The sequence below is a fragment of the Alternaria ethzedia genome (genome assembly GCF_023757985.1).
Source record: "Alternaria ethzedia strain BMP 0044 chromosome Unknown scaffold_58, whole genome shotgun sequence".
Lineage (NCBI taxonomy): Eukaryota > Fungi > Ascomycota > Dothideomycetes > Pleosporales > Pleosporaceae > Alternaria > Alternaria ethzedia.
In genome coordinates this window covers 142-69,047 of record NW_026056251.1, presented here as the reverse complement: position 1 = coordinate 69,047, position 68,906 = coordinate 142, and the positions used below count along the sequence as shown (strand labels likewise).

Genomic DNA, 68,906 nt, shown 5'->3' with positions numbered 1-68,906 from the left:
GGACACAAGCATTGCACTCCGCTCAACACGTTACGAAAAGTATACACACTGCCAACATGCGCGTCACCATCCGCTCGGCATGGCTGGCTATCGCAGCCTTGGCAGTAGCAGCCTCAGCAACTCCAATGGAACTAACAACTCGCCAATCGACGGTGAAGATCATGGCTCTCGGCGATTCGATCACCGGTAGCCCAGTATGTACCCTGCACCAAGCCTACTGCAATACGTACTTACCCACCGCATAGGGCTGCTGGCGGGCTTACCTCTGGCAGAACCTTCAAGAAGCCGGTATCAAGAACACCGACTTTGTAGGCAGTCTGGCTGGCCAGGGCTGTGGCTTTCCATACGACGGAGAGAACGAGGGACATGTAAGCTCATCATCACGCGCCCATTGCATGGCTGATCCGGAACGGCAGGGCGGCTTTCTAGCAGTAAACATCGCGAACCAGAACCAGCTCCCCGGTTGGCTCTCATCCGCCAAACCCGACATCGTCTTGACGCACCTCGGTACGAACGACGTGTGGAGCAACCGCTCGCCCCAAGAGATCACCACCGCGTTCAGCAAGCTCGTAGACCAGATGCGCACTTCGAAGCCCACGATGAAGATTCTGGCCGCGAAGATCATTCCCATGAACCCCTCGAACTGCGCTGAGTGTGGGCAACGTGTCGTTGCCCTAAACACTGCGATTCAAGCTTGGGCTGCGACCAAGACGACTGCAGACAGCCCCATCACGGTCGTAGACGCGTGGACCGGGTTCGACACGAAGACTATGACCGGCGATGGCGTTCATCCGAATGATGCGGGCAATAAGAAGTTGGCTGCGACGTGGTTCCAGCCATTGGCGGATGCCATCAAAGGCTGATATGCCTGGACAATGCTTAGGGTTCACCAAGCGGACGTAATGTTGATCAATTGTCGGGGCACAGGCGTAGACATCTCATTGATGCGCGATGTACTGCGACGCGTTGGGTGTATGTAGGCTCGTGCGCTGCTTTTGGCGGCTCCTCCACTTTGCAAGAAAGACTTGTTGTACAACAATCGTACAAACAATCTCTTCTCCGGACTCCGAAGCACCGAAACCCCCCGCGCGTATATTCGTGCGACCTTTGATCATGTGGGGTATCGTCCCATGATGCTGTAGCTGAAGGCTCGGAAGTGCCAAGATGTCCGAACATGAGGCTGTCGGCGATACTTCGTAGCAATCAGCCACTCCAGAAACGCGTGTACTTTCCTGTCTAGGGAATACATACAGCATCATATTCGGCCGGGCGTATGCGCCGAACGCATATACTGCGCGCGTTACGGGCGTAACGAACACCGGTATGATGGATGGTTTCTTATATATGGTATCGAGACCGACCATGAACATTCTCACCATCAATTTCCACATACCAGCTTCTCTATGTCTGCCTCTGGAACAAATATGCTTATGCGAATACTCACCACGGCAGCGCTGTATGCTGCAACAAACGCCATACCGGCACGACAGCCATCCTTTGCGGACACCGTGTTCCACAACGGCTCCATCTACACGCTCGACGCGTATTCTTCGAAGGTCGAAGCGCTGGCAATCAAAGACGGCGTCATCACCTTCGTCGGATCGAACGGAGATGCCAAAGTACGCATTGGCAATGCGACTCAGGTAGTCAATCTCCAAGGCCACGCTGCCATTCCAGGCTTGATCGACTCCCATATGCACATCCTCGGTGGCGGCATCTATCTCCTCAAATGCGACCTGAACTACCAGCCGCTCGATCTACCTGGAGTTCTTCAGCACATCCAGCGCTGCATTGATGATGAACCCGACAAACCGGATGATGCTTGGATGGAAGCGGTGAACGTGGACTACTCGACTCTCACCTCACGGAGCGGAAAAATCGACAAGACAAGCATCGATGTGCTGAAGACGAAACGCCCTGTAGTCGTCCGCTCAAGCGACTATCACACCATCTTGGTGAATTCGCGGGCGTTGGAGATATCCAACATCACCGCGGCGACTCCAAACCCATCTAATGGCCACATCGAACGGCTACCCGGAAGCCAGGAACCTTCAGGCGTACTTGAAGACAATGCTTCTGATCTACTCGGCATACCTCTGCCTTCACCAGAAGAGGCCGTGAAGGCCGCTCTAGCTGCTATGCAGCTACTGCGCCAGTCCGGTATCACTACCTTTCAAGAGGCGATGGCTTTGAAGGAGTACGACCAGGTGTTTCAAGCTGTTCAGCAGGGAGGAGGCTTGAGCGCACGAGCGTTCTTTGACTACCGTATCGATGCTCCAAGCTCCGTCGCCGAAGTGCCTGATCTGGTGGCCAAGACTGTCGAGCTCATACGTGGGTTCGATAACAACTCTACAATGCAGCCTGCTCCGTCTCTCAAATGGCAGGCCGTGAAGGCCTTCTTGGATGGTGTCATTACTTATCCGGCAAGGACGGCAGCTCTCATTGAGCCATACTGGAGCTTGGTCAATGGGTCTAATGCCACATGGGCACCAGATCCAAGCACACTCAGGAAGACATACTGGGAACCTGAGATCCTTGCACGTACTCTATCGGGCTTCTTCCTCGCCGGTATAGACGCACAACTCCATGCCGACGGCGATCTTGCCGTCCGCGTTGGTCTTGACGCCGCCGAATCGTTCCGTAAAGCGCATCCCGGACACGACTTCCGCCTCGGTCTAGCGCACGACGAGCTCTCTCACCAGGACGACTGGCGCCGTTTCAGAGAACTAGAAGTCGATGCAATCATGAGCTTCCAGTGGTCGCAGCTCGCCCCTTCATACCTCCCCAACACCTTCCCATCGCTAGCCGAATACCGCCGCCAGAACCTGCAAGCCTATGCCGAGATCGAGAAAGCCGGTCGGCCCGTTACCTACGGGAGTGACTGGCCAGTCGACCCTCTCGACGAGTTCCTCGCTCTGAAGATAGCAGTCACGCGCTCAGGTGATCCTGGTAATCCGCATTCCTCGGCATCCCAGGGCGCTCCTTATAATGGCACGTTTCCTGGCGAAGGCATCTCCCGCGAAGCTGCTCTTCGCGCCATTACTATCAACGGCGCCAAGTTCTTGAGGGCCGACAAGTACATTGGATCTCTGGAAGTTGGCAAATTTGCTGATCTGATCGTCTTGGAGAACGACTACTTTACTGTACCGGAAGAGATGATTGGTCGACAACGTGTCCAGCTCACGATGGTGGGGGGTGAGTTGGTGTACATTGCCAAAGAGGCGGATCAGAAGTTTGGAAATATCACAGCCAAGTATCCTAACGATGACAAAGCGAGTGTCGCTCTGGATCGCAAGGCAATTGGCGGCTTGGACCGTAAGCAGGTGTCGATGAAGGGAGCTGTGAATGCAGCGAAACTGAGGAAGAGGAATGAATGCGTGCATCATTGAAGTGGAATAGCCACCTGGGGGTAGTATCGCCCGATGTATCTCTGTCAATTAAACCATCTAGCTTCACAGAATTAGCATCGCGAATAGGATAATCTAGCAATGTGTTGATTAGAGTACTTCAAGAGTGACATGATGTATGCCTGAATCGCGGTGCAGGTTGTAAGATAAGTCATCCTCAGACGGGACAATGACCTTGTGAAACTACCGAAATTCGGCATAAGCGAAATGCGCCGGAGTCAGTACAGGCTGCAGTTCGCCATACGAATACAGGCCCATCATCATGCCAGTGAAAGGCTGCCCAATGTCTGGGTTACGCGTCATGACCTGGGTATCAATCTCGCCCAGCCATATCCATTCAGCGCTCTGCTGTGCCCCATCACCGACTTCCCGATAGCCGAATCGGTAGGAGGTAGCCGTACTCTCGATGGTGAGTTTTACCTCACCCTTCTCTGGGATGGTTTGCTCCACAGTCTCCATGTCCGGACGGGTAAGTCGAATGATTCGTTGAGGTTGACCATTGCGATCTGCAAAAGCAATGCCAATGCTAGAGTAGCAAGTGTGATTCCAGTACAATACAGTTCCAGCCTCGACGCGTGAGACGTTCGGTTGGAAATCTAGTTGGGTCTCCCACGTCACCGGCCAATGTCTTTGCTTTCGCAGGAATAGTGTTGGACATGCTGGCATCGAGAGGGTGTATGGGCCGCCATTTAGGGTAAGAGAATCGTGCCGCGCTGTCATCGAGTATTCCTTCTTCACGGGTGTATCTAGGCGTGCATTAGCTTTGTACCGTATACCAGCTTCTTGCATTGCTTACTCTTCCTGTACCAGCCAAGGCCGAGCCTGACCCCGCTGAAATCGTCCCTCCAAGCCTTGTCGTCACCAACAGTGGACTCTGTCGGCCCGTTCATCTGCAGTGTGACCGGTTTCCCTTCATTGAAGATTGGCCAGTCATTTTCCCAACGAACTGGGAGTAACATTGACTCGCGTCCGAAAACCGACGTTCGCCATTCGCCATCTTCCTTCCTCGGTCGCACGCCTAGACACATGGCCCACCATTGGCCTTGGGTGTCCTCAACAATATCGCAATGGCCAGTATTTTGGATGTCGTCGTCTGTTGTGTTGCGCCAAAGCGGGTTGTGCGGTGCTTGCTCCCAAGGTCCGAAGGGGCTTTCTCGACTCCGGCTCACGTATTCGCAGTGCCCAGACTCTGTGCCTCCTTCCGCCGTGAAGAGATAGTAGTAGCCGTTCAACTTGAAAAGATGCGACCCCTCTGATATACCAGACTCCGACTCCCGAACCATCTTAGGCGTAGACTTCAAAGTGCCAGTTTCCAGATCGACAGTAGATATGTGTATCGCAAAGTCTTTCAATTTGCCCCCAGGAGTCCGATCAAGCTTTCTGTAGGTAGAAGACAAGTATACTTGACCATCGTCGTCCCAGAACAGGTCGAAGTCGAAGCCAATCTGATCGAAGTACACAGGCTCAGACCACGTGCTATCGTTCCAGATGTTGGTGGTCTTGACATAGAAGCCTCGGGGCCATACGCGATCGTCGTTTTGCGGTCTGTATCGGTCGAAAGAGTTGGTAATGATGTAGAATGTACCTTTGTGGTAACGAATGGTTGTTGCCCAGATACCGCCTCCCGGCTCAGGAGTCTTGATATCCAGTTGTGACTTGCGCGTGAGCGCATGGCCAATTAGCTTCCATTTGATAAGATCTTTGCTGTGATATATGGGCGCGCCAGGGAAGTATTCGAAGGACGAAGTGACGCAGAAGTAGTCGCTACCCACGCGAATGACGGACGGGTCTGGGTTAAAGCCAGGGAGAACTGGGTTGGTGAAAGCAGTCATGGCGAAAGTCGCTACTCGAATTTTGGTCTTGGAGGATTCAACGTGGGATGAGGCTTAAAGGCTTGAGTATATAGGCCAATTGCGCCGCGGCTGCTATCTTCCGCTGCGAGCCGCATGCCGCGTCTGCGGATGAGGCTGAGACCATCTTGACGGCCGACGAGCGGGAGCCTAATCGCGTAAAAGTACGGTCGTGCGTTTTTCCTCGAATTACAATAGCTGTGGCTATATCTCGTGATGATCTAGGCCTTCGGGGGAGCTATCGTGGGAGAGACACGGGGGAGATAGAGAATTGAGGGGTAAGGCTTGGCGGGGCTAAGGCGTTCCTTCACGGGCAAATCTCGGGTCTCTTAACAAAACATTACGCCTGTTTCACGGATAGTGTAGCTTGGCTGTTCTATAGCGCAACCTTAGGTAACCTTAGCAAGCGCTGTAGAGGCGCACCTTAGCTATTCTTACTTAGTATTTAAAATAGCTTAGCACTCTAGAATTTTTAGCTTATTTATTCTTAATACTATATTAGATTAGACTAAGATAGATCTAGATCTAAGATGCGTAGAACTAAAATCTCTATTCTTAACCTTAGTGTGTACTTAGTATAGTCTAATAAACTTAGGTTTTATTACTAATACTATAGTAGCATAAAAGCCTTCTCTATTAGCTTAGCTATAGGTAACCTACGCAGAGATAGAACCTAGACTATACTTAGAGACTACTCTAGTAATATAGACTTACTACTTTAAGTTAAATATATAATAATTACTTTATAATAAATTATAGCGTAGCTTTAGTAGAACCTTAGACTATATATAGTTAAGTCTCTTAGCTAATACGTAGTATACTTAATTACTATCTAGTTTAGTTATAGAGTATACCTAGTCTAATTTTATAAACTCTAGTTAGTTACTATTAACTTCTTACTAATTAATACTACTACTAGTAGTACTATTAACTATAACAAGCCTTTAAACCTATACTTAGATAAGTTACTAACTAAGTAACCTTTTCTCTTAGATATATATATAACTTAGGTATACTATAGCGTAGCTTGCACTAAGCTCTTACTAATTTAATTTATCTTAGATAGATTATAGTTACTTTATTTAGTGTAGTTATACACTATTAGACCTATTTTATAATATATCTATAGTATCTTCTACGTATATAGTATCTAGAAAAGACTTAGAAGAATCTCTAATAAAGCGTATATAAGTAGATAGCGTTTAGAGTAGTTAAGAGTCTAGTGTATACTTAGTCTAGTTATAGTCTATATCTTGCGCTAATAATAAGTAAAGTAATATCTAGTTTACTTATATAGTAGCTAAGCTACTAGTATAAACCTCTCTTATACTACTATAAAACGTATATTACTAGCTAAATCTAGAGAAGCCTTCTAAAGACGTACGTGTATATTATCTAGATTATACTAAGTTTATTTCTAACTTGTAATAGCCTAAGTTCTTAGATATTAATATTAATAGTAATTCTAGTAATTATTACCTAGATAATACTAAGATTAAACCTAATATACTAGTTAATTTAAATAGCAAAGCAGAAGTTAAAGCTAATAATAACTTTATTATCTAGAATTAAGATAGTACTTAAACTACTCTCTTAGAGGCATTAGTGCTCTTTTATATAACTATAGTACTAATATACTTTTATACCTTACCTACTAGTACTACATACGTAGTAGAGTTACTATATATAAAAACCTAATATTAGACTCTTTTAGTAGTTAAGGTATAAGAGAATACTTAGTCTATTCTAGCGTTTTACTAACGCCTATAAAGTAATCTAGTATAGCTATAGCTAAGTCTAGAAAAAAGATATAAATAAGTTAAAGAATTCTAAAACTAATTATAGTATAAGAGTCTAAATTCTAGGTAATATTAAATACTATTACTATAAATATAAGTACTAAAGTATTAAATACTACAGCGCGCTTAGTTCTTAGGTATAAGAGTTATCTTACTCTTATTATAGTAAGAGTATAGTTAACACTATACATAAGATCTATTTCTATAAAAATAGAAACTCTATATAGTAAGAGATCTATAGGTATATAGTAATCTAAATTCTACTAGATTTAGTCTAATAGTTGTAGCTACTTTATAGCTATAATTAGAACCTTTTATCTTAGAACTTTATATAAAGAGTATAATGCTAAGACTTATTAGCCTACTATCTAGTAGAATATAAATATTATTATAAGTTAAGAGCTATCTTATATCTTCTCTATGCTATACTAATATAGAGACTTATCTAAGTGTAGACTAACTTTATAAGATAATATCTAAAACTTTATAGTACTATATTATATGTGCCTATTAATATAACTCTAGTGTTTAGTAGAGTAAGTATTTTAAAAGAAAGATCTCTTCTAAATATAACTTAGAGATACTCTTCTTAATATAATAATTCTAAGAAGATTATATATTTCTAGTAATAACTAAGTATTATATTATAGAGTAGAATAGAGTAAGAAAACCTACCTACTATACGTATGTGCGAGAGCTATCTTAGTTAATACTTATATTAACTAGAGATTACCTACCTTACTAGTAAAGAACTAATTATTAACTTTCTAACGTAATTTCTAGAACTAAGTCTATATCTAAACGTCTTCTATGTCTTTATTCTAGTTAAAATTAAGACTAATTCTATAATTATTATAGTATTCTATAATAACTATAACTATCTACTACCTCTACTATCTAAGCTTCTACTACTTATAGAGAAAGAGTTGCGTTAAATTATTTACACTATACAAGAAAGTAATTAAAATATAAGTACGTATACACTATTAATTAAGTACTAACTAAGACTAATTCTAACTAGTAACTTTGTTATAAAACTATCTTCTCTATAAACTACTTTAAGATAAAAGTCTAGTATTAGTAGCTAAGCTATACGCTTCTCTAAATAATCTTAATATACTTTAAGCGCTCTATTATAAGAAGAATTTAACTATAATATATTATAATAATAGAATTAAGAGTATTAAGATACATTACTAAGTAGAGTATAGAAAGCTAGACAGAGTAAGTGTAGAATAGAAGTAATTCTAGTATACTCTAGACTAACGTTGCCTAGTATATTAAACACTTCTACTATAATAGAAATAATCTAGTTATTATTATATTCTTCTAGTCTTAACTTACTCTACTCTAAAATAGTTCTTAGCGCTAGTTCTTTATTAATATAAGTTTTAAGCGTATAGCTATAAAATCTATATAGAAGATTACCTTTACTACTTACTTAGAGAGCCTAGATAAACGTATATTATATAGTTCTTACTTAGACTAATCTAATATAGTACTATAGTCTATATAATTACGTAGGTATACATTAATAGAGACACTAAAAAGATATACTAGAAGGTATTTACTAGAGTATTCTAAGAATAGCGTATAGTAGAATACTCTATAAACTAGTATTACTAAAATAGAACTAGAATTTAAATTATTATTATAGATATATGCACTAAGTAGCTTAGTAGTACGTTACTATACTAGTAGAATATACTAAGATTACTTATATATTTATAGAATTTAGTAATTATCTTATATATACTACTTATAATAGTAGAGATTAGTAATAGTATATTATATACATTATTATATTTTGTGTAGTCTACTTTATAAGAGAGATTACAGAATTAACTTAGAGTATAAACTAGAATATAGAAAGCTTAAATAGAGCTATTAAGAATTTTATTAACTATAAGATATTAGAGAAATATAACTAATTTATTAAGAGTCTAATTAGTATGTCTAGAATATACTAAGTCTATACTAGACTAATATTTTAGCTATATTCTCTAATAGTAAAATTAGCGCCTAGGCAAAGAATAAAGAAGATAGAGGTATATACGCTATAGGCCTATATCTTATAAAGTCTCTTATTAAGTCTAAAGTATAGTAGAATATCTAACATTAAGATAGTAATAATTTAGAGTAGAATTATTATAGAATAAACTCTATAGGCAGAGCTGTGTCTCTAGTAAAGGCTATTAGTAAGTAAGTTATCTTAGAGTACACTTAATAGACACTACACTAATACTACGTAGTATAGAAGTTATTAACTATAGTAATAGTAAGGTATATAAAGCCTATATAGTCTATAGTCTTAGATAGATATATAAAAATACTAGTCTAAAAGTACATCTAAAAACTACTCTAGATAAGGCTAAACGTAAAGAGCGTAATAAGTAGAATATTTAAGACTACTAAGCTAAGAATAGTCTAGAAGTAGTCTAGAGTAACGCACGCTTATTATTATAGAGCTAATAGTATATCTCTTCTACTAGTATTCTGCGTAGCCTATCTAGAAGCTTATCTTAAGAGTTATCTTAGTTATCTATAGGTTTATTAGCTAGTTTCTAAGGTCTAGTCTAGAGGTTAAGTAGTTAAGCGTAAGAATATACCTAGACTACTCTATAGTTAGCGTTAACTAACTAGTTTATAGTAGTTTAGAGGTTTAACTAATAATTAAGATAGATATATATACTTATGTATATAAGGCGTACGTATAGACTAGTCTTACTCTACTCTTACTACGCTAATAAATATAGTTAATCTTAACTAGTAAGTTTTTTCTCTATAGAAAGCTTACTATCTATAGAAAGCTTACTATCTATTAGAAGCTCTCTACCTATATAAAGCTCTTCTATTATAAATATATAATATAGTTTAGTATCTACGTTACACTAATAGGCGTCTAAGAATATTCTAAGTTACTACTTAACTATAGGTAGGTAAGTAGCTATACCTCTATCTCTCTAAGAGCGCGCTCTTTAGGCGTAGATAGTAGCTTAAGAGTTAGTAAATACTAAGAGAATACTTACTATATTCTAGAAATATTAGGCTAGTAGAATTAAAAACTAGTTCTTTATAGTTAATCTATAGGCTTAAGCTTTACTAAGATCTACCTAAGTTAACACTATAAAGTAGTAGTAATATAATACTAGTACTATATTTAATTAAATAACGTTTATTTGTCTAAATAAAGTAATAATATAGGCAAAGAATAAAAAGATAACGTAATATAGCTAGAGTTAACTAAGTATACTCTATAAACTTTATATTAATCTTAGAATATAGTAGTTATAGAAATAGTTATAGTTAAGAATAAAAGATACTATATAAATTATACTAGGTTAGCTCTACGCTGCGCGCTGTACTTAGCTAAAGTTAAAAATAAGGTTAAGAATAAAGTTAAGTATAAAGTTAAGTATAAGATTAAGTATAAGGTTAAGTATAAGGTTAAGTATAAGACGTATTAGTAGATTATACTAGGTTAGATCTACGCGCTATATAGTATGCTTAGCTAAGGTTAAGAATAAGGTTAAGTATAAGGTTAAGAATAAAACGCGTAGGTAGACTACACTAAGTTAGCTCTGCGCGCTACGTAGTACACTTAGCTAAGGTTAAAAATAAGGTTAAGTATAAAGTTAAGAATAAAACGCGTAGGTAGACTACACTAAGTTAGCTCTACGCGCTGCGTAGTACGCTTAGCTAAGGTTAAGAATAAGGTTAAAGATATAGTTAAGAATAAAGTTAAACACCTAAATATACTCTAGCTAAATAGCTAGATATAACTTAGTTAGATCTTAGTAAAGCTAATTAATAGTAATACTAGTGTCTTAGCGCGTCTATATACTTTGCTTAGTATCTATTTTTATTTTTTATATTTACTTTTTATTCTTAACCTTATACTTAACCTTATACTTAACTTTATTCTTAACCTTAGCTAAAATCTATCTTAGTTTACTCTACCTCTATTATACTCTCTCTATTATTTACTATAGCCTACTATATAAAAGCTTCTAAACTTATAGATTATATACGTAGACTCTTTTATATATAGTCTTAGTATAATTAACTTATACAGCCTGCGTATAAGAAGTATATAATATACTTTAACTAACTAAAGCTCTTTCTATTTCTATACTAAGTAAGTAACGTAATATTAATATTAGACTAAGTATAATCTAAGACTACTATTACTATAAAGAATTTAGATACTTTCTTATACTAGTATGTAAAGAGCTAATTACACTATAACTTTAATATTAGTGCTAACTCTTCTACCTATAAGATATACTTACAGAATATAAGTAGTCTAAGTATATTTTTATTAATATATAAACTTAGCTTTAGTAGAGTACGTTTACTATAGAAGTAGCCTATTTACGCTATCTTATAAGAATTTATATGCGTATTAGTTATAGAGTCTACTAAGACTATACTTATTTTATATAGAGTATAAGGCTTAGAGAATAGATAATAGAACTAGCTAGTTCTAAGTAAATAGCGTAGTTAGCGCGTAAGTACAGAGCGCTCTAAGAGTAATTATAGTCTAATCTAGTTAGGTTACTAGTTCTATATTCTAGAAAATAGAGCCTATTAGAGGCGTAATCTTCTAACTACACTACTCTCTTCTCTAGTCTTTCTACGCAATAAATCTAATATTAAGATTAAACCTAGTCTAGTTATTAACTCTAATATAGTTATAGAGCTATATAATAGTATAAATATAAGTATACGTATATACACTAAAACTACACTTAGTTTAGTTCTTGCTAATACTTCTTATCTTTTAAAACTCTAGCTATAAGAACACTAAGTCTTAGGCTAATACTAGCACCTCTTTTAGCAACACTATAAATAAACCTACTAGAGTAAGTAGTAAGACTATACTTAAATACAATCTAACTAACTAGATATACACTAAAGAAAGTAGTTTAAAAAACGCTCTAGATAATATAGATAAGAAAGTTTAAGAAAGTATAGAAGAGAAAATATACGCAGCTAATAAAAGAAATTTAATAAAGTCTATACTTACGCTAGGCCTAGATAGTTATACGCAGAATAATATAGTAGTAGCTAGTTCTAAGGTTATAACTTCTCTAACTAATAACGTATCTAGACAAAACTTAGTTATATTATATATTAGAGATAATATTATAAGCAACGTAGTTATATCTAGTAGTAAGAGTATAAGCTAGTGTAAGAGTACACTTAGTGTACACTTAAATACTACACTAAATAGTTAACACTAAGACCTACTAGTTAATATAGATAAGAGTAGACTTATACTAGACCTAGCTAATTTATTTATAGTATTACTTAAAGAGCCTAATTATAATAATAATACTAGAGATACTTTTTCTTTAAATAGTTCTAGAGTAAGTCTACACTTAATTCTATCTACTATAGTATTTAGACCTAACTTAGTAGATATCTAACTACAAAAAGGCTAAGAGTTCTCTAGATATTAAGTTCTTATACTAGGCATATTAAACGTCTCTCTATAGTTTATTCTTAGTTTAATTCTATTAGACTTAAGCTAAAGCTCTATAAAGTATCTATTATTTAGTTACCTATCTAACTATTAAGTAGCTAAGTATTTTAAACTACCTCTATAGTCTAAACCTTAGAACTAAACCTAGTCTAGTCTAAGTCTTATATTCTAATAACTATAGCTAATATACTATAAATCTAAATTTTAGTCTACTCTCTTATTACCTATCTCTCTATTCTATTTTAATCTCTTACTGCGCGTATTTCTATATAGAGTTAGTGTATATTAAGAAGTTTAATCTAAAACTATACTTATATAGCTATTATAACCTAAATACATTCTTAAATAGTAGTTATATCTAGTAGAGTTAAGACCTAGTAGTCTAAACTAAGTTAGGCTATATCTAAGTAGGCTAATACACACATTAGTTAAGACCTAACTAAGATAGTTTCTATACTTACTATATTTATTTCTTCTACTACTAGTAGCCTTATACGTTATATATCTAATATCTATAATTCTAAGTATTTTATAAGTTATAATAACTACGTAGGTCTAAAGTTATAATTAGCTAGACTATACTAAGATAGATCTAAATATACTTACTTTATTTACTTTAAGCTCTAGTAATAAGAAGTTTAGGCTACCTAGCTAACTAAGACTAGTCTAGAATATAACTAGTAGTATAGTAATTATAGTAGAGGTAGGTATAGAATATAGCGTAGAGACTAGGCTAGCTATAGATAGAATAGAGATAGAAGCTAAGTTATTCTTAGGCTTAGAGTAGTAGAAGAGCAAAGAGAGTATAATCTAAGATTAATTCTCTTCTCTCTTTTCTACCTTAATATACTTATATAGCTTAGTATAATACTTTAATAAAAGTTAGCTATAACTAATCTAAGTATAAACTAACTTACGCCTAAGCTTATATATTATAACTAGACTAGTCTTATCTTAAGCCTATTAACCTAGAATATAGCTAGCTATAAGATACTAAATATATTAGTTAGGTAGAATAAACTAAGTTAGTTCTAAGAAGACTTATGTGCTTAAAGTGTACTTCTTTAAAGTACTTTAATATTATAGAATAGTTTATAAACTAAGTCTACTACTAGTTAGTTAGAATTATACTTAGTTACTATATAACCTATAGTCTTATATTTATAGTATACTAGCGCAAGTGCTATAGTTCTAATATTTATATTTATAGTGTAGTTAAGAAGCCTCTTAGAAATAAATACTACCTTCTAGCTATTAATCTCTATCTATTAATATTAGTAAGAGTATACTAAGACTAATCTATATATATATATAGTTAGTAGAAATAGTAAGCTAATAGGCGCCTTATTATTAGTAGAGATAAGAATATTTTTATACCTTTTAAACAAGAGCTGTCTTATATAAGCATAACTAGGTATAGACTAAGACTAATCTAAGTTTATATATAGTCTTCTAGTTTATAAACTTTTCTCTTTAGAGTAATAGTAAAGTTAGTAACTTCTACTTAGTCTAGGCTAAACTTCTACCTCTCTAGAGTTCTTAGAGACTTTATACAAGATTAACCTAAGATAATACTAGCCTTTACTTTATCTCTAGTACCTAGTTTAATACTTAAGACTACACTAAGATTAGTTTTACTAGAGCTAGATATAGTTACTATTGCGTTAAATATAGTATAGGTGTTATTAACATTAAGAGTAGAACTAACTTAGTCTAGTTAGTAGTAGTAGTAAGTAGTATATTAATATATTTACTAGTAGTGTGTATAGTAGATAGTAAGAGAGATAAAGGTATAACCTAAAAGGTAATATAAGATATTACTATCTGTTTACTCTAACTAGCGCAGACGCTAGTAGTGCTCTCTTACTCTTCTACTATCTAGTATCTACCTAGTATCTACTTAGAATAATCTCTATACGTATCTATATGCAAATTAAAACTCTTTATATATTTATTAGTACTAGCTTTACCTATTTAGAGTAAACCTAGAATACTCTTACTTTTTTCTATCTTCTAATAATTTACTAATAATTAATTTAGACCTAGACTACTTACTCTTCTTATCTATGCGCTTACTTTTTCTAAGAGCTCTCTTCTTCTTTCTATAGATAGGTTAGTACTTAGTATAGACTTAGACTAATCTCTACGTACGCTTCTACTTTACTAGCTATTATAATCTAGTAGTATACTACTAATTTTAGATTAAATATAGTAATAAAATAATAGTTAGAATCTACTTTAATATCTAGATATACTAAAGGCGTTAGTTTAGAGTATACTAAGTCTATACTATTATATACTCTTAGATATAGTAATATATATCTTACACTAATTCTAATATACGTTTACGTATAGTCTTAATACTCTAGCTTTAAGTATGCTCTCTTTATTAACTACAAGGTTTAGCGCTCTCTCTTTATTCTTACTAGCCTTCTATTATTAATTAGTAAGATCTTACTAAGTTTACTCTATAGTATATACTAAACCTAGTTAGTATATATACTAGACGCGCTTAGAGAGGTTATATCTCTAGTCTTTATTAATTAAAATATAACTAAGTCTAAACTAGTAGTATGTACCTTCTTATTAACTAGGTTATAAGATAGTATATCTTTTACGCTCTTAGAGATTTTATTCTTATAGATTCTTAAGGTATTAACGTTAATAGATTAATAATAGGCTTACTTATTAGTAGAAATACTCTAAGATAGATCTATATTAATTACTATATACTAGTAAGTAAGTCTATAACATACTTTAGTACATTACTAGATACCTACCTTACTTTAGTATAACCTAGATTAATATACTTTACTATATTAGCTAGATAAAACTAAACTAAGATAGATCTAGATATACCTATTAGCTGTGCGTTTTTCTTATATAGAAAACAGCAGTTAGATAGAATATAAAGATTAACTAGTTACATTAGTAAAGTCTAAGATTATTCTAAGGTAACACTACTTATAATATACTATAACTAAATAATATTAAGAGTTTGCTCTAGTAACGCTAAAGTTAATATTAGATATGTAATGCTTTACTTCTAGTAGGTACTAGAAAACCTTTCTCTTATAGTTCTATAAATAACGTTAGTTAGATTTATACTTAGAATACTCTAGTTATATACTATATATATAAAAGTTGCACTATATAGCCTAGATATATAGCTTTTATAGGTAATATAGCTCTTCTATATAGAGTTAGCCTTATTAGAGTTATATCTAAGTATAGTCTAAGCTTATATCTTTAGTCTAATCTATAAGGTTACTTATATTAAAGAGTGTTAGTTCTAGCTCTATATCTCTTAGCGCAGGTATAGAGTTTACGTTTACCTCTACTTCTAGTAAATTACTAAATAGATTAGTTTAAGACTTAATCTCTATACCTTCTAAGTAGATATAGAAGCCTTTAATAATGCTAATACTACGTGTTTTAACTACCTTATACTAAAACTAAGTTAGGTTATACGCTAGCTATAGACTTATCTAAGATTAGTCTACTTAACTAGTAGAATATTCTATAGAGTCTATTATTATCTCTTAAAAAGACTTCTTATATATAGAGAAGTTAGAACCTATTATTAATAGGTCTATAGTAGTAGTAGTAGCTAGCTATAGAGGCGCTACTTAGTAATTAGACTAAGATAATTCTTAGAAAAGAATTCTAGCAAACGCTGCTTAAATCTTATTAGGTATTAGAGTATTAGTATTTAGATTAAACTAAGTATAGTCTAGACTCTCTATATTTAGTATATTCTGTATATTCTAGTCTAAAGTAGAAAGATCTATTTAAGCTAGAGTAGATAATATAAAACTAATATTAAGACTACACTAAGTCTTCTCTAGAGCAGTTTTACCTAGAGTAGTACCTAACACCTCTATTAGATCTAACTATAGTAAGATATATATGCTAGAATTAGAAGAGGTTTATAAATTTATCTTAGTCTTATTCTTAATGCGTAGACCTAGATTTAGAGACTTATATCTAAGTAAAGTAAATAATTACGCTACTAGTAGAGCTAAGTTAGTAGCTATAGTTAGTTTAGACTTAGTTTAGTCTATAGAAGATTGCACGCCTAAAGTAGCTAGCAGATTCTCTACTAATATAAGCTTTGCTAACATAGCACTATAACTAGATTTCTTCTAAGAATAATCTAGTTTCTTAGACTTCTATTTAATAGCTAGTAATGTAAAGTCTAGAAATAATGTTATTAGTAATAGTATGCTATAGCTTAGCTAACTAGAGTTTCTATTAGACACTATAATTAGATACTACTAAAACTAATCTATTTCTAGAATTTAGCTATTCTAGTTAATATAGTAGAGTAGATTAGCAAAGAGAATAGGTAGCTAGGTTAATAGATACTAATAGAAATTACTAAGTACGCTACTAGACGCACAGACTATATATTATAGTACTTATTACTAGACTATACTAAGTCTACTCTTAGCTATATAAGACGCTTTATAATAGATCTATAGAGGCTATAAGACTATACGCCTAAACAGATTAGCTACCTAACCTAATACTTATTTAATTTCTCTTAGACTAGACCTAGTAGATACTAATTAGAAGCTACTCTTACTCTAGCTACTCTTACTCTTACTACGCACTTTCTTTTCTTTTTACTTTATAAACTTAGCCTACCTATATATTATTAGTTAAGATTTAACTAAAATAGTTCTTATATATATATAGTATAGGTAATATATAATAAGTAAGAGCAAAGCTCTTATTAGTAAACTTTACTAAAGTCTTATACTCTAGACTAGGCGTAGAGACTAGCTCTAAACAAACTAGTATTATTAGTTAGATGTAAACTAAGATAAGTCTTAACTTACCTTACTTCTCTCTATAGTAGGTCTTATATCTATAGCTATTTTTTAAAATTCTAGTAGTAATATAAGTAGCCTTATACTTAATAGCCTATTTAATATAAGTAAAAGTATACTAAAATAACTTTAATAGTTACTTACTCTATTTCTATATACTAGTAACTTAATAGTACTTTCTATAACTCTATTAAATCTTATAGTTCTCTTTGCGTTACGTAACTAATAACTATTAGCTAAAATAAATCTAAGAATATACTAATACTTACCTCTTACTCTTAATATTACTTCTTTTAGAACTTTATATCTCTAAATAGTAGAATATACGCGTTGTCTAGAGTAATACTAATTTAGTAATAGTCTAGAGGTAGAACCTTATTAAGTGTTAACTTAGATGCTACTACTTAGTTAGCTCTAAGCTAATAATTATAGTAAAGCTGCTTTATATTATAATATATCTTTAGTTTCTTAGTACGCTTAAGAACTAGACTAAAGTAAACTATACGTGTTAGTGTAGTTTTATCTAAGTTTAGTCTACACTTATTATACTATTAATCTAAGTAGTTTAATACCTACTAAGTTAACTATCTATTTATATAAGAAGAGTATAGCTAGCTATAGCGTACTATACTTTATTAGTAATATAGAGATATAACTAAGATTATTCTACCTATAGCTCTTATATAGGTATTAACTATATACTTTTTTATAACTATAGGTGTAGTAAACTTATTCTTTATAAAGTTAGTAGAGTATCTTATCTTAAGATTATACTAAGTACTAACTTAGTAGAGGTATTTTTTAGTAGAAATGTTTTTGCTAATATTTATATTATATATATAGTGTAAAGTCTAACGTATAATAGTCTAGGTCTTACTCTTTTTATTCTAACTAGAGTTAACTAAGACTATTTTATATTAAGGTCTTATACTCTTATAATAAGTGTAAATAGTATTTTAGCTAGACGTAGAGAAAGACTACTATACTTATAATACTATTACTAAGGTAGGTATTAGCTTAAGAATAGTCTAAGACTAGTCTAACTAAAGACTAGTCTTACCTAATTACTAATATTCTTTATTTAGAGTACTTTTGCTAGTATAATAAAGTTCTTCTTATTACTATTACTATTTATATTACTTTTTACTACCTCTAAATTAATATTAGCTTTACTCTCTTTATATTAACGCTTACTAAGAGCTATCTTAGATTATACTACACTAGGTATATTCTCTCTACTATTACCTTAGTCTACTATAAGTCTATACTTAGTTAGAACTTAGCTTATTATTACTTATAGCGCGTTTAGTAGATAGACGTTTATAGTAATAATTATAGTTAAATCTTAGTTTAGCTAAGGTTAAGAATAAAGTTAAGAATAAAGTTAAGAATAAGATATAAAGTAGCTACTAAGGTGCTAGCGCTAGACTATAACTATCTAAGAATAGCTAAGCTTGCAATTAATCTAACTATCTAAGCAAGTGTTAACTAAGATTAACCCTAAGGACAGCTAAGCTACTCTCTGCGTTTCGCGACACACGCAGCAGCCGGCATTGCCTCTGCACTTATCTATAGCAACACATCATGTTCGCACGGAAGCGAGTCTGCCGAATATGCGCTTTATGATCGCGATACAGTAGGTAGCGCTTACATTGCCAGGCGCGCTCACATCTACTTAGGCATAGGTGACTGCCATACCACCAGGCAGCTCCGTCAGCCAGTCACCGCTTACTCCGACATCTTCAACCGCCTGTTGCGGCTTCTTGCACTTCATTGAGTCCTGCGCAGACTGAATCTTCAACACCTGGCAGTTGGCGTTCGCACACTTGCCGCTCGGCAAAGCATCCATGGCTTTCTGGAGTGAGTCGTCCTTCCAGCCAAAGAGGTAGTCTCCATGCTGTCCGTAGCCCGTACTGTCTACAGTCAGTCGTCATCAAAGAAGCAGAAAGAGGAGTGCTCACCCATCGCCAAAGCTGTACACAAACGGCTGCTTGTTGTTGCCGTACCATGCGTTGTTCTTGTACCGGCCGGTGTCCCACATGATCTCGTACATTACCTGCGGGATAGCTACCGGGTGCGTACTGGGACAGTTTGGGGTGCCTAGACCTCCGCTGTTGGAGTATGCGACGTGGCTCTTGTGATCTGGCGAATCGAGGTTCTTTCCATCCCAGCAAGACGGAAAGATGACAGTCGCTCTGATGCCACCAGGACAATACTTGTTGGGCAGTTCTGCGGTGTCTTTCGCGTCACAGGGTGCAAAGCCTTCTCCATTTTGCAAGCATCGATGGCAGATGCTTGCGCGATTAGGCTTCTTGGCCATGGGATCACCCGCGATCATGCGGAACCCAGGCTTGAAGGCTGTCATCTTGTTGTTCTTTGCGGAATACGGCATGTAATAGACTGTCATACCACCGTCTTGCTGGAGCCCTACGTTGGCGAACTGGGGCACACGTTGGAATGTGCCATTCTCGGGCGATTTGAAGTAGAGCGAGGCAGTCCAGTAGTTGCTGAAGTCCTCGCTGTATGTGCAAGACGTACAGGTCGAACGTGTCGGAGGATCAAAGACACCAGGCTCCATCTATGGTCTGTCAGCGGAGGTGTTGTTCATGGGCCGGGTGAAGTATTACGGTAAGATTGAAGGAGTTTCCTCCGATAATCTGATGCGTGTGTGGTGAGGGTCGCTGGCCGGGGTTCACCAACGGATCGGCCCTCTCAACGGTGAGCTGCGAGCAGGCGAAGCGCAGCATGTTCTGCGCAGAGACGCATTGCGTCAAGAGCGCGCTGGCGAAGACGGTGGACCAAATCATTACGACAGTGGTATGACTAGCTACTGGTGAGTTGCGAAAGCCATCAGGTCGAAGTTACGAGGCTTCTTAAGCCAAGGAGCCTTCATGACGTCCATTCAACGTGGAGGCTTGCTATCAGTGAGTATATTACGGTGTGACGGCAGTAGTACTTCTCCTCTCAGTCATACCAATAACAACGCGACAGATTTTCCAGTCGTACATCTTGTGACGTTCATTTCACAAAGAAGCTGTGGCGATTGTTCGACTCGATCATTTGGATGAAGTCGTTAATTAACACAAGTTGCCGGCAGTTGCAGCTACAATACCGAAGGCAAATCACAACAAGCTTTCGCTTCCGAGACTGCCGACAGGGATGCTGTTGTGCACAGTCGGTCATTGTACAGGTCTGATATTGATTGCTGCAGCTATCGGCATGTGTGAAGCATGGGGGAACAAGTCCAGGGCAAGATAATCCGGTAGAGAATCTCGGGAGTTTGTCCCGCGAGTGGAAGCCGTACGGCAGCGGCCTCTGTCTTCGCTCTCTCATTCTTCCAACTGATGCCATGGACTTCAAGTTCTGAAGAGAGATGAGGTTGTCCAAGGATCATGTTGCTTTCGGCGGTTCTACTGCAGTCCGGCTGCGACTGCCCCATTGGGCGGTTTGCGGGGGTGAACCGAGGATGTCTGCGACATCCGAGCGCCAATACATCTACACCATGATGCTGGGCACCATGTGCGTCGGAGAAGTACCGCATCTTCTCTGGGGACAGATACTTCCATCCGTCTCTACTTCAATTGCGTAACTGCTTTGCATGCCAGCATGACGCAACAGCCGCGTCAAGCTTCCTCCTCAACATCAGGCTTCTTCCAAGCCCTTCCGGTACTTCCGCCACAATTTACCAGTCCGACTTCGCTACCAGAGACTTTCCGTAGTTCGCACTCGAACCCGACACAAGCTTCCGATGACAAGGTTATCGCGCGAATATTGGATCTCTACCTGCCACAAGATGCAACGGAGGCCACCAAGCGTGTCCATCACCTAGCACGTCTATCACTTAATCCATCTGTTTTGAAATACGCTACAGATGCGGAGACCAACCACCCGGTACTGCGTCCGCTATCTACCTTCGGTGCGGAAAACAAGAACGATCCCTTGTGGACGACGACAGGATGGCAGAAGCTAAAGGAGATCGGCTATCGTGAAGGTCTCGTTTCGGTAGCTTACGACAAGTCTGATCGCGGCTTCAATAGACGCGTGGGACAGTTTGTTGGGGGCCATGTATGGGGCCCGACTGGTACCATGACCGCATGCCCTCAAAGCATGACCGATGGCGCCGCGACATTGTTGAACAAACACAAGAATGACGAAGATGGCGATCAGCCAGGTCGAGGCGAAGTGCTACGGGAAGCTTATCGGCGGGTGTGTAGTCGCGACCCTGATGTGGCTTGGACAAGCGGACAATGGATGACTGAGCGATCTGGCGGAAGCGATGTATCCGGCACGGAGACACTCGCTCGACGCATGACACCGGAGGAGCTGGATGGAGACGCAAAACGAGGAAGAGATCGCGACGCAGTTGGTATGCAACTGGGCCCCTGGAAGATACATGGCTTCAAGTGGTTCAGCAGCGCAACGGATTCGGAGATGGCTGTACTCCTCGCGCGAACAGACAAAGGCGGCCTGTCTGCCTTCTACATGCCCATGCGACGACGCGTGGGCTGGCAATCACTGGAGAGTCATACCCTAAACGAAGAAGCCCCGCCTCTCACCGAGCTCAACGGCGTTCGCATCCAGCGTCTGAAGAACAAACTCGGAACAAAGTCACTACCAACTGCGGAGCTCGAGCTTAACGGCGCACGCGGTTGGCTCATTGGCAAAGAAGGTCAGGGTGTTAAAGAGATCTCCGCCATTCTCAACATCACGCGCTTGTACACAGCAGCGGGTAGTGTAGGGAGTTGGGCGCGTGGTCTGGCAATTTCCCGTGCATACAGCAAAGTACGCAAAGTTCGTGGCGGACTACTCCAAGACAACCCAGCGCATCTCGCATGGATGGCCGAAGAAACAGTCAAGTACTGGGCCAGTGCGCACTTCACCTATCTCGGTGTTGCTCTGCAGGGCGCTTTGGAACAAGACTGGGACGACATGGTCGCGAACACAAAAGCCGCACATTTGGTCCCGAGCGACAAGGCCACAGTATCGGCTTTACTGAGATTATTGCTGCCCGCCATGAAAGCTCAAGTCAGCGTCGCATCCGTTGATGGCCTGCGACAGTGCATGGAGTGCCTCGGCGGTGTCGGGTACTGCGAGAACAACGAAGACGGCGGGGTGATGAACGTCGCGAAGATTTATCGCGACAACCTGGTCAATCCGATATGGGAAGGCACCGTCAGCGTCATGGCAGAAGATGTCGTTCGGGTACTCACTGATAAGCGAATGGGCGGCGGCGATGTCATGAAGAACATCTTCACACCGTGGGTCAGGGACGTGCTCGATCGATGTGCTTCCATCTTCCAAGATCAAGTCTCGATTGTCGAAGAGAGACTTCAGGCGCTCAACGACGTTGTTCATAATGCACAGAAAGAAGAGCTGCTATACCGTGGACGAGAAATTCTACAGCATCTCGAGATCATCGCCAGCAGCGTCACGCTGATGTACGATGCGCAAGCAAACCCAGACGCTGTCGCACAAGAGATCACAGTACGATGGATTCACCTCAAAGCGCTATCGCCACAAACGCATGCGCGCTCTCAAAATTGGAAAGAACTGTCGAGTATGGACAAGCGCATCTTCCTTGGAACAACGGAAGCAGCCGTCGGTGTTTCAGCAAAGCTCTGAGGCAAGCGTAGTTGCGAGGGATGCGATTGGTTGCGTAAGATAGCCGGAAAACGTTCAGCTCCTCTTGGTAGGATGCCAAAACAAAACCGCGCTTTAAGTAGACTGCGGAGTTAATTCATCCAATGCTTCATCTTGTGAAACTATTGAAGTGTGGTTACTTTTGCTGTCGGCTATCGATGTACCAGATGTTGCGGCACAACTTGCTTGCGAGGCCGAACTTGAGGCGGGGCGTGTCTTCTATCATCGTGACTTCTTATCGGGATTGCAGCGTCGCGTCTTACTGGCGCCATTTATCTTCACCTTTTCACAGACATGCATTAAACATACCCCAAGAATCTGTCCGTGCCTTTTCCCCATGCGCCCTGCAGTACCGTAGATACTAGATACGCAGGATGCGACAGTGCGCTCGAAACGGCACTTCCGCGACACATTCGGCACGACCCGCACTCTGCAAAACGAAACATTCCCGCCAAGTCTTCCGCAATAGTCCAGCTCCAAGATTCAGACCAGACAGCTGTTGTTCGAGTAGCCCTAATAACTTTGACGTGGTGTTTTGCCTAGTGGCGTCCCCGTAGCGGGAGTCCGTCAGAGCGCGCATCCCCACATTCTCCGGTGGTGCCAGGATGCGACCTCCCGAATGGCGCGCCCGCTATCAGCAACGATGGGTCTCCACTTCCAAAGCCGAGAAGAGTAAAGCTTCATGATTACTACACACCCTTGCAGGCGATTTTGATGAGAGATTGGAAAGTCGAGTAAATTTCAGCAATGTGCGGGAAGACCTACAACGTCGAGTTGCATCTTCTGGGTCGAAGAGAAGGAAATAACACGCTAGAGCCGATGCAAAACAAAATGCGTCGGAGAGGAAGACGACTCCAAGTCATTGCAACAGTATGTTATGGTTCGGCTGAAGACAGGGTAAAATGCGCCATGCACAAGCTTATTGATAAAGTTTTCGGGACGTCAGCCTTGTACCTCGCATCATGCAGGTGGAGGGATAGGATTGGCGGGTTGCGCAACTGCACGACAAGCAACCTTCCCCTACTCGCAGACCCAGCGCATGAACTCTGTAGCTCGAAAAGCATATGCAAACCCCTACATCAACCAGCCAGCGGTTCCCCAATGATCGTTTAGCAGGGATACGTGAATGCACTACGGAAGTGCGAACAGGTCCAACAATCGTCTTGAAAGCTCGAATGTCGCTGGTTTCACGACACCATCATTCGCTAATATAGCCAGATAGTGCGTTAGCTGACACCCACTAGCTCAATACATGGATCAACGGTGACTGCTGATCGTCGCAGCAAATGGTGTCTCACTACATGGCACTGGAAGCCGAGTGATGCATCATCCGCGGGAAACTAGAGATCCATGAACCGTGGAGCGCAACATTGCCGAGCATGGAGGGGTGTATAAGTTAACAGGCTCGCCGCGCGTTCGTGCTGGAAGGATCAAGACACGAAAAGATAGATTGCGACGAACGACTTCAAGATGGCGACTAACCACAGCGATGTTGAACTCATTCCTGGTACGGAGATTATCATCGAGGATAGCTCTGCACAGAAGACGCTCATACCCACGCCCTCTTCTGATCCTCGCGACCCTTTGAACTGGACTAGGAAATGGAAGCGTATGTTAACCCTTCGCCAACGCCTGAGTCTTCGCTGACAGCTATCACAGTCATGGTGATGGCCTCGCAATGGCTCTTCACTTGGATCTCCGTTACCGGCGCACTATCCATTGCGCCGATGTTCCCTCTTTTGGGCGCCCAGTTCCATCTTAACAACAATCAGTTGGCTATGCTGACTGGCATAACCGTCATCACACTCGGTTTCGCCAACTTCTTCATCGTGCCGCTCTCCAACATCTTCGGTCGACGTGCTATCAGTTTGACCTTTTCCGTGTTCATTCTTTTGTCATGCGTATGGCAGGCGATGGCGACAAGTCATAGTAGTCTGCTGGCGGCGCGTGCGGTCAACGGTCTGGCCTGTGCGACGAGCGAGAGTATTCCTGTGCAGATGATCGCAGATGTCTTCTACCAGCACGAGAGGGGTCTCTGGACGGGTGTATACTTGTAAGGGATGCTCCTTCGCGCGGTTGAGCTCGATCTAACGTATACTGCAGCACCGGCTACTTCATGGGAGCTTTCCTGGGTCCCATCATGGCTGGTTCCATGGCAGCTCATTATGGCTGGCAGTCGTTCTTCTGGCTAGAGACCGCATTGTCTGGTGTTTCGGTCATTTTGATCGCACTCACCTTCCCTGAGACCAAATACCATCGCGGCAACACAACGGTCATCCAAACCGCCAGCAGCAACGCTAGCAACGAGGACCAGACCAAGCTCGAGAAACAAGCAACGGGGGCCGGATTTCAAGACTCGGAGCGGAGCTCACTAGAGCACCCCATCACTGTGCAGGGCCGCCCATCCCGTGCGCAATTCATGCCGTTCATGAAGCCAGATGCGAGGTGGAAGATGTTTGTCGTGCGCGACACCTGGACGCCTATCAAGGTCTTCTTCAACCCAATCATCTTGTGGGCAGGTTTGATGCTTGCTGGCCCAGCCGATATCCTCCTCTTCTTCAATCTCACCGAGTCGCCTGTCCTCGCTGCACCTCCTTATCTCTTCAGACCAGACCAGGTCGGGTACACAAACTTTGCATTTGCAATTGGCGCCTTGTTCGGGCTGGCGACGGCAGGTCCTTACTCCGACTGGGTATCTGCTCGTGCCGCACGTAAGAATGGCGGCGTGCGCGAAGCGGAGATGCGCCTTCCGGCATTGTTCATATACGTGGTCATCATGATGCTTTCGATAATCCTCGGTGGTGTTGCATACCAGCAGCAGTGGGCGTGGGGTCATATCGTGGTTTGGGGCTACGGGCTGGCTGGCCTCAGCGTCACCACAGTGCCCACTATCGCCATCGCCTACGCGATCGACTGCTACAAGCCCATTTCCGGAGAGATCATGGTCGTCGCTACAGTCTGCAAAAACTTCATCGGTTTCTCGTACAGTTACTGGGTTTTCGACCTAGCGCACGTGAGCAAGAATGGGTGGATTACCCCCGCCATGGTCATTTTTGCTTGCGCAATGGGGCCTGCGCTCTTTGTGTTCCCGTTGTACTTCGGGTTGGGCAAGAGGATTAGGCGATGGACGAAGGACAGTGATGTTCATCGTATGGAAGAAGTGATCTAGATGGTCAGTGGCAGTGCGTTGACGCGTTGATGCGTGGGAGAAGCTCCGTTTGCATGGCTTTTGGAAGGCACGGTCGTGTGCCATGCCTGTTGTATTAGGTCACAATATACCCATTTCTTTTGTCAAGTCTGACTTCCTTTCCCTCCGCAGTCTGCTGTGCAATGAGATGTCGATGATAGAGCCAAGGTGGCGCCGAAGAGGACGCGTTCAGAAGGGTACCGCCAAAAGTGGGTCTCGTCTTCGCGCTAACCGTTGACGTCATCCCAAGTTTTCCACCAGCGGGCAACGCCAATAGCGTATGATTCATCTATCAATCCGCATCCATACATCAATTAATATCACCCGCAATCCAACATGTCCATTTCCACCCTCCAAGACAAAGTCGCAATAGTGACCGGCTGCAGCTCCGGTATCGGCCTAGCAACAACGCGTCTGTTCCTCGAGCGCGGCGCCTCAGTTTTCGGCATAGACATTGGCGCACAGCCGCAGAAGCTCGCGGAAGACTATTCGACATTCACATTCTACCAGACTGATCTCACCGAGTCCCAAGCTGCAGAACATGCAGTGGCGAAGTGCGTTGGCAAGCACAACCGCATTGATGTTTTGGTCAACTGCGCGGGCGTGAGCGATGGCTGGAGTAGTGCGGACACGATTCACGAGGAAGAGTGGGAGAGGGTGATGTCGATCAACCTGACAGTACCTATTCGCATGATGAAGGCGGTTCTGCCGGCGATGAAGGAGCAGAAGGGTGGTGCGATTGTCAACGTGGGTAGCAAAGCGGGGACTTCGGGGGCAAGTGCGGGAATCGCGTATACTGCGAGCAAACACGGTCTGGTAAGAAACGCTCCTTCTCAAGTGATGACCTGTCAATGCTGACGGTTGATAGGTCGGTGCGACGAAGAATGTGGCTTGGCGCTTCCACAAGGAAGGCATCCGGTGCAATGGTGTGCTGCCCGGCGGTGTTGCGACCAACATCGCTTCGTCGGTCCAGATGGAGCACTTCGATTCCGCTGGCTTCAACGCGTTCTTGTAAGTTCTGATGGGCTTCACCTGCACGTTTCGGCCTTTGCTTACCCAGACAGTCCCATCGTGCAAATGCACGTATCGAAAGACAGTGAGGGTACACCGGTTCCCTACATCGGAGTAGACAATGTCGCGCGTGGCATTGCTTTCCTCGCTTCAGAAGAGTCGACAATGATCAACGGCGCAATGATACCGATCGATAATGCCTGGTCTACCATATAGCATAGCATTACTTCGGTAAAGAAATAGCAACATTAGAAGCGCATACATTACTTCGATGACGACTCGTGTACCCATGGCCACGGGCTGTCTATCGTGAAAAAGACGTGTTCAGATTCGTTTCTTACAGTGGTAGACATAGATAAGCCTGTTGCTCAGGTTGCCTTCGGTACATCGCTGCCCCAAGGGTAAGCCTCAGGCATAGCCTTCCACGTCTTCAAATCGTCATAATTCCGCGTCGTGCTCTTATTCTGCAGTACCTTTTGCACAAAAGGCAAAATATCCGCGTACCCACTCATGTCGCAGTGTCCACCAGACGGTATACTCATACCCAGCTTCTCGCCCACGCCTAGCCAATTGTACACGACCTTGGCCGCAGGGAAGGTGACCTGAGCGGTCCCTTTGGAGTCTGTGAACTGATCGTTCACGTTCTGAGAGAGGATGACTGCGCGTGGGGCGATGGCTGCAACGATCGTGTGGGCGTCATAAGGGAGCTGGGAGGATTTGCCGACGAACTGCGAGATACCTGAGGAAGTCCACCATCCTGCTCCAGATTTCTAGGTAGTCGTCAGTGCGCATATCTCAAAAGATCGTGGAGTCTTCGATGAGACCTAGTGCTTACAGCGTTTTCTAGGTTCTCTCCTTGCCCACTCAAGCTGTATCGGTAGGGCCCCGCACCCTGAACGCCAGAGCACATGGGCATAGTGACGGCGATGCGCTTGTCGAATAGCCCAGCAGCAAGAGCAGCTTTGCCCAGACGAGAGCAACCAGTGACGCCAGATTTGGTTGCATCGATCTCTGGAACCTTGAGTTCAATGCCGTCAAGAACGCGATGAAAGCCCCATGCCCATGCAGTGAGTACTCCTGTTGGCTGTAAGTATGCATGAATCAAATGGTAAGGTTTACTTACCAATGTCTTTACCACTATACAGCGTCCAAAACGATCCAGTCTTACTGTTGCTGTCTGCTGCAACTTTGGTATAATCGAATGTGACTACCGCGATCCCTGCATTCACATAACTCTTGATGTCCATGCCGCCGATCGAGATGACCACTGGGAACGGTCCGCCTCCACTCGGCAAGTTCAAAGAAGCTGCGATGCTAGCGGTCTTCCCTCCTGCGGTAACAGTGACAGTCAAAGTGTTGCCACTTCGCGTTGCCGAGACAGTCTCTTGCGAGTGATCAGGGTAATACCCGTATTGGTATTCCTGGAGGAGCTTGAGGATCTCGGGTTGGCGACATTGGGTCCATTCATCCTTGCTTTGAACACGTGTCTTGCCATCGAGATACAGGAAGGGATCGGGCATCGTCTTTATGGAGGGGAATGCCGCCGCTTTGGGCATAGGGCTCGATATTGCTGGACAGGTAACATTAGTCTGGCGAGTAATGATGTCCGCAAAATGCTCGCTGTTGGCTCCCAGCGGCGTGCTGCCGCTCATGGCCACCAGGGCCAAAGTAGTGATAAGGCTGGTGCGCATATTCCTAGACGCTTTCAATTTCCAAAATTAGACGGAACTGGAACTACGGGGGTAAGGTGATTGAATTGCGAGAAGAAATTGAAGTAGCATATATGCTTCCGGACTAAGGGATACACGCCCCAGAATGATGGAGGTCATCCTGAGCACATATTACGATGATCCTTGGCGATGGTGAGTACTCGTGGAGTTAATGAAGCCAAACTGTCCTAAATAGACACGGCTTGATGCTGTCAAGCTACTTGTGGGGCTCTCATATAGCCAAATCGACGGATAAAGGGTCGACCCAGACGTCGCATCAACGGGGCGAAGTAAGGCAATCAAAAATAACCCGAGATTTTGCTCTTACGGAAGTATTCATCCCGAGATGATGGAGATGAGCGTGCTAGTAGAGGTAATTGCACGTGTCGTATTGCTGTGCCCAGGTGCCACCTGGGCAGCCTTACTCTCGCACGTGACTGCACGACAACGCGTCGAAACGCCACTCTTCGAGAAGCTGGCACAGCCCAACCTTGAGACTAGAATTGTCGGTCAGGAGGATTCCACGTGTTCAAGCCCTTTGATGAACATCAATGTTGGTCTGGAGTAAGGGAGTTGAGGTTGCATCGGCGATCATGATAAGCCGCGAGGTCCAAGCTCCCCTCAGTGCGGGGAGCGACATGTCGCACATCTAGGCAACCTCATGTCAAACTCTATCATGTAGTTCTCCCAGCTCAACGCCGAAATGGTGCCGCTGTCTTCTTTCCTGCTAGTTGCTTTGGCCAGTGCCAAATGCTTCGAACCTACCATCGCGCATCCGCCGCCTCGGTACAATGTTGGCGATCCTCTGCTCCAAGACGCGTTCAAGTCTATCAACATGGCACTCACGGCAGCCGTCGCAGCGCCGGAGTTCGACCGAACCTCCTTCTCTGTAGAGATAACCTCGTCGAAAGACACGCTATGGTCGCGTCATCATACGGCGCGCGAACGTAATGCCTCGCGCCCAGATATCCCCGAAGTCAACGGAGACGCGCTGTACCGCATCGCTAGCATCACCAAGACCTTCACCGTACTCGGTATACTGTATCAGCATGCAGCAGGCAAATTGAGCTTGGATGCTACAGTGAATACATACCTCAAAGAGTTAGGAGACAAGTCGAACGGCGGCATTCCATGGAAAGACATTACATTGCGCAGTCTGGCTAGCCAGCTGAGCGGCCTTCCCCGCGAATGTAAGATGCCTTCTGGAAAGAAGCAGAATCTGTTCGGAGTGTGCCACACTGAAAAAGGTACGCATGCTAATTTCTTTAACAGGGGCTCAAGGTGATCTGATCAATAACAATTACCCTGAGTTGGATCCAAGCTCACTGGGTCTGCCTCCTGATGTGTCACGGGAAGGGTTGCCAAACTGTGACGAGTACTCACCAAATTATGAGACACCCTGCACAGCGAAAGGTTCGCATGTCACTAATTGAGCGTGAGAGAAGAGTGCTAATCTGATTGTGCTTAGATATGTTTCGACAGCTCAAGCAGTTCGCACCTTTATTCGCGCCAAACCAAGAATCGTCTTATTCCAACGTCGCTTTCGAACTCCTTGGCCTCGTCCTCTCGCGGATGACAAACCAGACCTACGAGACCTACATCGATGAAGCCATCTTCAAGCCCTTGAACATGTCTACCAGCACTCTCTCCAAGCCTGCCGATTCTGCTGGCGTCATTCCGGCTGGTCCACAATTCTGGGGTGTGGACGAAGGCATCCAAAATCCTACCGGCGGCATCTACAGCTCGTCGAGCGACCTGTCGAAGTACCTCCGCTATATCCTCACCCACTACAATGCCATTACCCACGCCGTAAACTGGCTGCATCCCGTCTCTTCGTCCCGCGGATTGAATTCATTTTATGGCATGCCGTGGGAGATTTACCAAACAGACCGCATACTCGAGCAGTCGAAACGTACTGTACGCTTTGTCACTAAGAGTGGAGGGTTGCCAGGCTATACCTCCATCATCATAACAGTGCCGGAGTACGACTTGGGTATCACCATTCTAGTCGCGGGCCCCAACGCAATCTTATCCAAGATCATGGACATTGTTACAGTAAAGATAGTGCAAGCAGCCGAAAAGCTTGCCATACAGCAATTGCATAACCGCTATGCGGGCACCTACAGCGCTTCAGATCCAGAAGTGAACTCTACAGCCACACTGAAAGCTGATTACCGCGGTCTTGTTGTTACAACCTTCGTTTCCAACGGGACGGTTGTCTTCGAAGCACCGATCACGAAAGACGTGACGACTCCGCCCCGTTATGCGCAGCTTAGCCCAACGCTTCTCTATCGCAACGAGGAAGAACAGCAGGGGGAGGAGTGGCGTGCATTGATCTTCGAGGAGCGCGCAGAAGGGCTGGGCTCTATTTGGGACGACTTCTGCGTGGAGGACTGGGAAATGTCCAGTTACGCCGGCATACCTTTGAACACAGCGGTGTTCTGGGACGAGCAAAAAGACGGTCATTTCGAAACACTAGAGCTACCGGCTTTCCGCGTGAATCTCACAAGAGTGGATCAGAAGAGGGGGTCGAATAGGAAGTATGGTCAACAAGAAACGATGGAGCTCTAAGGCTCCACATTGCAGACCGGCAGGGCGGCTTGCGGTCATCCTCTCCACCACGTGAATCATGGCCGAACGACGAATCTATAAGTCGCTGCAGCTAGTACAGATCACTTGAGCATATACCACATTGCCCTACAATCGCTGCAGAACGAAGGATTCGCCAAAACTCGCCAATCTTTCTGTCCACGGCGCTTGCATCTGCCGTGTCCAAAGAATATTCGGTTTTATCACAGCGACCATGGGTGACTGACTAGCCTAGTGTTTCCGAGCTTTATTAAAGACCGTGCTAGACTAGATCTACATGCCGAGCTAAACTCTAAAACTCACATGCAGGGCCGAACCACGTTTTCGCAAAGACGATTGCCATTACTTGGGAGCAGTGGAATACCGTTCTTCACCGGGTTCATGTACCTCCGATGATCGACACTGCTGGTGGTGGAACTGTTCGAGGGCTTTTCCACTAGCGAAGCCTTATAATTGTATACACTAGGCAAGCCTTGTGGCAATTGGCAGAACGCCAGAATGATTGCCACGTCAAACGCCGATCAGGTTCGCATCATGTTCACCTCCTTGTGATGCCTAACAGGCCGACATTCAGGACTGTGAGAACATGGGTGCTCATACAGCTACCGGCCCCGATAATTTCGCTTGAGCGCGTCGTACATATCTTGGCACAATCTTCCACACTCACAAACGGCATACCTCATACACAAAGTATGCGAGCGAGTTTCCGACACATTCGACGTATGAAGCCAGCAAAGGTAAAGGCAGAACATCGGAGGGTTTGTCGCTCGTTGGGCTCAAGATCCACGTGGAATTCGCCGTAGCAGCGGCACAGCAACGAACTAAAGTCAGGGCACCGTCTAGCTCATAGACTGCCGATTGCGGCCGAGCACGTTTTGTGTGGCGCGCCTTCTGGAAGACACTCCGTGACGAGGATGGCAGCTGCACTACGTGGTGCTTGTAACATACTAACAGTGCTTTGATGTTCGGGAGGCTAGGATTCTGACGTCCATTGCCGCCTCTGGGAAACCTGTACGTGCCGTGTATAAGCCCCTGTTTCTATCCTGGTTCATATGGCTTTTTGTTTTACCCTGTTTGATCCGCAATCCGTCGCTTAACATAATTCTCCTTCCTCTTTTGTTTTCTCGCGCAGGGCTTCTCGTACGGCGTTGTCTCGATACGTACTGTCGGAAACAATCTGGGGTACAGCCTCCTTCTATGCGGGTTCCGACATGAAGTTCTTCTCCGCACTACTGTGCCTCGTCTTTGCGCCTTTGTCTTTTGCGCAAAGTCAGAGCGGAAACGATGTGCTTGCGTCTGCGGTCAAGAATCTGCCTCCATGCGCGGTATGTAAGCCATGTCGATTCACAAGACTCCATACTGATTACGGTCATACAGTTAGATTGCACCCTCACAATAATCTCATCATCAACATGCCAGCTCACAGACATCGACTGCATCAAAGGCAACGAGAAGCTTCTCGATGACTTGAGCAAATGTGTCTTGGCTAGCTGTAAGCCAAAAGAAGCACTGAGTAGGTCCTCTCTCATATCCACTCGTTGAACTTTCTGCTAATTTCCTGCGCAGCGGCGAAAAGGTTTCTTACTGAGTTGATGGATGCGCCCATTCGCAACAAGACGAAACAAGGCACAGTCACTACAATAGTCTTTGGAGTACTATCCTTGGGAGCCTACATTCTACGCGTAATTGCACGCCTTCCCTGGTTCGGCGGAAATTGGGGCATCGACGATTGGGTTATGACTGCGGCCATCATACTCATCATCCCGCTCACGATATGCGCGTACCTTCTGAACCTTTTGGGGTTGGGTACGGATATGTGGATGGTGTCTTTCGAAAACATCACCAAGATTCTTGAGGTATGTAATGAGTTCTGCACATTCCAAGATCCTGCGCTAATGAATCTACGATGATAGATCTTCTACTATACGGAGCTTCTCTACCTTGCGTCGATCGCATTGACTAAGATAGCAGTCTTGCTCTTCTACCTCCGCATCTTCCCTCACCAGGGCCTCCGACGCGTCATCCACGTTACTATCGTGATCTGCATCATGTACATCATCGCGTTCGTCACAGCGACCGCACTGCAGTGTATTCCGATACGCATTGCGTGGGAACACTGGGACGGCGAGCATCACGGAAAATGCATCAACCTTAACGCCGATGCCTGGGCTTCTGCCGCCGTCAACATCCTTCTCGATCTAGTTGTCATTGTTATACCCATGAGAGAGCTCAGCAAGCTCGCCATGACCCGTCGACGCAAGTTTGGCATCATGTGCATGTTCCTCGGTGGAGGCTTGTAAGTCTAGTTCCCACATCTCACCTTGCCTCAACTAACACATCCTCAGCGTCACCATCGTCAGCATCCTCCGCCTCAAATACATGATCCAGTTCGCGCAAACCACCAACGTAACCTGGGACTATCTACCCATCGGATACTGGTCCGCCATCGAAGCCCACGTCGGCGCCATCGTCGCCTGCGCACCCGCAATTCGCCAACTACAACGTTCCATCCGCGAACGCATCTGGCCCAAACAGAAGACACCAAGTCAATACTACTACGCAGAGAACTCAGGCAACAGCAGCAAGAAGAACAACGGCAGCAAAGACCTCAAGTCCCGCATCTGGCTACCAAAGACCGATCGCTCCCAACTGAGCACTCTGGGCCGGAGTAAGATGGACAAAGACGACTTCGTCCGCCTAGACGAGTACGAGATGGGCGTTGGCATGGGCGGAAAAGACGGAGTCCTCACAGATAGGAATTCGCCGGAGAACTCATCGGATGGATCACTGGATCGGTCGTTCAAATCGAATGAGGATGTGCAGCCGTTGGCCGATGTTGCGGCGCCGGCGCCGGTGGTGGGCTCCCCAATGGGAGGCATCATGGTGCAGTCAGAATACAGTGTTGATCGGGGGAGCTCGCATCCGAGTTTGCAGGCTTTACCACCGATTCAGCATAAGAAGGAGAAGTCGTTGGATGCGAGGAGGTGGCTTTGAAGCGCGACGCTCTACGATCTATGAACTTTGGCAGATACCCAATAATACATCTTAATGCATCGAGGTACGACTTGTAACCCCAAAGTGCTATCGCCCTCGTACAATGTTCTCGCGCTTTGCGCACCCCTCAAAAGGCGCTCTACCAACACAGAGGCATCTTCAATCGGTCACCACGCCACAGCTCACCAACCCACCAACCCGCCGCACCCCCAAACAGCCATCCCCACCTATCGAAAACCTACAAATACCATAAGTAATCAGAAAATCCAAGCCAGCCAACCTCACAACGACAGCCAACGACTCAAGCACCAGCGCAGCGGCCTGACGCGTGCCGGCACGCCTCGCCCACTTGCCGCACCAAGAAGACCAGCCAGGAAAACAAGCCAGCTACGGCGGTTCTTGAATCGCGACATTGCGCCAGCGTAGGAAGTTAGGGTGGGGTGGGTCGTGAGACCCGCACCGGCTCGGTAGATCAGGCCCCACTGTGTGAGGCTAAGAGGAGGTGCAGGGAGGGGGTTGGTGGCTCGGTGGAGGTTCGGGGTTGTGGTGGAGTCTTAAGGACGTATGCGCGCGTGTATTTTGCGTAGACATTGACAGTTGAGAGTGGAGAATTGGAGCGACTTCCTGTGTATTTGGAATGTGCTGTGTTCTACTCGAATCAGCGAGGTTTGTCTTTTGAAGCCCGTGCGGCTATTCCGTCTCGTCCTTTCGGGCTTCGCGCTCGAACTCCAAGTCTTCTCGCGAGGAACTTTGAGCGTGTACATTGTCGAGTTGGTAAGTCAACAACGGTGGTTCGCCAGGGATGTTCGTCGGGATGGTCGTCTCGATCTTCTCGTTCTTGTCGTCACTCTCTACAAGATTTTCATCGTCTTCTTCCTTCCTCTTAGTATCCTTCTTTGCCTCTTTTTCATCCCAGATATAAAACGTGGACAGTACCGCCGCGCTGATTGGTATAGCTACCACAAAGAAAAGCCAGACGCTGTGGCTGGCCTCATCGAATGGGACTTTTCCGGCAATACCGTTGAAGAAGTTCATGCCGAAGAATGAGGACACAAAGGTCGCGGGAAGGAATGCGATGGTAACCCAGGCTATGCCGCGCATAGTTCGACTGTCGCGTTTTGTCTCTTCGGCAATCCTGATGCTTTCTTCGAGAAACTTCTCTTCCCTTTCCGCTCGAGAATCTTCTCGGTGTTGAAGCTGCTCCTGTCTCTTCTGCTGCCTTTCCGCGATGGCATCATTGATTTGCTGGCGTACCTCCGCAATGTTTTCCCGTAAACGATCTGGATGGTTCTTCTGCATCCATCGAGTGAACCCCGGCAGGTCCCGCCGCATGTGTTTGGGTTCAATTGACCTCAGAATATCGGCTGCCCATTCTGCGGCATCGGTACTGAACGCAAACTTTGTTTTTAGGTTGGAGTCCTTAATCTTATGGCTGATAGCATTGAGCTCCCGCAGTAAGGTGCTTAAAGTCCGATCGGATGCTAGGGATTCTTCCACACTTTGGATCGCTGCCATGAATCCCTCTGCCTCTCTTGCAACAACGTCCATGTACAGCATTATAAATCCCTCAAGCATAGAAGCGAAGGCGTCGAAGGGTGCTGCTTCGTTTGTATTTGGATTGTGGTCCTCTGTATATCTGTACTCTTCCATGCGCCGTTTGCATCTTGCAATCTCCTTCTCCGGCCACTTGCCCGCCTTGTCATAGGCTACTACCGCCAGCCATCGTCTTTCAATGCCCTCAGACTCAATCTCATCGAGCGAGAGTTTCAAAAATGGCACAGAGCCGCTGGGTGTCCGGAATATTATTGCATGCTTGTCAGACGAACAGAACAATCTCCCATCTGTCGAGCATTGCGTTCCACCAGTAGACAAGGATTGGGACTGGTCTGATCTAAGGAACCTCAAGGCTACTCTTAGCGCAAATACCAGATCGTACTCGGGACTGTCGAATGGGAACTCAAGGAAGTTGATACTGGTGAAAGCTTGTGGCGCACGTTGGAGAAAAGACATGATATCGGGGACATCCTTGAAAGTAGCACTCCAAATCTCCTGTTTGTGGAGACCTTTCAATTCAGCGTCGTAGACCAACACACCCCCGCGCGCGAGTTCGACGAGTTCGGCAAGTTTGGATAAGAATTCGGGCCCGAAGCTGTCTTGTGGGTACAAAGAACTGATCTCGTCGGTGAATTTGTCAAAGTCCGGGTCCGACAATGGTTCCGCCATAGTCGGCATGTGACGATGAGCAGATTTGTGAGGAAAAAGATGAAGAACCACGACGCAAGGCTGGGTAGCTTGAAAGCATATAAGGCTTCAGCTCAGCTGCCAAGCGCACCACACCCACGCGTCCCTCCAAGGTCTGCATGGCGACAACCATGTCCCGCGGAGTAACAAGATCATACAGTGCTCTTGAAAACCTCCCCCAGGCACCAAACAGTTGGCTGTGGGCTGTTTTGAGCACTTGATGCATTTAGGCAGCCACTAAAAAACGGCCAGTCTTGTCGCCTACCAACCTGAGCGATCACCGTGTGGTTCCGCATCGTAACTAGGTATAGTCGCATGAGCCTCAAGGCAGATAAGAACCTCAGCCTTGTCCGCTGGGCCGTACAATTGGACAGTCGCGAAAACATGAAAAGATAGGCTGATTGCCTCGAATGAGGCAGCTTTTGAAAAAACATAGCCGGACCGTGGGATCATCAAACAGGCCTGCCAATGTGAGTGAGTTGACTGACAGGGTTCGAAAGAGTTCATTGTACCTCTACAACTTCGCCTCAGCCTTGCGACACCCCGCTGCAGCAAGCAGAAAGCGTCCAAAGTACCTCTCCAGCTTCTGGCCCGCACTCCCATCCAGCTCAACGACCGTGCCAACCCACCCATCAGGTCTCAATACCACCACGGCACCCTTATCAGTCGCAACACCATAGCGCATGTGCGCACTATAATCCGCATCGTAGAACACACGACCGAACGGCATACCGCCCAGCGTCTCATACGCTGACGGTCCACCGGGTCCTGCGATGATGGAAAGACACGATATCGGAACATCCCCATCATCAAGCCAAGGCACTGCAGACATTGCAGCAGTGAACGACGCTAAAGCGAGCTTTGTGCGCGCCACCTCTCCAGCAAATAGCGCAATATAAAACGTCCCCTTATTCGGCGTCTCGCTCTGTAGTCGCGCAGCTTCAAAAGTCGCAGGTTTCTGTAGCGTAACATCCGGTGCGCGCTGACCGGGCTGTACGGACGATACACCCGAACTCTGCGTGAGGTTGAGGTAGGAATCTGGCTCGTAATATATACCCAGCCCACTACTGAACGTCGCTGCTTCAGCCATGACTACGCCTAGTACCTCGTTTGGATCGGCGTTCGGGTCGCCAGTCCAGTCCTCGGGTAACTGCATCGTCATGAGGCGCGAGATGTCTTTGTCGTAGTTGATCAGTCGCTGGACGTTGGGGAGTCGCTCCGCTTCGTACGAGTGTAGCAGATCGGGTTTGGCGAGACCTTGGAGCACGAGGGAAAGCTTCCAACCGAGATTGACAGCATCATGCATGCCGGTATTCATGCCTTGTGCTGCACCCGAACTATGGGTGTGGCATGCGTCACCGGCGAGGAAGATGCAGTCGTTGACGAAGAATGAGCGCGCGATGCGCTGCCCGACAACGTAGATGGTCCACCAATCCACCTGCTTGAACTTGAGGTTGAACGGCTTGACTGACGCGATAGCTTCTTTGACGGCGGCTTCTTCGTCAAACACCTTGTATGCTTTCTGACGCTCTGCCGTGAATGCAAAGCCAATGCGCGTGGCGCCTCGATCTAACGCGGCCCAGAGAACGTTTCCGTGTGTCGGCGATTCGATGGCGCAGTACGTTCGCGGTTTGGGGAGGTCGGTTTCGATAACGCCATCGACGCGTACCCACTTGTCTTCGCTGGAGGAGCCATCGAAGGGAATCTTCATCGCTCGTCGTACGAAAGACCGCCCACCGTCTGCGCCGACCAGATATCGACATCTGACTACGCTCTTCACCTTCGTCTCGCCATGTTTAATTGTAGCCAGTATGCGATATCCACCCATCTCAACCCCGTCTACAATCTCTATACCTGCCAGGGTATACGGCGCATCGAGTTGTACCCCCTCCTTAGCCAAAGCTTTCCTAAACACCTCTTCCTGGTACTTCTGACGTAGCACCAACGCGAAGTCCCATTTGGTATCCTTCATGTTCTCCATGAACGCCCAACCTCTTCCCTCGACCTCGTTGCCATGCTTATCGTAGTTGACAGTCTCACGACATGCGAAACATTGTTGGGCGAGGGCGTCGGCCAAGCCCAGCTGGTCTAACAGCTCCGACGATCTTGGAAAGAGGGTGATGGCGCGTCCATAGTTGTCTTGAGAGGACTTGGGATGTTGTTCTATGATCTTGATGCGGTGTGTAGAACGAGGGAGGTTGCGCGCGAGTTGGTATGCGGTTATGAGGCCTAGGAATGCGTGTCAGTATGATGGCCTAACAGATAGATGTTGGGACTCTGTACCTACTGGCCCTCCGCCTACCACGAGTACATCTACATGCTCTGCCGAAACATCTGAAGCCGCCATCCTGGCTACAAGACGGATATATACAGCTTGGGCATATGGTAAGGTCACTCAAGCTTAGGAACACCCATGTTGGCAGGCTATAAGCCTCATGGGGCTGACAACTGCATCGGGAACGGCAAGCAGGAGCCGCGTTTTTGATAAGAACACCGCGTGCCGCTAGTCATGCATGCTTGATGTAACATGATGGAGATACGCGCGATGTAGGGGCTGTCGCAAAGGAAGGTGGAAGCAAGAATGGGGTGGAACGCGAGGTGCACAGGGGGGCTGATAAGATAAGGATCAAGCCGCGGCAAACATCAAGCTGCAAGCCCAGCCGTTCGCTCATAGCTAAAATATCGCATAGATTCTGGAGACACAAACAAAAATCTACGCGTTGCACGCGACATTTTCTGTCACAATTGAATCAAGAACGTTGGACGCGTCGATAACAAATCTGCGAGCCCAATACTACGGCGCACGCGCATCACCACAAACCACACCTACAGCGGCAACACCCACTCCCCCTCTCTCATCGGCTTCGCAAGACTACTCGTATCCCTCTTCGTAAACTTGCCATACCCCTTCTCCCCCAACAACCCGCCATTATCCCTATCCCAAACCACTTTCCCCCTCAACAGCGTCCACCGCGGCCACTGCTTCAGCTTCCTCCCCTCAAAAGGCGTGTAGTCAACATCATGATGCAACATACTGTTCGTCAGTTCAAACTCCTCCATCTTGCCATCCGGGTACCAAATATTGATATCAGCATCCGACTCGCCCTCTATCAATGCGCCTTTCTTCGGGTACAGACCGTATAGCTTTGCGGGATTCGCAGATGTGACTTCGACGAATTTAGTAAGCTTGAGCCGGTTCGCGCTGAGTGTGAGGGAAAGGCGTGTTTCGATACCAGGGCAGCCGTTGGGGATGTATTTGAAGTGCCCTAGAGGGTATTCTGCGCTGATGCTGGACTTCTTACCCATCTCAGGGTCGTCATAGCGGAAGGGACAGTGGTCGGAAGAAAGGATGGTAAAAGTGCCGTTTGCGAGACCCTCCCAGATGACGTCGCAGTCTGCTTCGCTTTCGCGGGGTGGGGGCGAGCACACGCATTTTGCGCCTTCGAAACCAGGTTGGTCGAGATCTAGCTTCGTGAGGAAGAGATATTGCGGGCAGGTTTCGGCGTAGATGGGTAGGCCGCGGTCCTGCGCTGCTTTGATGTGTGCGGCTGCTGCGGGCGTGGATACGTGAACGATGAGGATGGGAGTGTCCATGAACTCTGATAAGCTAATGGCGCGGTAAGTGGCTTCTGTCTCTGCCATGGGCGGATGGGACGAGCCGTGGTATTTCGGCGCGAACAGCTTCTTCTTTTCGAGTTGCGCGGTCATCCAATCGATTACTTGTCCGTTCTCGGCGTGGATCATGGTCGTTATGCCTTGCTTCCTGGCCTCGAGGAGGATGTCTAGGATCTGACCATCGTGCAGTTGAAGGGCCTCGTAGGTCATGTAGATCTTGAGTGAAGATATGCCTTCCTCCCGCAGGATCTTGAACTCTGAAAGCGCCCTTTCTGAAGGGTTGCCGACGATGATATGGAATGAGTAGTCGATGTAGCAGTTGTCCTTTGCTCTTTCGTGAGTAGCCGCCAGAGTGTCGAGAAGAGTATCCTCAGTCTTCTTTTGTGGCGCAAAGGTCACCATGGTAGTGGTACCACCACATACTGCCGATCGACTGCCAGTCTCGTAGTTGTCTGCCGTTGAGCCATTTCCAAACAATGGAGGTTCCTGGAGATGAACATGAGCGTCCACGCCTCCCGGCATCACATAGCCGCCTTCAGCATCTATTGTTCTCGTGGCTTGTGCATCTTTCAGACCTCCTCTTGAGACTACCTTTGCGATCTTCTCGTCCTTGATAGCGATGTCCCACTCTTGAACTTCATTTTCGGACACGACCACTCCATTGATGATGATTAGATCGTACTCCATTGCAGCTTTTTTCAACCTTTTTCCGAGCAGAACAATAACACGGAATATACTTCCCAGTAATACACGATCACGGGAAGATACATCTCAGCGGTTATCGTGGTGGTGAAAAGACGGCTAGTCCAGGTTTGTGAGGTGCGTATCTCGACCCCTCTTTCGCGCTACCCCACCTTCCTGCCGTCTTCGTTCTTATCAACCACAACGCTTATTCGCGTATAAACGCGCTCGAGAATGATGCCGATATCCTGCACAGTCATTTGCGTTGGTCATAGATGATGAAGACGCGTTTTTTGCACGCCGACGCGTCGGATGTAGCTGATGCGACCTGGACGATGCTATCCACCATGTGCAACCCTTCCGAGGTCTACATTCGTCTCTGACCTAACAAGACTTACTGTCACTTTCAAATGTCTTCCAAACCTCTCAAGATTAACGGCGAGAGGCTAAACAGCACACTACAAGAAACATGCACCTCCTACGGCGCTCTCCCAGCGCCATCAACAGGCATGTGCCGCCTAACCTTAACCCCCTCCGACAAAGCGGCTCGAGACTGGCTAGTCAGCGAATGCAAGAGTCTGGGATGCGACATCAAAATTGATCAAATGGGAAACATCTTCGCCATACGCCCAGGTACCGCTACAGACAAAGCGCCAATTGGCATGGGTAGTCACATGGACACGCAACCAGCAGGCGGGAGGTACGCGAACCAACACCCAAGGAAACATCACAGTTATCAAAGTCTGATGGGAATATAGATACGACGGCATCTTGGGCGTCCAGGCCGCCCTAGAAGTACTCCGCACATTGCACGAAAACAACGTCCAAACCCACCACCCCATCGCCCTGATAAACTGGACCAACGAAGAAGGCGCGCGTTTCCCTGGTGCAATGATGGCATCCGGTGTTTGGAGCACACACAGTACCACGGATCTATCTGCATGCCACGCTCTCCGCGATACCGACAAAATATCAATGGCAACTGCTTTGCAAGAAACCGGATACCTTGGTCCAACGCCGTGCGATTACCGCGAGAATAATCTTTCCGCGCATTTCGAACTACATATCGAGCAAGGCCCAATCCTTGAGCGCGAAGGCAAAGAGGTAGGCATCGTAACGAGTGTACAAGGGATGAAGTGGTTCGCCATCCGCGTCACAGGCCGAGAAGGCCATTCAGGCACAACGCCCATGGAAGGAAGAGCAGATGCTTTGGTAACAGCTGCGCGTCTCATCACTGCCGTAAGAGACACCGCTGTACAGACTGGCCTGGGTGTAGCTACCGTGGGTGTCATCAGCAGTGATACGAGTTCACAAGCTACTATACCCGCTGGCGTGGGGTTTGTGGTGGATGTTAGATGCGATACTGATGACCTCGTCGATCAACTTTCTGAGAAGATCCTACGGGCGTTCGATGAAGTTATCAAGGAAGAAGATAATGCGACTGCGTATTCCGTGGAGCGTACGTGGGGATTGCCCGAATCGAAGTTCCATCCGGATTGTATTGAGGCTGTGAGGACGGCGGCAGTGGGGTTGGTGGGTGAACGTCAGGTTATGCAGATGAAGAGCAGAGCAGGACATGATAGTGCGTGGACCAGCAGAGTGTGTCCAACGAGTATGATCTTTGTGCCGAGCAAAGGGGGGATAAGTCACAATCCGGAGGAGTACACGAGTCCCGAGCATTGCGCGTTGGGAGCACAGGTTCTGCTTGATGCGGTGCTGAGTTATGATGAGAAGGGTAGAGACGGGGAGTTTAGGGACTGAGGGAATGCAGTGTGCACTCGAAGAATCGTGATAGTATGGTATCGCCTCATTCTATACACAACTCAATGTCAACTATTTACAAGAAAATCCCTCTCTACACCTCATCTACACCTCAATGCCCGACCTTCCCACATCAAAGTCTCATACACCCTTCTCAACCAGAGTAAACCGCCGGCCCAGGACTAACATACTTGAAACTAGAATCATAAATCGCCTTCGTAAAAACCGGATCACTAGTCTTATACCCCCCAGGAAAGCTAACCCCACTCGGCGTCGCACTGCCACCCCCGGTAACCTTGACCTGGAAGCAACTAACATACGGCTGCGGGTTATTCGCACCAGCATGCAGCGCAATCGCCTCGGCGCGGACCAAGTAATCCCCGCTCGCAATGTTCTTGGGCACGGTGAAAGCGCGCTTTCCACAGTTGGCATTGAGGATCTCGGTGCCCCAGGACGCGGTTGTGCCGGTGTACCCGTCTTCGGCGACTTTGAAGAAGGAGCCAGAGGTTGCGGTTTTGGCGTCGGCGACTTTGGCCATGTACACGAAGACGGGGCCGTAGTGGTTGCCGCCGATGGCGGGTTGGGAGCAGGAGCGTGCGTTGGGTTGGGCGTGCATTTCGACGGTTAGGGAACTGCCGGCTGGGGGGGTTTGTTAGTATGTTTAATACTGTACGATATGTCTTACGTGGAAATAGGGGACGTACCAGCGACTTCGCAGACGCCTGATGTAGAAGCTGGGCCGCGTCCGCAGAACATGTCGGGAGAGGTCAGACTGGTGATGGGGCTGTTGTCTTTGACTGTTCGCACACAAGTGCCAGCCTTATCTTCACTGCCGACCCAGAGTTCTTGCCAGGTGGAGTGGGCGGAGACGGTCGCCGCGGTGGCGAGGAGAACAGTGGCGTACTTCATGCTGAACGTCGATGGGATAAGATGCGAAATGAGTGAAGGGTATGCAGGTCTGTATCTCTCTTTCTCGACCAAACTCCAGCCGGCACTCCCAGTATTTATTCCCTTTCGATTCTCGGTGTCATGCGCCTTGGGACACTTCACCACAGCAATCTAAGAGCGACGATATGGCTCCACCCGGGCCGCTGTACCTACTCCTCCCTCGTCATCTCCGCACCTAGTCGTGGCTCCCAACCACTATCTTCATCGTTCTCGCCCCGATCACTTAGATAGATTAATGGCACTGCCATCAAGCTTTCTTGGCACCTGTCGGGTAGCGCGTGCCCCGTCAGGCCGTCAGCACTCAATTTGCACGACACGCGCTCATTCGCCGGGAAGAGGAAAAGCGGAGGCGAAGTGTAAATGGAGAGATTTTGAACTTGCATGTCCCCAGGTTTCAGCCTTTTACCTCATTGGGCACGGCATTGGTGGTTTGGTACCGATGTCACATGGCGCAATGGGCGCGGGTTTTGGGTTTCGGACTGCAACGGTGATGCTTGGCTATATGGAGGTCGTATATTATATGCGTCATGGTGGTCAGTGGTACGGCTGGGTTGGGGTGGTGTGAGATCGTCGCGTAAGCGTGAGCATGTGGGCTGCTCTAAGGTGTGGTATCTTTGGGCTCTGGAATGCAGTTGTTCATCCGTTGTACCTGAGGTATTTGCGCGTCTGCGGCATCTCGAAAGGTCGTTGTGATGATCCTCTCATGTTCCTGTTCGAGAATGCCGATCATTCGGCAATTTGGGCCTGGAGCCGCTCAGCAGGCTAGCCGACATTCAATCCGAAACGATCTGAAATGCTACAACGTCTACCATTGGTTTGTGTCTGTCGATACCCACTGGTGTTTTTTTTTCTTTTCGCCTTGCAATTGTTCAAAGAAATGAACTACAGAAGCCGATCGCGGAAAATGGTGTGCGGAGAGGACGTTGAACTGCGTGAGATGTCTGTCACCTCTGCCTCCTCCACCCACCCTTGGAGCCGCTCAGGAGGCTAGTCATCATTCAATTCGAAACGCTTTGAAAATGCTAGAATACCCACCATTGCCCTGAATTCGTCGATGCCCGCAGTTGTTTAGTTTCTTTTCGCCTTGCAATTGTTCAAAGACACGAGTAATGAAGGCCAACGGCCAAGAGACACGCGCCTGAGCGCCATCGACGCCTCTGGTCAAGTTTTGTTCGATTGCGAATCTTCGATAGATTGGATGGTGTTTAACTTTGGTCTTGGCGGAACGTAGTGGATGCGAGACTGTCTTCATCCGGGTTTTGTCACGCCTCTTCCGTGATGGCACGATCAACAGTGCGTGAGAATGCCAACGGAGGAAGCATTTGGCGTCGCAACCGTATCGAAATTGACGCCAGACGACGTGCGAAGCAGATTTTACCTGGTTTACTTCCACGCCTCTTCCGTGCGTAGTCGAAATGCCGATCGGCTGGTCCTCCTCGAAAGAAAGGAAGAAGACGTCCAATGTACCACCGTCTTCCAAAGTCTAAGCCCCTTCCACTTTCACACTCTTCTCCTTCTTCCCAAAGTAATTCGCCAGCGTATTCTTCTGCGCCGGCTTCTCCTTCTCTTTCTTCCCACTCCCACCTGCCTCCTTCTTCTTCACCTCCCCAACCCCCATCAACTTCTTAAACTCCTCCCACTCCCCCTTCCCCACAATGCCCCCACTAGCCTCCTTGTGACCCCTCGCAAAGCTCTCTCCAAGCCTCAGTCTCAGCTCCTCATCGCCTGCCACAATACCCTCCAGCTTCTTAATAATATCGACCTTCTCCTCCCCTTCCCGCGCTCTCGCACACTTGGCAACGCGACACGAGAAGTTGACTTTGTCGGGTAGGTAGCCTTCATTTGCGCACATGACGATTTCGAGTTTATTCGATTTGAGCGTGCCGGACCAGCGTGTAGCGATAACAGGATGGATCTGCGCGGCGCTCGATATCGTCAGGACGGCGATTGTGGCGTCGGCGGAAAACTTGGGGGCTGTGTGGGTGCAGCGTTCGGTTTCTCGTCGTACCTCCATGCTCGCTTCTTTCAGCTTGTCGGCTTTTGAAATATCGATGGGGCTGCTGGCGGAGATGACGGCGTCCCAGGCGTCGCGCACGTTGTAGGCTGCTGCTCTGCGTGGTGCGTTGGCCAGGGCTACGGCATCGTTGATGGACTTTTTGGGATGTTGCTTGAATGTTGCGACCATGTCTGGAAAGGGGGGTTCCCATTTTATGCTGCTTCCGAGATCGCCGTGCGTTCCTAGAGCTGCTAACCAGGATATCTTGTCGTGCAAGTCTGGGTGAAGCGGGAGGCAGATTGTGTATGTGAGTAGTGCGCTGGTTGCCACAGGTGGGCAGTCATGAGCTGTCACGTAATCGCTGCCTTCTGGAAAGCCGCCTTCATCTGCAAAGTGATGGTCCACTACCAGGCATGTGTGGGGTGAGTCGATGACAGGCGGTGTCTTCCGGCTGCCTTGATCTAGAATGAAGATGTAGGATGGCGAGATAGCTGTCAGGGCCTGCTTTGTGGTTTCATCGTGTACATTAGAGCCTTTTGGTGGGAAGTAGACGGATATGAGATCAGGTGATAAACCTAGTGCGGTGAGGGTATGATGTAGTATAGCGCCAGAGGAAAGCCCGTCCGCATCCTTATCGGGCATGATGACGATTGGTTTTTGCGCTTCAGCACTGCGTGATGTTAGTGTCCACACATTTTCTATCGAGTGCTTAGTGGTATACCATTGTCGAATGATCTCTCGCGCACGTTCAATCTGCTCTTTCCGTGCCGGCCAGACATTCTCTCCAGACTCGTCTTGTCTTGATGGGGTGCGATGATATGCAGGAATCTCTGTCTTCGTCTTTCTCGTTGTCTTTGTCTTCTTCGGTTTCGGTGGCGATATATCTTTCTCGGCTTTACGTTTTGCTGGGCTCGACATCATCGTCGACGCGTGGAATTGCCGGGCTTGGATGAACCGGGCGAATAGTGGCGATGATCGTGGCGAATATAGACTTTGTAAAGGAGAATTTGGTAATTGCGCTAATCTATAGACAAGAGATCTCATTATACACGCGCGTTATCCTGGCTGAAACGAGAGAAACGAATACACGCAGGGTCGTTGACCGGGGTGAAAGGTACGGAGGTATCGATGACGTAGTCGACACACTAGTCCCGTTCTTGCCCAACCACCAAAGTTTCGAGACGCGTTCACGCGTTTTGGTGTTGGGATGCTTTTACGCGCCTAGCTCACCTAAGGAGCGTTATCGACTTCCTTGGTGGTCTTGTCAACGAGCATCTTCTCGTAGCCTGCATATCATCGTTAGCGCTATCCCACAGTAACGGAGCTCATATACATACACATTCTAATCCGTTGCACCGCATCTGCAATCTGCTCGCTCGAGTCGGTAGCATCATCCAGTGTCAAAGCCGCAGCGACATACTGAACCGGCTTAACAAACGGCCTCCCCTCTTTGTTATCCGGACGAGGGAAAAATCCCGTGTCGAATCGAGCGACCTGCCTGAAGGCATGTTCGTATTTGGCATCCTTACTTCTGCATGCTTGCGATCTTCGGAAAGTCTCAAAGTCGAATTGTGCGCAGTCTAACCCGTTCGGCTTGGGTATCTCCGCCAGGGTCAACAATTCTGTTGCTGTCCTCATCGTAGTGTTGCGATACGAAACCATTTTGGTGATTATCTCTAGGGCCTCGCTATTGTCGTCAAACTTTCCTTCAAGAAACTCTGTTATGCAACCGTTGATCCCTGTATTTGGGGCTAGGTTCGATCTCCCCGGGCAGCTGTTGAGGTAGAGTTCGCACTCGATCCTCAGGGCGTTTATCTTCATCGTCGATGGGGCAAGACTTTCTTGGGGGGCTCCCATTGCCGATTAGGAAGGGAATGGAAGGTCTTTCTGTGAGAATTGTCTGATGGAGGAGTGTTTGGCTTGAAGGAAGAGGGTAGCAAACGAAGATTTATGTACCTATAGTGCGCGACTTCAGCCTTCGTGCTAAGCTGATGCGTCTGAACCGGATTCTTGAATTTGGGTAGATGTGATGTGAATTTCGGAAGTCTTGAGTGGCTCGTCTACTCTGCATCACCGCAGTACCATGGGAAGATGTTGATGGAATTGACATCAACCAACGCGTCTGGTAGCTTTGTAACTCACCAACACCCTAATTCCCGATAGACTTAAAGCCAGCATAGAGATGACCTCCACCACCGCCCCTCCTCCTCCCCTCCTCCTCCGATTCGGAAGGAGATGGTTGGTCTTTCTGTGGGGCCTGCATGACGGAGGAGTGTTTGGCTTGAGAAAAAGAGGGTAACGAAAGGAGGTTTATATACCTATAGTGCGCTAACTCAGCCTTCATAGTAGGTTGGCGCGTCTAAACCGGGTTCTTAATTTTAGGTAGGTGTCACGTGAATGTCGGAGGTCGTGAGTGGTTCGTCTTTTCTGCGTCGCCGCAGTACCGTGGAAGGAAGTGGATTCAACCATGTTACAGCTGCAACTCGACTTTCGTCTCTGCAAGTGTACGCGCGTCGAAGCCAATGCCTGTGATCTCAATCTCGATCTCTTGGCCAGCATGCCGTTCAACAAACTCCTCGTTCAGAATAAGCTCCAGCGCATACGCTTTCCCCACCAACAGCCCATTACTTCTCACCTCAAAGTGTGAAAAAGGACCCGTGACATGACTCCATGGCATATCCGCGATTTTCCACCGCTCAGATTCCATGTCATCCTCGTAGTCCCAGCACAGTCTAACATGCCTACTCTCCCCTTCACCGCGCTTTTCAACCCGTACTTCCTTTATCCTAAGAGAAGAACTCTCCGGCAAATCAGCTACCGGCGAGATGCAAATCTCCTTGAAACCAATTAACCTCACAGGCCCACGTAAAGTCCCCATCAACGGACCCTTAACCTGTATACCCAGCTCTTCTATCCTCGCTCCGGGCACATTATCTAGCAACACGATCGGCTTCCGCGATAGATGCACCGTGTGATAATGCGTCGTTCTACCCGATTTGAAGTACAAAAGAAAAGTCATGTCCTCCATTTCTGGTGGTCTAGGATCCTCGTAGCTGTCTAGCACCATGGAAAGCTGCAAGGATCCGTCGGCTGGCATGTCGAGTTTGTAGAGGGGAAGGAAGGCTTCTACGTCGCAGTCTTCGGTTGGCTGTTGTGGGACTAAGGAGATGAAGGAGATGACTAGGATGTTTTGGTTGTGAGAGTGTTCTATATGATGCGAGAGTGTAACGTCCTCGCTTTCGGAGAAGAGGCTGGCTGGACGTGGGAGGATGGATTGCGAACCCAGTTGCGAATGTGTGTTGTGGTTGTTGAACAGGTGTCTTGCGTCGTCATCATGTGGGGAGAATGCGCGGGTGAAGTCGGTGTAGAAGAAATGTTCTGAACCTGCCACGCGCTCTTTGGCTGAATGTAGGATTGGACGCTCTTTGTTCGGCGGATGACGCGACGCACAGTCCCCACAGGTGCAATCGATGCCCTCTGGTAGTGGCGTGCCTTCCCAGACAGTGCGTTCGACGTCCCGCTCGTGGCCTGGGAAATGCTCGAACGACCATGCTGGTGCAAAGATGCCAACCGATTGACCCGTATCCGAGAGTCTGGCCAATGCGACTCCAGTGTTTGTACCACCGCCCCCATATTCAGGATATGTGACGCGAGGGTGGGTAAAACTAGACTTGTTCTGTGCCCAGACGTCCACGCCAAAGTAGATATTCTTCTTCTTGCCTTTAGCGTAAGGGCCAAAATAGCCAGCGTACTGTCCGAGCTTTATTGATTCAGAAACATCAACATCCGTCCAGCAGTAGTTGGTGAGTAGGTTTTCGCATGCGTCAGCAAATTTGAGGTTGGAGCTGGTCAGCGCGTTCTGGTAAGATATTTTATTGGTAGTGGTGAGCGCATCATACCTAGGACAGAGTCATGTGTCAGTCATGGTGGTAGTGGATGTAAGATTATTACCATATGAGCCGTTTATCGACCCCTAGCTCAGCCTTAAGCTGGCGTAGAAACGCTTCAAGGACCTCTGGATCCCACGCGTCGCTTGGGAACGGCTTCTCGATGTTTATAAGCCAGCCGTCAAAGCCGAAGTGTATTGCAATGGAGGCCAACTTCTTCGCCATGGGAAAGTTCAGATCTCCCGACTCTTCTATCGTATGATTCAACAACCGTTCCGAGCCTTCAGTTTGCGGTTCAATCAAGAAGGTGCCCAGCGCTTCCACACCGTTCCTGTGAAGCGTATTCGTCCATGTGGGTGGTGGCACACAGACTAGCTTATGAGAGAAGTAGACAAAAGTTTCAACAAACTGGAGATATTCACACGAGTAGAGTTCCTTGTCTACACCGATGGTCTGCACGCTTTCGTAGTCATGGTAGTTGCCAGAATAGTCATGGATCAATAGAACACCAGTTTTGCGGTCGTCGGTTGGAACTCTACCAGTCGCTCGTAACAACGGCGTATTGGCTCTTTGCAGAGGGTCAGAGTCAGCCTCGGTCCACGATTCCAATTGATCAAAGGTATCGAAGTAGCCGAAGCCCTTCAGTCGATCTAATGCGCGCTGATGGCGTCTCTCTTCCGGCGTAGGCCCAGTGTCCGGGGTGGGAAACAGATGTCGGTAACCATCGCGGATCGGCCTGAGGATATCCTTCCACTCAAGAAGATAAGCCATGTCTTCCTGCTGGTGAAAGTGGTGAGTGTATGGCGACAGTGGTGCGAACTGCTGCGGGAAGTAGCGGCGATCGGGATGACGTTGGCGGCAGGGGCATGTCTTGGCGTGCAAGGCTCCACAGCTCCATCCCTACGTGAAGCAGCTGGCGGAACGTGTCTTTTATGTCAGGCACTCAACAACCACCGCCCACCACGCCTCACGTCGCCAAACCTCTGCCGCTCCTTTCGCCGCGACCAGCGACCCACGCACCGCCATGATGAACCTCTTCCGACTGCTGGGTAGGCCTCGCGACACCAAATGATGTTTTGAGTATGATGTGCTAACACGTCTAGGGGATTTATCCCACCTGCTATCCATCCTGATTCTGCTGCATAAGATGAAGGTGTCGAGCGTACGTCAATCTGAGTTGCACACGTAATGCGCCGCATATACTGACACGGCATAGAGCGCGTCCGGCATCTCGTTCAAGTCACAATTTCTCTATTTGATGGTCTATCTCACGCGTTACGTCGACCTGCTGTGGACCTTCTACGAACCCAAGTCGCTCTACAATACCATTTTCAAAATCATCTTCATCAGCACATCCGCCTACACCGTCTACCTCATGCTCAACGACTACAAGCCGACGCACGACCCGAATCTCGACACGTTCAAGGTGCAATATCTGCTGGGAGCGAGCGCGGTGCTGGCGATACTGTTTCCGTACAAATACACGTTCTCTGAGGTGGGTAGCAGCAGGACTCGTAATGGAAGAGGAAGGTGCTGACTGATATAGATACTCTGGGCTTTCTCCATTTGGCTGGAATCAGTCGCCATTCTGCCTCAGCTCTTCATGCTGCAAAGAACCGGCGAGGCGGAAACGATCACGACACACTACCTGTTCGCGCTGGGTGCGTACCGGGCGCTGTACATCCCCAACTGGATCTACCGCTACTTCTTCGAGGTGCCCAAGTTCTACGACCCGATCGCGGTGATTGCCGGCATCATCCAGACGATCCTGTACTCTGATTTCTTCTACATTTACTACACCAAGTACGTCTCCAACCACCGATGAAGGCGCATCAACATGCTAATTGAACATTTAGGGTTATCCAAGGCAAGAAGTTCAATCTGCCCGTATAGACCGCGCGCGCATGGACGCTGCTCCCTTCTGCTGTTGGCGGCCGAGTTCGGTCCTACTCTGCTTCGTATCTGGGCATATTTGTGTTAGGTGGGCGTTTTGTGGCATTTTTATGGAAGGAGGTAGCCTCTGATAGTTGGCTGGTTGGGCGTTGGACGAGTTGGACGACATCACACAAGGGTGAATGGGCATGTAGGAAGATACCTTGAAATGAATAGACGTGAGATGGTCAGAGGAGTGTACTGAACATGCAAGCGATAAGGCTGAGACAGGAGAAAAGCAGCGCATGCATGTGCGCCACCGACTGCAGGCTCGAGGCATCAAGGGGAGCCGAATGCTTACCTGGAGGCGCACTGCCAATCAGCGGACGCTAATTCGGCGGCCAGGGCTCCGCACCATCCATGGATCTCGCAGCCGTCAGCCCTCTTACCTTTGATACTTTGTTATCCTAATAAACCCTTTTGCTATTTCTTCGTCCGCTCGCTGTTTTCACTTTGCCCATTCGCCTCGCCGACTTATCGCATTAGTCAGCGCATCCACGTCCGCCGTCGACGATTATCGCCTCCGCCTCAGTTATCGCCGTAAAGTGCGCGCCTCACACGACCGACCGACGAATACGTCAGGGCCATTAGGGCTGCAGCGTGCGCACGCCAGGCTCCCTACATACTGTACACACAACCACCGTCACGCCCACAACCCACCAACCCGCCATGTTCTGCCTCCGCAGCTGGATCCCCGTCCTATTCTTCCTGTAAGCACCCACCCACCCCATCTCTCTCCCACTCCACGCGCATTCCCTCCCTAACACCTCCCGCCGCAGATTACGAACGCACGCCTCACCCGTCTACCTCGTCCTCTTCATCTCAGCAACCTACTTCCTAAACCGACCCTGCGTGTACTGCTCGCTCCTCCTCTTCATCCTCGTCGTCGCCCTCTTCGACTTCCACACCCCGTGGTTCGATGCGCCGCTGTCCGATAGCGCGGAGCTGGCGCTGAATGGCACTGTTGCGGAGACGGCGGGTGTGCTGGCGCAGGCGGCGAATCATACGGCTAAGGCGGTGGTGAGGGGGGCGGTTGAGGGGGTTAGGGGGAGGGTTGGATTAGGGCACGGGAGTGAAGCTGGAGGGCAGAGTTATGAGTGGGTTAAGGGGTTGTTGGGGAAGAAGGAGTGGAGGATACAATGTTTGGATGTTTTGATTAGGGTTTGAATGGGGGTGGTCGATTGGGGAGATGGGGGTGCGGGTCTGCAATGTAGAGGTCTGCGAGGCGTTTGTGGCTGTTGGGCGTGGTGGAAAGGATACTATCGCATGGCTGGGGCGTATACTGAAGCATTTGCAGGCGTCAATGGCATACCACTTTCAGGATTGATATTCATCAGCTTGTGCGTGATACACATGCTTCGAGCAGATGGAGAGCGAAGGGCACTGCAGACCTCGGGGGACAACGCGCTTCAACCATCACAACGCATACATAAAAGAACAGCAAGATGGAATGCCGTTCCAGCATCCTCCCATCTGGATCTAGATAAATGCACCCAAGACCCCGCGCTAAAGCCGAACGCAGGGATTCAGCCTAGGTGGGGCGCTTCGGCGTGCCGCACGCGCACCTTCCCCTCTAAGCCTACACGCATCATCTCATGCCAGTCCAATTGAAACATTGACACCCCTCTTTCCTCTTTCGCTTGAGGTTATCTACCCCGCGGACCTTCATCCTGGCTACTCTATCTGCCTCTGCGAGACTCTGCTCTCGACAATTGAGGTGTAGAGCTAATCCTTCGACGCGTCTGTATTCTGCTGTATCGCATTCACTCTCCCCGACCCACCTCACCCGCTCTAGAAGCTTCTCTTCTGCAGCTAGAGAGCTTCCGTCTGCCCCACGTACCCAGTTACGCCCAAGACCGAGGCTTGCCGTAGCAAACACAAACACGTTTGCAGCACAAAAGAGGTTCTGCCAGAGCGAAGTCACCAGCAGTTTCGTCAACATGGCTTCAGATCGCGATGTCCTCCCCGCATGGTTAGTTGATCTCTCTCCAGTACTATAACCAAGCTAACATCCCAGGGCCAAACCTTCGCACTACGCCCTCTCCCTCCACGACCTCGAATTTGGCGGCAAGTTTGCCTACAAGGGTACCGTCAACATCACCACCAAGATCACAAAGGAAGATGGCTTCAACACCCTCGTCCTCAACGCACATCAGCTCAAGCTACAAACTGCTGAGCTAAAGGCCGGCGACAAGACACTGTCAGCAAAGGACATCTCATACGATGAGAAGAGGCAACAGGTTACACTCGACTTTGGCGAGAAGATTAGCTACTCGGGCGAAGCTCAGCTGGAGATTAAGTTCGAGGGCTTCGTCAACAACATCATGGCTGGCTTCTACCGCTCCAAGTACAAGCCCAAGGGCGACGTCCCCGCTTCCGTCGCAAAGGACGACGAGTTCCACTACATGTTTAGCACCCAATTCGAGGCCTGCGACGCCCGCCGCGCTTTCCCCTGCTTCGACGAGCCCAACCTGAAGGCTACCTTCGATGTCGAGCTCGAAGTGCCCAAGGACCAGGTCGCCCTCAGCAACATGCCCGAGAAGGAGATCAAGCCCAGCAAGCGGGACGGCTTCCACACTGTCGTATTCGAGCGATCGCCCATCATGTCTACATACCTGCTGGCGTGGGCCATTGGTGACTTTGAGTACGTCGAGGCTTTCACCGAGCGCAAGTACAACGGCAAGAACATTCCTGTCAGGGTCTACACTACCCGTGGTCTGAAGGAGCAGGGTCGTTTTGCTCTGGACAACTGCCACAAGATTGTCGACTACTTCTCCGAGGTCTTCCAGATCGACTACCCGCTTCCCAAGGTCGATCTGCTGGCTGTTCACGAGTTCTCGCACGGTGCTATGGAGAACTGGGGTCTCATTACCTACAGGTGCGTTACGCGCTTGGACAGACTGGACTCTATATTAACGTAACTAGAACTACTGCCGTACTCTTTGATCCCGCTACGTCTGCCGACAGCTACCGCAACAGGGTCGCTTACGTTGTTGCTCACGAACTTGCCCACCAGTGGTTCGGTAACCTTGTCACCATGGACTGGTGGAGCGAGCTCTGGCTCAATGAAGGTTTCGCAACATGGGTCGGATGGCTTGCCATTGACCATCTATACCCAGGTACGCCAAATCACTACTACATCAGAACTCTGCTAACTCCCACTAGAATGGAACGTCTGGGGACAGTTTGTCGTACGTCACAAATCTCGAGGTATCTACTATCGCCTATTGACTATTTCTCTAGACTGAATCCGTCCAACAAGCTTTCGCCCTTGACGCGCTACGAACATCGCATCCCATCGAAGTACCCGTATACGACGGTCTTGAGGTCGACCAGATCTTTGACCACATCTCCTACCTCAAGGGTTCCTCAGTCATCCGCATGCTGAGCGCTCACCTTGGCGAGAAGGTCTTCCTGCAGGGTGTTGCCGACTATCTCAAGGCCCACCAGTACTCCAACGCCACTACCAACGACCTGTGGTCTGCCCTGAGCAAGGCGTCTGGTCAAAACGTCAACACCTTCATGGACCTCTGGGTTCGCAGGATCGGTTTCCCAGTCGTCACCGTAGCTGAAGAGCCTGGTCAGATTGGACTGCGTCAACAGCGCTTCCTCCTTGCGGGTAACGTCAAGCCCGAAGAGGATCAAACTACCTGGTGGATTCCGCTTGGCCTTCACAGTGGCGAGTCAGCTTCCAGCGCGTCTGTTCACGAGACCACTGCTATGACACAGAAGGAAGACACAATCCGCAACGTCAGCGACAGCTTCTACCTGCTCAACAAGGACCTCACTGGTTTCTACCGCACCAACTACCCTGCGGACCGCTTGAAGAAGCTCGGAGAGGACCGCGATCAGCTCACCGTGCAAGACAAGATTGGCCTCGTAGGTGACGCCTACGCCAACGCAGTAGCAGGTTACGGCTCCACCGCTGGTCTCCTCGCACTGGCAGAGCGCTTCCAGGACGAGTCTGACTACCTTGTATGGTCTCAGATTCTGACCAACATTGGCAACGTCCGCAGTGTCTTCTCCGGCAGCGAAGACATCAGCGAGGGACTGAGGAAGTACCACCTCAAGCTCATCACCCCAGCAGTCGAAAAGGTCGGCTGGGAGTTCAAGGACGGCGAGAACTACCTCGTCGGCCAACTTCGCGCCAGCCTCATCCTCTCCGCCGGCATCGTCGGCCACAAAGCCACCGTCGACGAGGCCCTCAAGCGCTTCGACGCCTACATCAACGGAGACAACAAGGCCATTCACCCCTCCCTCCGCCGCGCCGTCTTCGCCACCGCCATCAAGAACCGCGGCGAACCAGCTCTCAAAGCCGTCCAAAACGAATACCTCCACACCACATCCATCGACGGCAAAGAAATCTGCCTCGGCTCCCTCGGCCGCGTCCAAACCCCCGACCTCGCAAAGCAAGTCATGGACTTTGTCTTCTCCGACGCCGTCGCCATGCAAGACAAGCACAGCTCCACCATTGCCCTCGCCAACAACTCAAAGGTCCGCCCGGAGGTCTGGCACTACATTCGCGATAACTGGGACTCCAAGGTGCATCCTGCGCTTGCTGGTAACCCGGTTGTCCTAGAGAGGTTCCTCAGGTTTGGATTGAATAAGTTTACGGATAGTAAGGTGGCGGATGAGATTCAGGAGTTCTTCAAGGGGAAGGATACGAGGGGGTATAATAAGGGGCTGGAGGTTGTGGATGATACGATTAGGAGTTATGCGGCTTATGCGCAGAGGGATGCGGGGGTTGTTAGGGAGTGGCTTGGGGCGAATGGGTATGCGTGACTGGGTATGGTGAAGTTGTGAGGGAAGAATGTGATGGCATGGGATTTGCATAGTAAAAGCAATACAGATCACTCTAGCGAGGACTGCAGGCGCTGAGACTACAACTTATAAGTCGTGATTGTGTTAAGTTTAACCATTTGTTTAGTTAGTCTTTTAAGATGTGCTACAGTTATCGCGCACTAGGTAGGCTAACTAAAAGTAGCTCGCGTGCGTAGAGTTAGAGTAAGAGCCTATTTAGCAATTATTGTATTTAATATAACACTAAGAATATAACATTATACAACCTATTATATACCTACGTTTAGTAATAAGTAATTTATATAATAGTAGTAAGATATATTCTATAAAATATAATATATTTAAAAGCTATAAAATATATTATATTATAGTCTAATTAAAGTAGAGAATTTTATTATATAATTTTAGAAATTATTTTATACTTTTTAGACGCTATATAAGTATATAATAGTAGTAGAATAGCTTAAATTAGTTAAAAAGGTAGTTATTATTATATAATATATAGTAAATTAAAGCTTTACTATATTTTACTACTACTTATAATAAAGTATTCTACTACTACTTATAATAAAGTATTCTACTACTACTTATAATAAAAGTATTCTACTACTACTTATAATAAGAGTATTCTACTACTACTTATAATAAAGTATTCTACTACTATAGTATAATAATAATATTCTACTACTATAATAATTAGCTTACTAGCTCTAAGACTTTATTATATTCTACTACTACTTACTTATATTAGGTTTATAGGTATTCTACTACTATAAACTAGCTTACTAGCTTTTATAGTCTTTTTATATTCTACTACTACTTATATACTCTAACTTTATTATATCTTACTACTACTTATAATAAGAGTATTCTACTACTATAAACTAGCTTACTAGCTTTTATAGTTTTTTTATATTTTACTACTACTAATATATCTCTAAGCTTTTTATATATTTTACTACTACTTATAATAAAGTATCTTACTACTACTTATACGCTCTAATCTCTATATATTCTACTACTACTTATAGGCCTCTAATCTTTATATATTTTACTACTACTTATACGCTCTAACCTCTATATATTCTACTACTACTTATAGGCCTCTAACCTTTATATATTCTACTACTACTTATACGCTCTAACTTCTATATATTCTACTACTACTTATACACTCTAATCTCTATATATTCTACTACTACTTATACGCCTTTAAGCTTTCTATATATTTTACTACTACGCGCTAGCTTACTAGCTACTATCTCTAAAGTAGAATATTCTCTTAAAGTAGAGTAATTTTATAGTAACTTTAGAACTTACTAAGTAAATAAAAACTAAGATAGCTTTACTATAAGATAATAGAAAGAGTATAAGATTATTAATCTACTTAGTAATATAGAAGAGTTAGAAGATAAGGCTAGAGATAATTTTAAGAATATAATAGTACTATATCTACTTAACTTACTAATATACTTCTAAGTTTATACTAAGTTAGAATAAGATAAAAGCTTTACTCTACTCTTAGTAAGCTACCTTAGTAGACACTATTAGTACTACTAACGCTAGAGGCTCTACTTATAGTAAGCTACCTTAGTAGACACTATTAATACTAGATACTCTACTTTACTCTTAGTAAGCTACCTTAGTAGATACTATTAATACTAGAGGCTTTACTTATAGTAAGCTACCTTAGTAAGCACTATTAACACTAGAAGCTCTACTCTACTCTTAGTAAGCTATCTTAGTAGATACTATTAACACTAGAGGCTCTACTTATAGTAAGCTATCTTAGTAGGCACTATTAGTACTACTAATACTTAATACTCTACTTATATAGTTCTAGTATACGTAGATAATAATAGCTATAGTAGCTAGTACTATACTTACGTAGTAAGCTACTTTAATAGTAACTAGTAGTACTATTAACGCTATACTTCTTTTTGCCTTTATTAATAGCTATAATACACTAGTAGCTTTATATTCTACTACTATAGTAATTAGCTCTTTAGTATCTAAAGCTTTATATTCTACTACTATAGTAACTAGCTTACTAGTCTCTAAGGCTTTATATTCTACTACTTTATATTCTACTACTTTATATACGCTCTTCTCTATATCTCTCTACTTACTAAGTCTACTACTTTAGTAGAACTTAGACTATACCTTCTCTAAGAAGCCTTTTATTAAGATAGTCTAGATATATAATAATACTATAAATAAAAATAAAGTATTATATTCTACTATCTCTTATCTATTCTAGGTTTATAAGTATTCTACTATCTCTTACCTATTCTAGGTCTATAGATATTCTACTACTATAGTAACTATCTAATAAGCCTCTAAGCTTTTATTATATTCTACTACTACTTACTTAATCTAGAAATATAGATATTCTACTACTACTAGAATTAAGATATTCTACTACTCTATATAAGTAAAAAAAGGTAAGAAAAAAAAGATAAAAAGAAAGAATAAATAGACTAGAGATTAAACCTAGAACTTTTATAAATAGATATTATAGTTAGATAGTAAGTATATAAGAGAAGTAAAATAACCTAAGTTAAGTTCTATCTACTAATATATATCTATAGCGCTCTACTACTAAGCTATCTATCTATATTACTTAATAAATAGTAGTTATCTTAGTTAGTATATATAGAATAGTAAAAGTATAGTAGTAAGAGTATAGTAGTAAGAGTATAGTAGTAAGAGTATAGTAGTATACTATTACTACTAGTAGAGCTAAGAAAGGCTATAGCTAACTACTTAGTCTTTTTATTTAAGAAACTAAAAAGTAGAGTCTTTTAGTAGTAAAGCTAAGAAAGGCTAGTACTTTTTTCTAGATATACTATCTTACTTAGAACTTTCTCTCTTATACTAGACTTAGTAGAGATAAGTAGAGAAAAATATTAGTAATAATCTTAATAGCTAGTTTACGTACTATAGGTAGAGAAGTACTACTTTTATTATTATATAGCTCTTGCATTATATTACTATTACTACTTAGTTCTTTTATTATTATAGTTCTATATTATACTACTACTACTACTAATATATATAGAGGCTACGTCTACTAAATAAGAGTACTATTCTCTAGGTATAAAGGCGTCTCTATAGCATCTATATAATAAAAACATACTCTAGATATAGTAGTATCTATTTATATTTATTTAGTCTTATATATTATACTACTACTATAGTTCTATATTTATTTAGCTAGTTTTACGTATTCTACTACTAACTTTAATAGTAGAGAAGAAGTAAAGTAGAGGCGTAAATAAAAGTATAGTAGTAATATATACACTTAGCGCTATTATTATTAGTACTTACTACTTATCTATATCTATATTCTTATAATATATATAGAGATTCTAAGAAATAATATTATACTACTACTATATTTACGTTATAGCTTAGCTATATTCTAACTTTAATATAAACTTTAATACTAACTCTAAGTCTAACTCTATTTTATAAAACTCTAATAGTCTACTAGAGTAAGATAATATAGAAGAATAACTAGAAGAGATAAATATTAATAAGAATAACGCGTAGAAGCTATATAATACTAAAGTCTATAGCCTATTAGTTAAGGTTTTTTAGATAATAGCTATAGCTATTATAAATATTATAGAATAGGTAATACTTTTTCTAAATTATAATACCTAGAGTTTTTAGCTCTTTCTAATATTCTATTAAATACGTATTATATATCTTATATATAGAAGTAATAAAAAGTTTTATATAGCTATATAGATAGATAAAGTAGTATTCTAAAGACTCTACGCGTAGTATATAGCTAAAATAACTATAAGCTAGCTAAAGTAAAAGTATAATACTATAGTACGCTTAGATAAGTAGTTAATAATATTTCTTAAGTATTATAAGTATAAGAAAACTATAGTGTTAAGCTCTTAGTTCTAGAGTTACTCTAAAAGTACTATTTACTACGTAATTAATAAGTATTTAGTAGAGCTTTATTATCTATTTAAAGAGACTATATAACTATCTAGTAATAACTATACGCCTTTAGATAAAGTTAGACCTAGTATACACTACTATCTATAGTTCTTAGACTATATTAGTACTATAGATAGTACTTTTATACGCGCTTTTATATAGTAAAGCCTTAGTAATAAAAAAGTCTAGTAGTATTAGAAAAACTACTATACGTAAAATATTCTTAGTATATATAACTTTAACTCTATATTTATATACTATTTTACTAGGTAAGAGAGCTAGATATATAATATAAAAATCTTTAACTATATAGTATATCTATATAGTCTTACGCTATCTTATAGTAAATATCTACTTATAGACTTTAAATACTTTCTTATCTCTATTATAATAATACTATATTCTTATACTTAATATTACTTAAAAGAGTTTAATAGTAGAGTTACTAGAAGAAAAGCTTAAAATAAAAAAAAATTATTTAACTACTAATACTTCTCTCTTTATATAACTATTAAATAAGTTTAAAGTATATTTAAATAGCGTTAAAGTATTTAGTAAAGCCTTTCTAGGCTAGAGTATAGTATTAAGAAGTAGATTTTTTTTATAGAAGTGTTAATAAGTATTAATAACTTTATTAATAAATAGTAGCTATATAATATACTAGAGTAAGAGATTAAGTAAGAAATAGAGAAGAACTCTAATAATAAGCTCTCTAATAATTCTAAACTAGTTAAAGCTAAGTAAGTAGCGTAACTAGTAGAGGAGGCTATAATAACTAGTTCTACTAAGAATAGTAGAGAGATATCTTAGTAGTAGAATATAATTACTAGTTAGATATAAAAGTATAAGTTAGCTACCTAATACTTAAAAGTAGAACGTAAGTAGCTTTATATACGCTTAAGAGTAGAATGTAAGTAGCTTTATATATAGTAGATACTACTATAAATATATATATTATATTATTATAGATAGAGGTAGTAGTAGTAATAAAGTTATAGTAGACTTATTTATTTCTACTTTATATCTAGTAAAGGTATATAATATAAGTAAGTATATAAGGTTATTTTTAAATTTATAAATAAAAAAAATATAGTAAAGTAAGTATAAATAGAGAATAAAGAAAGAAAGAGAAAATATAAAAAATTAATATAATACTACTATAGAAATAAGTATACTACTAATTCTCTATAAGCTACTCTAACGCCTTAGTTTTATAAATTTAATCTTTTCTTAGAGCTAACTTATTTTCTTTATTTAAGATTCTTTCTTTATTAAAGTATAATAGAAAGTAATTCTTTATAAACTAAATTAATATTAAAGTATTATAAAAATTTTATATTCTTTTAGTTAACTTTCTCTCTTTAGTAAAGGTTCTTTCTTTATCTAAAGTTAAGAGAGAGATCTAGTATAAAATTTAGTTATTATCTAGGTTAAATTTAATCTAGTTATTATTATAGCTAAAGTAAAAGATATATTACTTAGTATATAGAAGTTTTTATTATCTCTATATATATAGAGAGACGTTAATATTTTCTCTCTTATCTATTTACACTTATTATTCTTTAAGATAGTAAAGTTAAAGTATTCTATCTTCTTAGAGAAGCTTAACTTTATAAAAGTAGATAGTATACTTTAGATTATAAGTAAGTATATAGAGAGACGTTACTATATTATTTATAATAGTAGCTTTAGCTTTATTATCTAGCTCTTTCTATAGGTATAGAAAAAAGTTACTTATCTAAAGTACCTATAGAGCAAAAACTAGCTTCTAGATAAAAGTAACTTTCTAATTAACTATTTATAAGTAGTCTAGTAGGCGCTTAATACTTTAGAGTATAGCCTTTACCTAGACTTTTATACTACTATTAGCGTAATAATATAGTATATAGATAAAGTATTATACTAGTATATATTATTTAATATTATCTATATAATTAATCTACCTAGTAAGCTCTAGTATAGAGATTACTATAATAACTAAAGCGTTAGCTTTGTTATAGGTAGCGTATTTAAAAGTCTTCTTATAGTAGAAGAAGAATTACTCTAGTCTATATAGTTTTTATAGGCTCTTATTATTATAGTACACTACTAAGCGCTTAGTTATTTACTAATAGCGCTACGTAGAATTATAAGTATAGATAGCGTTACTAATAACTCTAAGTAACTCTAGTATATATTCTAGGCCTAGCGCTACTAATTATATCTTATTCTAGTAGCTTATAGTTTTCTTAGAAGAACTTATATCTATATAGATTAGATATAACTAGAAGTCTTAGTCTTAGAATACTCTATTACTATTATTACTAGTGTTATTCTTTACTTACTTATTAGTACCTATATTATTATTATTTATATTATCTACTTCTTAAGTAGCTAAAGAATTTACTCTTTTTTTCTAGCCTTTACTATAGTAGACCTTAACATAGTCTTCTATAGTAGTAATATAGTTATAGATATCTCTAATTAGGTTAATCTACTCTTAAGAGTAAGAGTTTCTTTTCTACTAGGTACTAATAGTTCTATAATAAGAAAGTGCCTAGTCTTACTATTCTTCTATAAAGTTAAGGCATATACTATCTAGTACTAAGAAAATACTACTATTACTATTTAAGAGCTTTACTTATATATATATATATTACTTAATCTCTTATATCTTTGCGTAAATCTAAGTTAGCTTAAATATATATATAGAGGCTAACCTCTTTACTACCTATATAGTAATCTTAGTATTATTATTATTAAGTTTAGTATTATAGTATATCTTAATTATAATATTAATTATATTTTCTATCTATACTTATTTTACTAAAGCTTAACTCTTAAAGGCCTATATTACTTATATTACTTATATTATAGTATCTTACGTATTCTATATTACTTATAATTCTCTACTACTACTAAAGTTATATAATAGTGTAGTAGTTCTATAAAGTAATAGCTTATTACGCTAGAAGAAAATAGTAGATTAGATTAATATAAGTATATACTATAACTAGTAAAAGATTATAGGCGCTATATTTTTATATATAAGTGTAAACTAGAAACTATATATAAACGTAGTAGATATAGAAGCTATAGATAATAAGTAACTATATAGTATTAATAAGTTATCTTAAGTTATAGTAGTAAAAATAAATACTATAGATATAGAGGTCTATATAGAGCGTGTTCTAAAATAGATTAGTATAAAAAAGTTACTATAATAGAGGTATTTAGGTAGCTTATTCTTTAGCTTAATATCTAGCTTATCTTTCTACTTATTCTCTAGCTTAATATCTAGCTTATCTTTCTACTTATTCTCTAGCTTAACTTCTAGCTTATTCTTAGTTATATTAGAGTTATTAATATAGTTATCTAGTATATTCTCTTTATTAGATAGCTTAGGTAAAAGCCTATTATCTAATATATTATTATTTATAGCTATACACTTATTAGTAGTATTATAGTTAGTAGTTATAAGTTTATACTAATTACTATACTTACTCTAAGCTTTTCTATTAATAAAGGCTTCTCTCTTAGTACTTAAGATAGTGTAGTATTATTATTTCTAGCTTTACTCTTACTCTAACTATTAGTCTTACTAAATTACTTATTCTTTCTCTTATCTTTAGTATTAATCTTCTTATTAGAGAAAGATCTAGTAGATTACCTTTTTATTTTTTATAAGATAAAAGAGCTAAAGTTAATAATTTTATTTATATACTACTTAGGTATATCTACGTACTAGCGTAAAGGCGCGTAAGTAAAGGCTAGAGATAGTATATTATAGTCTAAAGACGCTATAGCTTATAAGTGTATATCTAGGTAAATATAAAGAGATAAGCGTAATAAGTTAAAGTACTATACCTATATAGTTATAGAGATATAGCTAGATAATAAGTATATTATTACTAAGATAAGTATCTTTTCTTTTAGTATAACTCTATATAATTACGCGTAGATAGAACTCTATATAAAGTAGTATATATATATTAAGTTTATCTAGCCTATTACACTTAGTCTAATACTATTTAGTTAATATACACTAAGATCTTAGTACTTATAGTAGTTTATATTTCTCTTATATTAAGCTAGTAGAGCTACTAGAAGTTATTATTATTATTATTTTATCTATTACTCTACGTACTTTATACCTCTTCTCTAGACTAGTAAGTGTAGTAACTAGTAATAAAGCTTTTATTAGCGCTTCTTAGATACTTTTAGCTAGAATATTCTACGTCTATATAACTAATAAGGTACTAGGCCTAAAAGATTATAGTAGTAAAATAAATAACTAAAAAGCTCTAAGAAAGGCGTATAATCTACTCTATATTAAATAGAATACTAACTTAAAAGATAGTTATCTTTTTAAGCTTCTATAATAGTATTAGAGATATAGTATTTATAGAGAGTTAATAGTATAATAATAAAGAGTGTAGCGTATACTAGGTACTAATAGATAGATTAGTAAGATAGGCTCTTTAACGTACTAGTTAATAAAAGAGCTTAGTTCTATATATTATCTATAGCTTTTATAATATAAAAGTAGTTATTTTTTTCTTTACTTAATTCTTTATAGAAGAAGCTATATAAAAGTAGACTTTTCTATAATACTAATAGCGCGCGTATATACTACTAGAGATTATAATAAAATTACTAATAGTAATACCTCTAATATCTAGCTTATAGTAATAGTAGTTAATACCTTTATTTAGGTAGTAGAAACACGCTATCTTACCTATTAAGATCTTACTAAGACTAGTTTCTATAATTCTTATAATATAGTTAAACTAAGCTTAGTCTTACTTTCTATTATAGTTAGTAAAGGCTTAGCTATCTTTATACTACTACTTTCTAACTTACTAATATAGAATATAGATGCTAGTAGACTTCTACACTAGAGTTATAGAAGTATTCTAGATAAAGCATAATATGTTAGAAATAGATACTACTAACTACTTTTTAAACTTTATAGAGTTTTAGGTAAGTAGGTATTAGTAGCTTATAAAACTACTAGTAATAATAGTAGTAAAGTTAAAGACTATACTAAATATATTAGTAGTTACTATAATATAGATTAAACTTACTTACTAGCTACTAGAATAAGATCTAAGGTCTTCTAGAAGTAGTAGACTTTAGACTTTAAGTAATACTATAGAATTATCTACTAAGAAATTATTCTTACCTACTAGTGCTTAGAAATTATCTCTAACTAGTGTTATTATTATTAAAGTAGGCGTAGGCCTATTTTTATTATTATTATTAGAGATACTTATTATTTCTTCTATTTTAAGGTCTTTGTCTAAGTTCTTAAACTAGATAGATTTCTTTTTCTTTTTATTATTATTATTATATTCTAACTATACTAGTAGATATACTATATCTAAAGTAGATACTATAGATAGTGCTAGTGCTGCGTAAGTTATTATCTTTAGACTAGTTATTATAGAAAATCTAGCTAGATAGACTAACGCTAGTAGAACTCTATAAAGTATTAGTGTAACTATCTTTAGATAAGTATAATATTAATATATACTATCTTATAATATACGCTAGTAGAAGTCTTTAGTACTTCTTATATAGAAATAACCTATTTCTTAGATTCTATACCTAGACTATATTATTACTAGCTTATTCTACTAGAGTAGAGAAGAACTTAAGTCTAGTCTTAGGTATACTAAAAAATAAATTGCGTAGATATAGAAGTATAGAGTATATCTTATAAGTATTATAGGTATTTAAAAGTATATAATATATAGTAAGTTTATAGTAGTATAAAGTTCTTAAAAAGTAAAAGGCTAAGATAGTAATAATAAGTATAATAATAATAGTGCTAAGGCTTACGTATAGTTTTCTATAAACACTACTTTTATCTCTAAATAATACTAAGATAAATATTATAGTCTTATTTATAAGTATTTATATTAATTAATATATATTAATACTCTTCTCTCTTACTTATAGTAGTATCTAGTAGTAGTAACTTCTATATAGGTATATCTATAGAGTATAGTAATAATAGTTTTCTATATTTAACTAAACTATAGCGCTAGAGTTTGTATATATTATACTTAAAGTATTTACTTTCTTCTTATATTCTACTACTAGCGTCTTATAGTTACTTCTTATATTCTACTACTTTTACTTTCTACTATCTTCTTATATTCTACTACTATCTTATTATATAGTATATCTTCTAATATAGTAATACCTTTACTATATTTATTATATATTCTTTATCTTTACTACTTTTATCTTTACTACTTACTACTAAGGCTGCTATTAACGCTAGCTATAGTAGTAATATATAAGTAAGGCTTCTCTCTTCTTTACTTTATCTTTTATTAAGATTAGAAAGTAGTTATAATTATCTAATTATAGATACGTAATTGCTTAGCTCTTAGATATATAGCTAGAGATTTTATTCTAACTTTCTTTTATAGTAGAATAATTATAATATACTTAATTTTCTCTAATTATTAATTATCTCTAGCTTTAATAGTTATAAGCCTAGCTACTTAATTATAGAACTAATTTCTACTACGTATTAAAGCTTACTAGAAGATAGATTAATTAATCTTATTTCTACTCTACTCTCTCTAAATATTCTATAATTAGAACTTCTTCTACGTAATTACTTAATTACCTACTTCTATATTATTCTTAGTATCTCTATATTAATTCTACGCTCTAACTCTATAGATATAAGTAATTATAATATAGCTATTATAGCTATAGGTATACTTCTTAAGAAGTAATCTAACTAGAATATCTAGTTTACGCTTCTTAAGTAATACTATAATAAGAAGAGTATCTAGAAAGAAATTAATTCTAATCTTCTAGATATTAAATATATAGATACTTAGAAGCCTAAGTTCTCTAACTTTTTAGTTCTAGAGTTTATAGCTCTAGCTTCTCTCTTTATAGAGCTAACTAAGAATTAAAAGAATAAGTATAATAAAGCTACTTATAAGTATAATACTTTCTTATAAAATTATAACTATAAGACTAAGAATAGTACTACGCTTATAGCCTACTAGAACTATAAGTTTAAGTAGTAGTTAAGAAAGAGTAAGAAGATTAATAATATTAAGATCTAGATTATACGTACTATTATATCTAATTACTTATTACTTATAACTATAAGTAATAATAAAAGAATAGTCTAGTTTCTTATAAAGACTTTTAAGACTATACTTACTTCTATAAATTAGACTACGTAATATATAGTTTATACAAAGTATTATACTTATCTTAAGAAGACTTAGAAAGAAACTACTAAAAAGTAGTTTAATAACTAGTTAATACTCTACTAAAAGATAAAAATCTTTAAGCTCTTAAAAGTTAAAAAACCTCTTATAATTACTAACTTTCTTACTATAATTAAGAAGTTTAATTCTAAGTAGGCTTACTAGTAGTAATATAATTAATTATTTACTATAGCTCTTAGAAAGAATATATTAAGCCTTAGTAATCTTAGTAAGGTATTTAGTATTATTCTCTAGAAGATATTAATTACTACTAGAAAAAGAAAAGCTAATATAATCTTTAACGCTATTATAAGTTAACTCTCTACTTCTACTAAGTTAGGTAAGAAGTAGTTAAGCTTACTATCTAAGTCTTACCTCTATAAACCTAACGTAAAGTATAAGTAAAAGTTTATCTTATATTACTAATTATAGACTATAATTACTAGATCTAGGCTACTAGGTATTCTACTAATAGAACTCTTAGCTTAAAATAAGTAAAAGATCTAAAAGCGCTATTATAAAGAGAAGTAGAGTAGCCTATATAAGAAGATTAAGTAATCTAGCTAGAAAATAAGCTCTCTAGCTAGTAATTACTCTAGTAATATAGTTTTAATAATTATTTACTCTAAGAAGCTAATTACTAAGTTTAGGCCTTCTATCTTTAGTATAGGCTTTAAGCCTTACGCGCTCTTAGCTAGTATAATTCTTAATAGTAAAGCTATAGTCTATTTAGTTAATAATAAAGCTTTAATTAAGTCTAATACCTTTATTAAAACTAATAAAGAAATAGTTAAGGTAGGTAGCTAAATCTTTCTAGTAATTAGTATTAGTAATTATATACTTTATCTTGTTCTTAGTACTTTTAAAGAACCTAGAAAAGCTAATCTTATACTTACTAGTATTAAGATTATCTCTAGTTTCTATACTAATATTATCTTAGAGAAGCTTCTTAGAAATAGTAGTATATAGTATATAAGCTATAATTATATAATTAGAATAGGTACGCTAAAGGCGTCTATTATTCTTATAACTCTTAAGTATAGATTTAATCTTTTATTTATTAAATATAACTCTTCTATCTATTCTTCTAATTCTATTATTATAAATACTATTATCTACTTATAAGTTCTATAATTACGTATTAGTAACGCTAATCTTTAGCACTAAAGATCTAGCTACTTAGATAAGTAAGCTCTTAAGGCTCTTATTAAAGCTACCTAAAATATAGAAATTATAAATATATAGCGTAGTAAATATAATAATTATACTATTACTTATATATCTTAGAGAATCTCTTATTAGCTTTATAAGCTATTACTACGTCTCTTTTTTAGAGTATTATAGAAT

General features: G+C 42.5%; 21 protein-coding genes across 21 annotated transcripts; 11 read left to right on the top strand and 10 right to left on the bottom strand.

Annotated features, from left to right (window-relative positions):
* Window positions 1–56: 56 nt before the first annotated feature.
* J4E87_010862 (uncharacterized protein) lies at window positions 57–863 on the top strand (the record flags this gene model as incomplete). Its single annotated transcript, XM_049382432.1, has 3 exons — window positions 57–194; window positions 246–368; window positions 417–863. The coding sequence occupies 3 exons, from the start codon at window positions 57–59 to the stop codon at window positions 861–863; spliced, it is 708 nt and encodes a 235-aa protein (XP_049227831.1).
* A 540-nt stretch (window positions 864–1,403) lies between these two features.
* On the top strand, window positions 1,404–3,389 carry J4E87_010861 (uncharacterized protein; the record flags this gene model as incomplete). The annotated part of the gene is made up of 1 exon (XM_049382431.1): window positions 1,404–3,389. The coding sequence occupies one exon, from the start codon at window positions 1,404–1,406 to the stop codon at window positions 3,387–3,389; it is 1,986 nt and encodes a 661-aa protein (XP_049227830.1).
* A 201-nt stretch (window positions 3,390–3,590) lies between these two features.
* Window positions 3,591–5,239, bottom strand: J4E87_010860 (uncharacterized protein; the record flags this gene model as incomplete). Its single annotated transcript, XM_049382430.1, has 2 exons — window positions 3,591–4,153; window positions 4,204–5,239. The coding sequence occupies 2 exons, from the start codon at window positions 5,237–5,239 to the stop codon at window positions 3,591–3,593; spliced, it is 1,599 nt and encodes a 532-aa protein (XP_049227829.1).
* A 13,815-nt stretch (window positions 5,240–19,054) lies between these two features.
* Window positions 19,055–20,186, bottom strand: J4E87_010859 (uncharacterized protein; the record flags this gene model as incomplete). The annotated part of the gene is made up of 3 exons (XM_049382429.1): window positions 19,055–19,292; window positions 19,341–19,957; window positions 20,007–20,186. 3 exons carry the CDS (start codon window positions 20,184–20,186, stop codon window positions 19,055–19,057), a joined length of 1,035 nt encoding a protein of 344 aa, XP_049227828.1.
* Window positions 20,187–20,985: 799 nt separating this feature from the next.
* Window positions 20,986–23,001, top strand: J4E87_010858 (uncharacterized protein; the record flags this gene model as incomplete). The annotated part of the gene is made up of 1 exon (XM_049382428.1): window positions 20,986–23,001. One exon carries the CDS (start codon window positions 20,986–20,988, stop codon window positions 22,999–23,001), a length of 2,016 nt encoding a protein of 671 aa, XP_049227827.1.
* A 1,488-nt stretch (window positions 23,002–24,489) lies between these two features.
* Window positions 24,490–26,188, top strand: J4E87_010857 (uncharacterized protein; the record flags this gene model as incomplete). The annotated part of the gene is made up of 3 exons (XM_049382427.1): window positions 24,490–24,628; window positions 24,679–25,072; window positions 25,123–26,188. The coding sequence occupies 3 exons, from the start codon at window positions 24,490–24,492 to the stop codon at window positions 26,186–26,188; spliced, it is 1,599 nt and encodes a 532-aa protein (XP_049227826.1).
* Window positions 26,189–26,542: 354 nt separating this feature from the next.
* J4E87_010856 (uncharacterized protein) lies at window positions 26,543–27,433 on the top strand (the record flags this gene model as incomplete). The annotated part of the gene is made up of 3 exons (XM_049382426.1): window positions 26,543–27,022; window positions 27,075–27,217; window positions 27,271–27,433. 3 exons carry the CDS (start codon window positions 26,543–26,545, stop codon window positions 27,431–27,433), a joined length of 786 nt encoding a protein of 261 aa, XP_049227825.1.
* A 152-nt stretch (window positions 27,434–27,585) lies between these two features.
* J4E87_010855 (uncharacterized protein) lies at window positions 27,586–28,737 on the bottom strand (the record flags this gene model as incomplete). The annotated part of the gene is made up of 3 exons (XM_049382425.1): window positions 27,586–27,987; window positions 28,053–28,294; window positions 28,341–28,737. 3 exons carry the CDS (start codon window positions 28,735–28,737, stop codon window positions 27,586–27,588), a joined length of 1,041 nt encoding a protein of 346 aa, XP_049227824.1.
* An 892-nt stretch (window positions 28,738–29,629) lies between these two features.
* On the top strand, window positions 29,630–31,497 carry J4E87_010854 (uncharacterized protein; the record flags this gene model as incomplete). The annotated part of the gene is made up of 2 exons (XM_049382424.1): window positions 29,630–30,173; window positions 30,395–31,497. 2 exons carry the CDS (start codon window positions 29,630–29,632, stop codon window positions 31,495–31,497), a joined length of 1,647 nt encoding a protein of 548 aa, XP_049227823.1.
* Window positions 31,498–32,833: 1,336 nt separating this feature from the next.
* On the top strand, window positions 32,834–34,509 carry J4E87_010853 (uncharacterized protein; the record flags this gene model as incomplete). The annotated part of the gene is made up of 5 exons (XM_049382423.1): window positions 32,834–32,840; window positions 32,942–33,007; window positions 33,082–33,371; window positions 33,429–33,811; window positions 33,861–34,509. The coding sequence occupies 5 exons, from the start codon at window positions 32,834–32,836 to the stop codon at window positions 34,507–34,509; spliced, it is 1,395 nt and encodes a 464-aa protein (XP_049227822.1).
* A 690-nt stretch (window positions 34,510–35,199) lies between these two features.
* Window positions 35,200–36,741, bottom strand: J4E87_010852 (uncharacterized protein; the record flags this gene model as incomplete). The annotated part of the gene is made up of 1 exon (XM_049382422.1): window positions 35,200–36,741. One exon carries the CDS (start codon window positions 36,739–36,741, stop codon window positions 35,200–35,202), a length of 1,542 nt encoding a protein of 513 aa, XP_049227821.1.
* Window positions 36,742–37,264: 523 nt separating this feature from the next.
* Window positions 37,265–39,097, bottom strand: J4E87_010851 (uncharacterized protein; the record flags this gene model as incomplete). Its single annotated transcript, XM_049382421.1, has 2 exons — window positions 37,265–38,979; window positions 39,034–39,097. The coding sequence occupies 2 exons, from the start codon at window positions 39,095–39,097 to the stop codon at window positions 37,265–37,267; spliced, it is 1,779 nt and encodes a 592-aa protein (XP_049227820.1).
* A 479-nt stretch (window positions 39,098–39,576) lies between these two features.
* On the bottom strand, window positions 39,577–41,052 carry J4E87_010850 (uncharacterized protein; the record flags this gene model as incomplete). Its single annotated transcript, XM_049382420.1, has 1 exon — window positions 39,577–41,052. The coding sequence occupies one exon, from the start codon at window positions 41,050–41,052 to the stop codon at window positions 39,577–39,579; it is 1,476 nt and encodes a 491-aa protein (XP_049227819.1).
* A 404-nt stretch (window positions 41,053–41,456) lies between these two features.
* On the top strand, window positions 41,457–42,807 carry J4E87_010849 (uncharacterized protein; the record flags this gene model as incomplete). Its single annotated transcript, XM_049382419.1, has 2 exons — window positions 41,457–41,746; window positions 41,805–42,807. 2 exons carry the CDS (start codon window positions 41,457–41,459, stop codon window positions 42,805–42,807), a joined length of 1,293 nt encoding a protein of 430 aa, XP_049227818.1.
* A 154-nt stretch (window positions 42,808–42,961) lies between these two features.
* Window positions 42,962–43,716, bottom strand: J4E87_010848 (uncharacterized protein; the record flags this gene model as incomplete). Its single annotated transcript, XM_049382418.1, has 2 exons — window positions 42,962–43,446; window positions 43,512–43,716. 2 exons carry the CDS (start codon window positions 43,714–43,716, stop codon window positions 42,962–42,964), a joined length of 690 nt encoding a protein of 229 aa, XP_049227817.1.
* A 1,522-nt stretch (window positions 43,717–45,238) lies between these two features.
* On the bottom strand, window positions 45,239–46,669 carry J4E87_010847 (uncharacterized protein; the record flags this gene model as incomplete). Its single annotated transcript, XM_049382417.1, has 1 exon — window positions 45,239–46,669. One exon carries the CDS (start codon window positions 46,667–46,669, stop codon window positions 45,239–45,241), a length of 1,431 nt encoding a protein of 476 aa, XP_049227816.1.
* A 312-nt stretch (window positions 46,670–46,981) lies between these two features.
* Window positions 46,982–47,413, bottom strand: J4E87_010846 (uncharacterized protein; the record flags this gene model as incomplete). Its single annotated transcript, XM_049382416.1, has 2 exons — window positions 46,982–47,037; window positions 47,089–47,413. The coding sequence occupies 2 exons, from the start codon at window positions 47,411–47,413 to the stop codon at window positions 46,982–46,984; spliced, it is 381 nt and encodes a 126-aa protein (XP_049227815.1).
* An 808-nt stretch (window positions 47,414–48,221) lies between these two features.
* J4E87_010845 (uncharacterized protein) lies at window positions 48,222–50,409 on the bottom strand (the record flags this gene model as incomplete). Its single annotated transcript, XM_049382415.1, has 2 exons — window positions 48,222–49,650; window positions 49,703–50,409. 2 exons carry the CDS (start codon window positions 50,407–50,409, stop codon window positions 48,222–48,224), a joined length of 2,136 nt encoding a protein of 711 aa, XP_049227814.1.
* A 253-nt stretch (window positions 50,410–50,662) lies between these two features.
* Window positions 50,663–51,531, top strand: J4E87_010844 (uncharacterized protein; the record flags this gene model as incomplete). The annotated part of the gene is made up of 5 exons (XM_049382414.1): window positions 50,663–50,687; window positions 50,742–50,800; window positions 50,855–51,133; window positions 51,185–51,441; window positions 51,495–51,531. 5 exons carry the CDS (start codon window positions 50,663–50,665, stop codon window positions 51,529–51,531), a joined length of 657 nt encoding a protein of 218 aa, XP_049227813.1.
* A 708-nt stretch (window positions 51,532–52,239) lies between these two features.
* On the top strand, window positions 52,240–52,737 carry J4E87_010843 (uncharacterized protein; the record flags this gene model as incomplete). The annotated part of the gene is made up of 2 exons (XM_049382413.1): window positions 52,240–52,280; window positions 52,350–52,737. 2 exons carry the CDS (start codon window positions 52,240–52,242, stop codon window positions 52,735–52,737), a joined length of 429 nt encoding a protein of 142 aa, XP_049227812.1.
* A 773-nt stretch (window positions 52,738–53,510) lies between these two features.
* Window positions 53,511–56,352, top strand: J4E87_010842 (uncharacterized protein; the record flags this gene model as incomplete). The annotated part of the gene is made up of 5 exons (XM_049382412.1): window positions 53,511–53,542; window positions 53,588–54,448; window positions 54,496–54,689; window positions 54,736–54,761; window positions 54,814–56,352. 5 exons carry the CDS (start codon window positions 53,511–53,513, stop codon window positions 56,350–56,352), a joined length of 2,652 nt encoding a protein of 883 aa, XP_049227811.1.
* Between the last annotated feature and the right edge of the window lie 12,554 nt (window positions 56,353–68,906).